Source organism: Hippoglossus stenolepis, chromosome 5 (assembly GCF_022539355.2).
Source record: "Hippoglossus stenolepis isolate QCI-W04-F060 chromosome 5, HSTE1.2, whole genome shotgun sequence".
NCBI classification, from domain to species: Eukaryota; Metazoa; Chordata; class Actinopteri; order Pleuronectiformes; family Pleuronectidae; genus Hippoglossus; species Hippoglossus stenolepis.
In genome coordinates, this window is record NC_061487.1 from 27,069,575 (window position 1) to 27,124,949 (window position 55,375).

Here is a 55,375-nt window from a genome sequence, read left to right on the forward strand (position 1 = left end):
GTGACCCGACAGCCAAAGTCCAGACTTAAACCCTCTAGAACATCTGTGGAGAGACCTGAAGATTCACAGATGCTTCTCATCCTATCTGACGGGGAGTAAGAGGATTGGCCTGATGTGCAAAGCTCATTGAGGCTTATACCAGAAGATTGTAATTGTTGTCAAAGGGGCTTCGACAGAGGAGAGACAGAGTCCGGGTCTGAACACTTTTGCAAATGAGAGACTCATAAACCTGTGGTGATGTCGGTTGCAGTTTTTTTGAGAAAAGCTTAAACAAACAAAGAACTTCATACTTGACACTGAAAGAGTTTATAGACAATAACAACTATAAGAGTCATTCTCTCAGTGTACATGAAAATAAACAGAAAATACAGATACAGAGTCGCTGAGATGCGTCGTTGCGATCGATGACGTCACTTCCCAACGTTCGTACGTCACATGTCCACATTGCACCAAATCCACTCCTGCACTTTCGGCAACACACCTGCCAAGTGTCAAGCAGATCAGATGGACGGTTTTTGGGGAAAACATATTTACAGAGATTCCTCCCATTATATGGTAATATTTTATCATCATATCAATTCTTAAAGCTTCAATATCCAGGTTGTAGAAATCATCTGTGTGAAGCCTCAGTTTGACAACTTGTTCAGCACCATCTTGTTTTTTTGAAACCAGAAGTAACCATATTTGGAGGAGCAGGGGGTGGAGCCTGGATGAGCGATCAATGCACCCATTGGACGGTACTAGCTGTCATTCTCACTGGTATCCACCCCCCAACACATCTGGTGCTTTATGGTCTATTCGACATTTTCTCATAGACTTCTATAGAAACAACCAGTGGAGTCGCCCCCTGCTGGTCAGTGCACGAGGTGGTGAGAAGCACGTGAGGGTTGCAGGTAGCAGCACATGACTGACCACTGGATCTTTTCTGGGCTTTGACATTGCATGATGATATTTTAATGCCCCCCCGCTAAATATAGCCCTGCACACAGGGGGCCTGAGACACACACAGAAGTCAGGAGGCTGGAATTAGAGACAGAAAATCAAAGAACGAGGCATTTTGTGCAGTTTTACCTCTGGAGTCCTCGGGTCACTCCGGGACACAAAGAGAGACATAAACGTGTCCTGATTCAGAAACACAGCGACACGTCCAGCTCCTAACCGATGAGAAGGAGCCGGATGCCAAATGTCTGTTGGCAAGTCGGCCGTCGAGAGAGACGACTGAAAGTCAAGAGGGAAACGGGGCCAGGTGAGAAGAGAGCTCATGATTCAGAGACCTGAGCAGAGTCACTCGTCTTACATCTCAGTTCCTCTGATTCACGGGCCACATGTCGAGTCACTTAAAGGACTGGAGGTGTGGCGCAGCTTTAATGGGACTGTTGGTTTGTAACCAGGATTAAACCAAACAACCAATAAACTGGGTGGAAGTTGAGGCTCAGGGAAGAATCCACTGAATTCTGGTGCAGGTCTGAATCCCAGAGCAGATCCAGGATCCTGGTCGTGGATCTTGAACCGACTTTCTGCTCCACTTTCAAATACATATTTCAGCCTCTTGACGACACCTGCAGACCTGAGCCGTCGTTCACAGAAATAACTCGGACAGTTTTAATGCAATTTGAATTGTAAGGGGTTAAAGGTCAAGGTCACGGCATGACACCCAAGTTTTTGCTAATGCATAATACATTTAAAGCTCATATACATACACTGGAATCGTCTTTACTTCAGATAAAGGTTGTATTAATAACTATTTAAAAAAAATGCAGTATTGAATATATGATTAGAATAAGTATAAATATATTCTGTCTTCATTTTGTCCATTTTATAACTTTTAACTTGTGATACTTAAACATTTTAGAGTGCAGCACATAGTGAATATTTAGGAGCAGCATGCAGCGGGTGCACCGTCTCTCTGAGTGCGGTTCTTGTTAAACATTTAGTGAAGCACATTATGTTTCAACTTATATTCTGCATTGACCTCGTTTCAGCTTCTGCAAACTGGATTTCAGGTCACACGCTGGTTCACACAAGACTTTTTAAAGTAAGAATAAAATCCTACAGCTGTGAAATACAGTGGAAGTGGACGGAGGTTGGTGAGAAGACGAGTTTCACTCTCTGACGCGAGGACTTTACTCAGATGACCTCATTTTTTAAAACATTTTACGAGACTCTTCACTTGATTATGAAAACTTGGATCAGATGTTGACTTTAGATTTAATACGCTCTGCAGCACTCGCTGACAAATGGGCCGAATCGAGCCACTGAACATTTTGACGGTTGAAAGGTTGAACAGTTGTTAAGTTGCAGAAAAGGCTGAGAAAGGAAAACTCTGCTGTGACTGCTGCCTCAGCATGAACAGCAATAAATCCAAGCACACAAATACACTTCTTTTTTATTGCTGATCAGAAGTTACATGTTTTTTAAGAATAAAGCGGAGACGACACAGGTCTGATTCCCAGTGTACAACCTATACATCAGGGGCCCACACTGGTAAAGTCCATAAGGTTTAAAGATTCAAACCAAAGGACCCATCACTTCAGTGACTACTCACAATAACTCAATGGAGCTTAATGGGATTTAGAAACTGCACCAAAAAACAGTTTTGTGTCCTTGAATACACTGAGCACTTATTTTTTACATCCATTATTAAATCTGTACATTGTACGTGTGGCTTAAGCATTGTGTTAAGTTTCTGGGTCAGGAGCTGAAAAGTTCAGATATCACTGATCTACTGTGTGTAATGCACCAACCTGCCATTGTCCATACTAATGTGTGCTTTTGTGTGTTTGTGTGTGTGTGTGTGTGTGTGTGTCTGCCACCTCAGATGACGTGTTGGCGAGGGATGCTGGTGAGTGTGTGATCTGTCTAGAGGAACTGCAGCAAGGGGACACCATAGCCAGACTGCCGTGCCTCTGCATCTACCACAAAAGGTGACACACACACACACACACACACACACACACACACACACACACACACACACACACACACACACACACACACACACACACACACACACACTTGGACTCCCTGCCTGTTTTATAATCTCGCACTTCCTCTAATTAAATCCACTTACTGAATAAGATAAGATTTCTCTGGTTTCATACATATTAACTCAGTGGATAATAAAGGTTCTGTTGTAACGATGCATCACTGTCACATCACATGTTTGGATAATAAGTGTAAAGACATCAGAGCAGGCTGGAGACGCCTGACTGCTGCTGAGCCAATCATATTGCAGCGTTAGAGCTCAACAAAGGAAGAACAGGACCATATGAACATGTTGTATTTAACACACAACAGCAGAACATGTTGTATTTAACACACAACAGCAGAACATGTATTTAACACACAACAGCAGAACATGTATTTAACACACAACAGTCTCTGCACTTTTACTTACGCTGCAGTTGTTTCTACGTTGTGCTTTACTACTCTCATTTAAATAAACTGTCTTCTTCTACCATAAATAAAATGTGAAACTTATAATAATGCATATATGATGTAACATTGTCCTGGCTCTCTTTATTCAGTACGTTATAAAATGCACATTGTGTATGTTCTGTCTCTGTGGGAGTTCTGCATATGGAACCCGTCCAACATGTTATTTAACAAACCTCTGAACTACTCTGAATCTATTCACGACTGCAGGACCATTCAGTTGGTATCCTGATGTCGTATTGTCTTTATTGATTATGTTTAGTGTCACATTTCTTGACTTGACCTGATTGTTCCTCTGCGTTTGACCCACACAATTCAGTGTGTTGTGTAATTGCAGCTGTATTGTAAAGACGTGTGGTTATAGAAAGTAATCATGTGTGTCTGTGTGTGTGTGTCTGTAGCTGTATAGACTCTTGGTTTGAGATCAATCGGTCCTGCCCCGAACATCCGTCTGACTGACTGACCACCGGGCCCACTCTGAATACTGTTCAAGGTGAGAACGCACACACTCTCAGAACGCACACACTCTCAGAACGCACACACTCTCAGAACGCACACACTCTCAGAACGCACACACTCTAATACTGTCACACTCTCAGAACGCACACACTCTGAATGCTGTTCAATGCTGATGATGGTGCTGGATTTAATTCAGATGTCTCTCTGTCCCTCTGTCTGTCTGTCTCTGCCCCCGTCCTCCCCTTTGTCTCCAGAACATCTCGTGGTCGTGCCGTGGACACTCGGACACAGACGCAACCAAATCCAAGGAAACAATCAAAGCGATCAACACACACTTATCCCGACAGAATCCATCGTCCTAACCCAGATCAATTATTCCCCCGTGAACCAAAAAAAAGAAAATGTGACTATCACACCATTGTACATTAAAGGGCAGCCCCTCCCGAGCCCACCATCTTACATCCGCTGAAGACACTACCCTCCCCATGTCCAGACGAACGAGACGAGTCCCTCAAAGGGCTTCATCAGGCCTCAACCCCCCCCCCCCCCTCCTACTCAGCCATGGACTCTCTGAGGTGCTCAGGTCCTCACAGGTCTCCAGCAGCCGGCCTTCCATCTTGAACCTGGATCCAGATCTGCCAGTCATCTGTGTCCAACCCTCCCATGGCCTTAACTGGGGAGAGGAGAGGAAGCAGAGCAGGGGAGGAAGGAAAGGAAAGGAGGAGGAGAAGGAAAAGGTTGGAAGGCAGCGACACATGGAGGATTGAGAACTATGACAAACAGTCTTGTACAATATTCTGTGGGCCTCTCATTTCACTACAGGACTCCGACTTGGGGGACATCCTCATATATAAGACTCGGTTCCGGTGTGCTTCTTCTTTCTTTTCCTTTTTTTTGACTCATAGAAATGACATGAAACAGTTCTGGTCTGGTTTGTGCACACCAGGGCAGACTGGGGGGGGGAGCGTAAAAAAGAAATAATACAAAGTGTGGGATGTCGGTTGAAGGACTCGGGGTGGAGAGGTAGGTTCTGGTTGGGGGATGAAGGGGCCAGCAATGTTGTTTACGCTCCTGCTGTGTAACATGTACGTTTGGGATGCTCCGGTGTCAGGCTTCATCCCGTATGTGTATGTACACTATGTGGTGTGTGTGTCTGTGTGTGTGTGTGTGTGTTTGAGAGAATTTGGAACGGGGACAAAATAGCTTTTGCTGAAGCCTAGTGACTGAGTGTGTGTGTGTGTGTGTGTGTGTGTGTGTGTGAGACAGCATGAAAGGTCAGTGTAGAGGGCCGACTGGGACAGTGCCGTGTGTGTGTGTGTGTCTATGTATTGAAATGTTTACAGTGTAGATGTCCATGTTCCCTGTGTGTGCGACTGGCAGTCCTCCCTTTACTTTGCTGATGTTTACAGCTGCAGAGAAGCGACATGACATATTGTAAATTATACATGTAACCTCTTGGTTCTTTCTTTTTTTAGATCTGCCAGATTTTTCATGTGATCATGACTCGTCATTTTCTAGTGAGAGCCTTGAGTGTGAGAGTGTGTGTGTGTGTGTGTGTGTGTGTGTGTGCGTGTGATTCCGTGCATATGACTGTTTGTGCATGTGTGTGTGAGCGTGACATTCATGCTACTGTCGGTTCCCCACATCGTGTTTCTGCTAGAGTAGGTCTGGTTACTGCGACTGGATACGTGAGCCACTCAGACCTGAAGAAGGACGTTGCAGTCCCACTGAACGGGGCTTATTTATTCATTTGTTCATATTTAACAATATTTGTTTAATATTACAGTCGTGTGGGGTGTTACTCACTCTTCAGAATGCCAGAGCTGATAAATGAAGACTACTACAAACCAAATCATACAAACAAACTGCATTTACAAAAAGCTACTGTAAACAAATGGTGGAATAAATTGTGCTAGATGACAGACTCTATTTTGAACTTTCATTTTGTGACACATACAACTCACACAAGAGAACGAGCGCCGGTCATCAAACATCACAATCCAGAGAAAAGGGGGCGAACGATCAATATCTCTCATTTATTCAAACATGTGTGGTACTGCTTTGCTCTTAGTGTTGACTGGTGGTGAAGTCATCACCTCTCATCCCCAGAGAACATCGCTCGGAGGTGAACTTTAAATGTGGTTCAACCACAACGTTTGACATTTAACACAAGTGAATGGATCGACTTTCAGACGAGCCTCTTCAGTGCACTGATGAATTCACCGCTCACACGACATGTGCTGCTCTGTCCTTCACCTGCACCACTCATGGTTTATAAAAGATAGAAGTCAGAACACTTTAAATCCCTTAAAAAGCAACTTGCAGGTTCGAATTCTTTATGTAATTCATTCTGAGCCTTGTTTGAAAATGTTCATTTATAAAGTAAATGCAAGAATTGTTTTGTTTATACAAAATTTCAGAGCAAACAGAGGTGAATACCAGCATTTATTCAGTATCCCGTCATATAATGGAGTCGTCTGGACCACAGACCGGTAGGATTAGTTGTTCCATTGCCCTCAAGTGGCCAGAAATTAATTAATGCACTTTAAATAAATACACCAACAAATCAGTTAGTGTGTGAAGCGATAAATCATCTGCTGCTTTTAGCTTCTGAAAACAACCGTTAACAGTAACAGAGACAAATGAAATTCTTTGACGAGTTGACTCTTTAACTAAGTGTTAAAAGTTTACGTGTTTAAATCTTTTCCCTCTTTTCATGTTTTTTCTGTTCTTCGGGAAGTTTCCCTCTGTTTTCAAACTGCTTCGTGACGTGAGCAGGCGAACATCGGCCTCTCGCTGACATTTTGCTCGCCGGTCATGTGACGATGTCCGATGGAGTTTGAATGTGGTATGAAATCGTTTTCTGCAGAAAGTATTCAATCCCACTCGTGTTTCATTCCTCATTGCATCTCATATTGAAGCATTTCTGACCATAACGTGCTTCTGATACCTCGTGAGCACCACTTCAAATAAAGTGTAACAATCCTTTAGTGCTCAGATCCTCCCTGTTCCTCGTGGCCAGTGATTCCAGGGACGAGTCACAAGGAGCCATGTACTGAAGAGAATCACTTTGTGTGACACACAATGTTCCAAGTGTATCATGACCCACACATATTATTATTAATATTATCAAGATTGATACTAGTAGTATTATTATATGATTATTATCATCTCTGCTCAACATTCTTTCAAACAGGGGACTTCAGAATTTAAATGGTCATATTCTGACCTCTAGAGGCTAAATTCATAATTGCACCAGACTTTGTAGATCAGGAGAAAATCTTAATTTATTCTGTACATAATTAAAACTACTGTAGTAAAGTAAGTCCACTATCACATTTATTTATTTATCATATTTCCCTAATGCAGCATGTTGTGTTTCAATTTTGGAATTTTTCGAAATAACAAAAAACAACTAAATTTAAGTATTTCTAAGTATTTTAATAACCAATCACTAATCATTACAATATGAAGCAGAAATAAATAATATCAAAAGTTAAGATCTGTTAATTCTCAGATCGATCACTTTGGATCGATTGCTCTACCCTAGAACTCCCAGCGGCGCGCTGATTGGTCCATGAATCGACTGCTCGAGTCTAGACCTCCCCAGCGGCGCTCTGATTGGTCCGCAGGTCCTGGCGCCAAAGCCTCAAACAGGAAGTGAAACGAGCACAACAGAGGACGCTGCGGGTTCGAGTCCGGTGGATTTGCTCAGCTTGTTTCTCCCGAACCCAGATGGACGCTCAGCCGTATTTCCCGGTCCAGGCCGGGGTCGGGATGGAGGAGAACTTCTTGTCCCTGGACGACATCCTGCTGTCTCACGAGAGACTTCCGGTCCGGATCGAGTGCGCCTTCCCCCGGCTCGGCTTCCTGGAGAAGTCCAGCGACTCGCAGGACATCGCGGAGGTGGAGAAATAACCCGGGTTAAATCAGAGAACTAACCCGAGTTAAATGTTCTTAAAGTTCTTATATCGTAGAAACGCACGTGTCTAACTGAGCTGTGTTTTAACGTGTGAAGGAAACTGTAGATATTTCTGTTTCCCTCCTCGCTTCGGTGAAGGTGTCTAATTCAGGAAAGTCTTATAAACAATATTAAAGAATCAATACGTCTCACTTTATATTATTTATAATCAACCAATCAACACTCGTGCCAGTAAAAAACATTAAACATGAAGCATAAATGCAGATTTCTGTTCGGTTACTGCACATTTACAGAATATCCTTGTCTCACTGTCACAGTTTAGAAACTTAAGTGTTGTTATTGAACTGAATCAATTTTACACAATAGTGTAAAAACACAGGCCAGTTAAACACGTGTCTTCACATGTAGAAGCACATGACTACATAAATATAACTGTAAAGTTAATAAAAGTCATTATAACCATGGAAGAAAACAACCAGATCCATAACGATCATGTTTAATATATCTGGAATTAGTTTGGTTTAAGGTACCACCGTCATATTTTGAATTATAAATTATAATAATAAATTGTTAATTGATTGTTTTTCTGGTCGAATTGGTCTTATAGATATGTCTTTGTAATGCCTCAGAAATCTTTAAGTTATGCTTCCAGCTCCAAAGCATGAAAGAAGCTCTTGACTCTTGACTTGAATATTCATCAAGTAATAACTTAAATATGCAGCTGTAGGCCAACTCATTTAAAAGTTCAAGACATTTAATAATGTGGAACAATCCCTGAAAACATCAAGCGTGTAGCATGAAGAGTTAGAATTATTTTTGGGTTCAGTATAATTTACACAAAGTAGAAAGCAAATCTGAGATAGTCAGCCTGGGTTAATTTATTTGATTGTTTAATCTTTTAATATCTGATGTCCTTCCTCTCAGGGTACAAAGATGGAGCTTCCTCTGTGGTTGTCCAAGGGTCTGTATGAGAAGAAGAGGAGGGTGCTGTCTGTGGAGCTGCCGAAGGTTTACAGGGAGGGCTGGAGGACCGTGTTCAACGCTGACCCCAACGTGGTGGACCTGCACAAGAGGGGGCCCTACTACTACAGCCTGGGATCCCAGATGCTGCACTTTGAAAGTCCGGAGAACCCAGATATTGCACAGACGCTGCTGCAGGTGGAGATTGTGCACAACAATAATTAATATAAAAGAGTGCTGATCATTCATAGAGGACAAGTTACATTAAATCCTCAATACTCTGCAATAGATAATCCAAACAAGAGTATGAAATAATCTGATTTACTTAGACATAGTTTAGTTATTTCATACATCACAGCTAGGGGGCGTAATCAGATCAGAAAGCATGTGAGCATACATGTGTGGTGCAGCTGTTACCAGGCAGACAGAGTCTGACTCTCATGACAAACTGGAATGTTGAAGTTCGTTATGAGACGTCGTCATAGCTTCAAACATCCCAAGATATACATATGGCTTCTTTAGAAAATCTGTTGTTTCAAATATCATCTCCATTTTAGAAAAAAAATCAAAGAGTGACTGAAAACTTCTCGTTATGACGACGAACTGTTGAGACTAAAGAAAATAACACATCAAGGTGGAAACTAGGAATTTCATTTGATTGCAGCTTCATAGATTTTTACATTAGAATGAAGTGAAACTCAGCATTTTGAAGTTAGGACATTTTCTTGACATTTTCTGGAGGACCTGTGTGTGAGAACACAAATGTCAGAATCTGTTGCAGTGGAGTTTTTCAAAAACTTTTCCTGCAGCTCCCTTGTTAGATGTCCCCCAAAAAACTGAGTGAGCCCACGTGAGAATACAGCATGAACCTGTCCAGTAAATTCACGGTGGGTGATTCTAGGAAATAACGGACGATTCAGGATAAAAAAGAGGAGTTTTACATTTTGGGAAGATGACGAGATTCGAGAGCCTCAGTTTTCATTTCTGAAAACCGCTCAATATCTTTTGAAAACCTCAACAGTTTATCTTTTTACGATGTGTGTGTGAATCTGTTTATATTGTCTTTCCTTGCAGACGTTCATCGGTCGGTTCCGGCGGACCATGGACTCTTCCCAGAACGCCTACAACGAGGACACGTCCGCTCTGGTGGAGCGTCTGGACTCTCTGGAGAAAGGTCTGTTCAAGTCCGGGCAGAGCGGACTCAACGGATTCCAGAGCTGGGAGAAGGGTCAGGCCGGACAGCTCACCGCCTCCAGCCTGGTTCTCAACTACCGCAAGAGGAAGATGGCCGATGGCCAACACTGACCTCTGACCCCCGACCTGCAAACCTCTGACCCCCGACCTGCAAACTCTCGTCAGTACTTCAGTCAGTACTTCAGTCAGTACTTTGGAGCACGACAGCAACAGGATACTGTGAGTTTTCTCTGCCCGAGGACGACGACATGGACCCGTAAACATCGAAGGGAGTGTTTCATTAACCAGGATCCTAAATACGATCTGACCCTGTGAGTTGACTTCCGTGTTAAATGTTAACAACTGTACAGAACCTACTTCTTCAAGACTCTTTATTCTTAAAATGTTCAAAAACAAAAACCTACAGAGTGGACTTTTTATTTAACTAACACCAAATGTTTAAATACCAATAATCTATCTATCCATTATCTATAACGTTAATCCTCTGAGTGTCACGGGGGGGTGTTTCTGGTGTTTTGTCCACACACTCTCTGAGTGCACTGTGTGTGTGTGAGAGTGTTTTGGCCTTTAGCTGCTGATATCACCAGCTTCCTGTCCCAGTCAAGGTACCGCTCGTTATCCAGAGCTGATACTCAAGTGCCAACGTGTGAACGTTTCCAGATGGTAAATTTCAAAGACCCACTGGATTTTAATTAGACAGAAATAGAACATTTAGTTAACGACACATCTGCTCATCTCATTTCATAGGAATTTATATTAAAGCAAATGTATTTGTTTTTATTTATTTATCGCTTATTATCCTATAAATCCAGCTAAATTCTGGATTCTGGATTCTGGTTGTGACGTAGCTTCTTGCAGTTACCTTGGTTTTCTAGAGTCTTAACTGCGATTGTGGATAACACAGAAACATGGTGACATCCATTTTGTTTCCGTTTCCTAGAAATGTTGTTGGCCTGATAACGGCTCATTGTCACAGATGAACTGGTCGAGGGAACTGGGGCTAAATGCAGCAACAGAACAACACAGGAAAAGCCTGTTTGCTGTTTGTTTACAGTCAAATAACCATCCGGCTGCTGTAAGTGTTCACACATGGATTTGTTAGTAAAGGCATGTTTAGACACATGTGAGGTGGCCCAGCTGTTTGCTGAAGTGTTAAATGTGGGTCAGACGATGGACAGTGGGAGACGGGTCACTGCTGATGAAGATATCGATGTTGCCTCGGGGATGAAACTATCGATCCCGATATGGGATTGTTCTAAAAGGGAGGACCGCACAAAAAGTTCTAACATTTGTTTTACTGCTACGAAGATGTTGGGACTTTGTCTGTCTCCTGAATCTTCAGACTCGATGTAGAGGCCAAACATATTAAGGCTGTTTGACCTGTTACCCTCTTGTTTTAATGTCCTGTTGTGTGACCACGTGTGGGTTGTGGGTCAGATTGTGAGACTCGCATCCAGAAAATAAATCCAAGGAAAGTGCTTGTGACCAACCTCCAGGGACAAGAATGTAAACAAAGCCTAAAACTCTTCCCTTCTCTGCTTTGTCATGTTTACATTTTATTCTGCGGCTTCATCTCTTGTGACTTAGCGCTGTCAGCTGTGCTCTCGGTCAGTCTATCTCTTGGTCAATCTCACAGAGGCGACGCAATCTGTCCTAGAAGGTTAAAATAAATCAAAAGCCGTACGTCCTTCTATGTCCGTGATATGATTGTGTAGCTGTTTTTAGCCTCCTCTTGTAAATCCGGGCATTTTTCCAACCTGGTGGTATTTGTGAAATTAAATTAGTTGGATTTCACAACATTTATTCTTTGTTTTAACTGTTTGACACTAACTGTGTTTTATATGAAGTTGTTGTTATTATTTCACAGGGGACACAGACACACAACCCATCCAGAGGGCTCATTTTTACTGTGAGAAATCTGAACGGTGTGAATTGTTTTGTGTCTGGATCTGAACCATTACTGTCTGATTACCTGGCTCCACAGGCAGATACATTACAGGCCTTTCATTACACCTGTCTGCGGCTCCTGGTGAACAGCCGCTGCTTCCAGCTCCAGCAAAGGGCAGACTGAGGGGAGGCGTCCAGGAAGCTGACACACAAGACACTAATGCTGCCTCTGGCTTTTGTCTCCTTTAAGGGCCACTGACATTTGGTATTTGTTGGGAAAGCGTTTGTGTACACAGGGGCCCACGGCTTCTTCTGTCTCCGTCTCTCACTCTGTGTCTCGTTTTCTACATGTAAGTACCTGGATTGTAAGGACATTAAAATGATATTCTGTATTCTATTATTTATTCTATTAATCTATCATTTTCACTGTGGAGACAGAACTTCTATTCTGAGCAGAACCACCAGGTCACCAAATACCAATTAACCTCTAAGTAGTTGATTAGCTTGTTAAGTAATTAGGCTCCTCATTACTAACGTATTAAAGTAAACCGCTGCATTGTTATTGATATTGTTGCTCTCTGTGAATTTAATTAATACACTGTTGATTGCAAATGAATTTTCTTATTGATTTATGGTTTTCACTGCGTAGAGCAATGAACTGTGAGATCAGAGCTCTTCTGTGTTTTGTGAGGACAAGTTGGTTACAGTGAGTCTATTAACCTGAAGTGACAGCGTACAACCACCATGCAGAATGGAATCCAGTCCTCGAGGAACAACTCTGCAGCAGCAAACTTCACACACACATAGATATCAGTCCTGTGAATATGCCTGATTGTTTTCATCAGGATCCATGGATTATTCCCAGAGAAAATGCTAAAAGTTTTCAAACGTGTTATCGCACAATGTTTAAGAAAGTGATTAAGTAAATTCCTGGTCTTCACTGAAATTAATAAAATCCTTTCTTGGCCCATGTACCATTCTTTCAAGTTTTGTGCAAATCTGTTCAGTGTTTTATGTGAAACAAACAAGGAAGAGTGAAAACATAAGTTTAGGTAGTAAAAGAAAAAAAGTTTCCTCTCAAAAAGTCTGTTTATGGATCTTTTTGAGTCCCCATCACCGTGTTGAAGTGGAATCAGCTGAGCCGTTTAAACTCCTGCGGCCGGTCGGCTGAGCAGCAGCGTTCACGCTGGCATCGACAGCTCGGCTCGGCTCTGGTAAACAGACGGAGCCCAACAGTACAACACTGTAAATTGTCTTTGCGTTGCATCATGGAAAATTTCGATGATGTCAACTTCTAAATACAATGATTTACTGTGTTTGTCACGGTCAACAGAGGAAACCAGACGCAGGACACTGACTCCAAATTAACAAGAGAAAGTTTACGGCTTAATCTCAGAATGGGAATGTTGGAAGGTGAGTGAGGGTTTTGGGCAATGGATGGATCACACACACACACACACACACCGGGGGATAAAGGACAAAGGAGATACTGTGATGAAGAGGTTGATTGATCGGGATGTCGAAGGGTCAGTTGAAGGTGGCGTTCCGTGATCCGTGTATCTGACAGAAGCAGAAATCTGCACTGAAACTGGCGTCATGTGGTGGAAATTATGAGGGTAGTTGTTTTTTTTTTCCATAAAAGTGATGTAAGAATCCATACGAGCAAATAATCAGATCATGTGAAGTATATTGCAAAGAGAAGAGGACCCAGCACTGAGCCTTGGGGTTCACCATTGACAGAACCCGAGGATTCAAACAAAGATGGTTGCTATAGAAGTCCATATCAGCGTGTACAGGCAACAGGATGCGTTGGTTCCAGTGCGATAACAACAAATCTCCTCGTTTTTCCATGTTTATGTCTTCGTCTTCTAACTCCTCTTTTTCCTCCTGACATATTTCTTATCTTCCAGTTTCCCGTCTGTCGTGTTTTAGAAACATCATCGACACGTCCACTCGCTCGCTGTGAATTTTCAGACATTTCTCACATGGGCTCATCTGGACATTTTGCCAGGGGTCCGAAAGGAAACGCTCCAGAAAGTGTCCAGAACAACTGACTCGTACATTTGCGACCTCACATATAATTTCAGGAAAATGTGCGGATTTCAGTGCCTTCATGTTCCACATCGTCAGCTGTCGCATTCACAACGTATCAAATATGAATTGTCACAGCTTTAAGGATCATAGACAACACATCTGGTCATAATCAGTCATATGTATTTCAATATAAAAGAGTAGCCATGACCACAACAACCCCACTATCTCATCCAAATACTTGTATCACTGCTGCATAGTCACACAACTCGCCCTCCACCAAATAGCTGCCTATTTTTTCCTCCCGGCTGCTGCCACCTGCTTCACATAATGCTCACTGGACCCCCTCTTCCCGGCCTCGACAACATGGCTTTGTATGAGCTGTTACTCTTGTGCCAACGCAGAGGGAGGGCTGGGGGGGGGAGATAATACTCATTTGGTGAGCATAGCGGGGGCGTTGCTTCAGATACAGATAATCCTCACACCTCAGCGCTGAGACGTGGCTGCTGCAGTCCTCTCTGCTTGTTCTTTCTTTCTCTTCCTTATTCTGCTCTTCTTTCACGACACTATGTCCTTTTCCTGCTCCTCGTTTCCCTCTCTCTTCTGGGGCATGATCACAGGGGTCTACATGGGGCAGGGGGGGGCAGGGTTTAGATAGGAGGAGATATCTATAATGGGAAAGAAACACATGATTTGCCATTTATAGAAATCAAAGTTCCTGCCATTGATTAAATCCCTAAAAACTCAATATTACAAATGTTTATATTCTTGTTATTTATAAACCTTAGTATTTCTAAGTATTATTGAGTATTTCAGGTCTAGAGGTAGAGGTGGGATGTAACAAGGTACTTTACTTTGATACTGTCATTAAGTGGTCTTTTTCATGTATATTTATTTATTTATTTGCAAGTAGATCTAGTTTCAGGCACTTTTCACTTTTACTTTTCGGTAAGTATCTTTAATTTCTACTCCACAACATTCAGATTTCAATAACGAGAAGTGGTTCAGGTGACATTTCACCTGAACCACTTCTCGTTATTGAAATCAACATTTTAAATGGAGCTTTGCTGGGAACAGTTGACATGAGTTGCTGGAAGCCCCCCTGTGGTGCCCCGGGTGAGCTCGAGTGGAACACCGAGGTTTCAGCAAAGGTTAAACAATTCAGTTTAACACGAGTTCATTAGGATGCGATTCATGTTCTGTTCCACAGGTGGATTTGAATGTGACATTTTGAAGCAATCAGTGCTTTGACGTAAGTACCAGGAAAACAATGTAAACTATTCCTTTTTGGTGATGGTGTCGAGGATTAGAGAGATTTTTACACAACAACATATAAAGTGACAGGTTGTGAATTGTTTGTCTTAAATATCTTCTTGAAAGTAAAAGTGCTTTTTGGAGATAACATACACTTTTAATAAATCCAGCTACTGACACAGTAAAGATTTGTGTTTACTTGAGCAAAAGTGACCATTGAGAATTTCACGTTCCTTTAAAGCAACACGATGTAACTTTACCGGGCAACAGCGCCCTCTTTAAAAATATATAAATGTAAAAAAGTTGCTTTAACAACAATAGTGTTGATGTTTTAACTCAATACACACAGACGTTGACCTTCTCTTTAGGAATAATCACAGTGCTGGTGTCTTCATGTTGTGTTCATTCACGTTATATAACCGTCACGTTTAGTAACTGGTGATGACTGAAGAGGAGAAGCTGCTCATGTTGGTCGTGTGGTTAAAGGAGCCGATGACAGAAGGTCCAGATCTAATAAGAGAATTTACCTCCTCCCTGAAACCTGCAGCCTGGTCCTTTAAGAGTTTGATCTTCAAGCTTTGTGACATGTCAACTCATCTCAGAAGATTCCACACGACACAAACACGTCACGAAGAAGCTGCCTCTGGCCGTCAGAGTGTTTTTGGAGGGATCTCATCTCTCGCTTCCTTCAGACTTGTCACGTTTCAACACTCATCTTTCACAGTGCGAAGCCTTTTCTCTAAAAATACCCCCTTATTCTTTAATTCATGCTTTCAGCTGACATTGTCGTCTGGTGTTTGCGGGGAACTAGTTGGGTGTTGTTTAGCTTTTTCTTGCCCCAGGTGATTTTGGAGGATACGTGACTGTTGATGGACGTGACCTGAGATTGCAGAGATTGAGCCCGTGGCTGTGGAGCTGCAGAACAGCGACAGTCTCTGGCCTCACTCGAGGGCGGATCACTGGGTCAGTGGAGGCTGTCGTCTGACCCTGAGTCTGGACCACAAGGGGAGAAGTGAACTCAGTTCTATTGATGCTACGCACAAGGGTAAATAACTAATTTCAGGTTTTGGAATTTATCTTTTGTTGCACGGTGGCCGAGAGAGTTCAACGCACTGCAAATTAAAAAAACAACCTCATCAGTTTGACACATGCAAATTGAGGTTCCATCGACTTCTCTGGTTCCCCTGGAAACATGTCCGGTGTCGTTTCCGCAACATCTATCGTTTTGTAAATAGATTAGACTTGATTAAGACAAGTTGTACAGCAGCTCTGGCAAAGCTCCGTCAGTGGGAAGCTGCTGTCGGTCAGACTGTCGTGGGATAAGTAGGTCGAACTGTCCATGAGAGAAAAGACATGAAAGGGAAGTAAAGGATTCTGATCCAGACGTTAGAAAAGATGCTTTGAAAAACATTTACATGCAAAATGTAATTGCTTTAAAAGTCCTTTTATAAAAAGCACACAAAGCAGTTGTCAGAAAATGACCCTACTCAGATCCTGTCCACTTATTGATATATAGTTGTGCAGCGTATAATATAGGATTGATATTGTAATGATTATATATAAGAATTAAAAATTAATGTCCCTGCATTTTCTTACAGGAAGAGAGATTTTGTCCATAGGTGCAAATCTGATATCATTAACGTTAAGTTCTGTGGTAAATGAGGCCCCATTCATTCTGGACTAACTCGTGAGCGCCCCCTACACAACATGGAAGTTTTGTTGATATTAGAAATTCTCTGCCTGAACTTCTGGAATGTAACATTCTTCTTTTAAAGGGTTTACTGGTTGAAATCATTCATTACTGCCTCTAACTGAACTGGAACCAGCATCAGCACCTGACGAGATGACGAGCACACAACACATCTGGGGAATAAACCACACCCACATTCACACTGTCAACCAAACATCTGGCTCAGGGAGCTAATGTGAAAAACAAGATCTGTTCTCCTGGCGAACAAGTGGACACGTTTATAGAGCTGCACAAATCTCTGCTTCTGTAATTAACACCGAGTTCTGAGGTTTGTCATGGATTCCTGAAATCAGTGATTTACAAGAGATACAGGGATGATTCAGACATTTCGAAACTGGACAAATCCGTCCTGACAGCATCTTAATCCACAGAAACAGTGTGTGTGTGTGTGTGTGTGTGTGTGTGTGTGTGTGTGTGTGTGTGTGTGTGTGTGTGTGTGTGTGTGTGTGTGTGTGTGTGTGTGTGTGTGTGTGTGTGTGTGTGTGTGTGTGTTCTGGCTCTGATGTTCAGAGGAGAAGATTTTCTTTCATATTTGTTTGCCGTGTTGCCACAGTGGGTTTTTAAAAAGCATGAGTAATTCTGAAGCTGGTGGGCGACAACACAGAGCTGCAGTGTCCTGCTTTTAAAACACACACACACACACACACACACACACACACACACACACACACACACACACACACACACACATCCGTCTCTCCACCAGACTCATCTCCAAAGCTTTCTTCTCCTCTTTCGTCTCGCTGCCTCCTCTCCTGTCTTCTCTCCACATTTCTTCCTCTCCTCCTCCTCCTCCTCCGTTCGTCACCCCTTGTCTCCCCCCCTCTTCCTCGCTGTGCTGCATCACTGGTGAGGCCACGTGCTCTCTGTTTATCATCAGGAAGGGGAGGGAGAGATGGAGGGGGAGAGAGAGATGAAGTCTGTGCCTCTCTCTCTCATTTTGTCTGGTGCACCCGCAGACGGACACACAAACTGAGCTTTGTACCCTCGTCCAAACCTTATTATCCTGAGGGACGCACACAGGGACACATCGAACCAGCCTGAAGTGACCGGAGAAGCTCAACCACTCCACAGGTACAGTAAAGCTTCGTCCATCTCATTTCTTTGAGCTCCTTCTGTCTGAGAATGTGTATGAAACTGTCCTTCAGGGTTTTTTGGGACACGAATCGAAGCTAAAACTGTCTCGACCTTAATATTTTAAACTTTATCTGTTGTGGAGAGAGAGAGAGAGACGCTTTTCACGAGCCGGAGCTGTTTTGTGTTGGAGGAGAACAGGAGGTGGAGGAGGATGTTAAACTGAGGATTGTTTTGGCACCGTGTCTGAATTCTGCTGCTGAGGCTGTTGTACTCTTTGTGTACTTTACTTAGCACCCCACCCTCCACCAACACACACACACACACACACACACACACACACACACACACACACACACACACACACACACACACACACACACACACACCTCCCATCCCCACCCTCTATGTCGACAGGTTAAAATTATAAACCCCCAAAAAAACTAGGTCACTCAGCACATAACCACGTCCAGGCTGATGTCCCCTTCATCACCATGTATTTAGATCAGATGCATAAACAGTGGACACAGAAATGTTTAATAATTTCACGTGTTCACAGATATTATCTCTCTTCATACGACTCAGTGGCCGATCCAGGATAATTCAGGGACCATAAAGGGGCAGATTATGTATTACATTCCATGAACGAGTCCTGATTCTGGTGCAGATTTATTTAATTCTCTAATGTTCACTGTAGCTCTTAGATTTGTGTAAAGCCACAGATCAGTGAAAATGTTTTGAGAAAAAGAGTTTAAGATAAGATATAATAAAATAAGATAATCCTGTATTTGTCCTACTATGAGGACATTTACCGTATCAGAGGGAATAGTGAAACACGCACTTAGTAAATAATACAATATAACATATACAATACAATATACAAATACAATGTTAACACAGTGTTACAGAATTGTACATTGTGTACTTCAAAAAAGCTCAGAAAATGAGAAACAGCCTAACAAATTATCATATTTATTGTTAGTAAGTGACTCATTTATTTTTCAGAAATAGGAGCCAATCAGATTGCAGCTGGGGCCTGGGCCCCCCTGGTCCTGCCCCTGCATCCGCCCCTGACATCAACTATCTGCATATTTCTTGAAAAATTCCCCAAAAATTTGGAAAAAACGCTTCATCTCTCGCAGTGTTAAAGAAAGAGAAAAGAGATTCCTGGATCCAGCCCCTTAATTGAATCTGCTCCAAATGTTAACGAGTTTCTTCCTCGGCCCAAATCCCACGTTTCAATAGAATCAGTTGTGTGGTTTTTGTGTAATCCTGCTGACACACAGGAAGGCGACTACACCACCTCCCCGCCTGCAAGGCAGCGTATTTATCTTGTATTGTATTAATAAAGTTTGGTTTGATGTGTTGAAGTCGGTCAGCACCACCGATCTGAGTGTAAAGTGGTGTGACGGCAGAGCGGAGTGTGTGGTTCGCAGCAGACGGAGGTGAGTGAACGATGACTCCTCAGTGGGTGGAAGTCATAAAGGTGGATTGAATTGGTGCAGGCTTGTGTTAGTGGTGCCTCAGACTTCTGAATTCTGCTGATCACACCTGAAAGTCTGAAATGTACGAGGGAGCAGCAGAGGAAATGATGATGTTTGGATTCTAGATTTAGAAAAAGACCCAATAGGGCGATTAAAGATGTTAAACTCCTTGTGAAGGAGCGTGAGGGCGACTCAAAGGAAGAACATTCTGCGATATGGAGACATTTTACGAATTTAAAAGTTGTAATTTTGCGATTATTAAGTAACCGTATTATGATTTAATGGAAATCTGAACAATAAATATTTTTTTCAAATGACCCTAATACTCTGTTGTAGTATCTGGAGTCGTATCCATAGTCATGGGTTTGGGTTTAATCCCTTTGGTTTAACATTTTAAGATTATTAATTACTTCTTTAATTTAACGTTATCTGAATATTCAGGTATTTTCTGTGAAGCCACAGAAACAACATGTGATAACGTTAGTGTGACCCGACAGGTTTTCACTGGTGTTGACAGAGCGTTAGATATTTTCTTTGCTCTAAAGTCAAGTTGGTTGTGTGATGTTGTGTGAAATCTTCTATAAACTGTATAAAATGTTGTCGTTTATTTAAATCGTGAGTTCAGCAGCTTCAACTCTTCAACTAGAACGAGAACGTCAGTAGAAATATGAGCATCGAACAGATTTTTGTGTCTCATTTAAAAACAACTTTGCAATAACAACCCAGTCGATGCAGATCCCATTTTGTATCTCCCTGTTATATAATGTATAATCTATAGGCTCCTCTGCTCTTATCGTATCAATTCGTTTTCCACATTGTGTTTTAAAGCTATTCAATTTATTGGCTTTCATATTCTTCATTCCCTCGTCGCGGGCATGAAACAGCCACTGAAGCCGAGCCAGTCTTTCCTTTGGGAGCGGCTCACATTCTCAGCACGAGGTTTATAAATAGATTCACAAAGAGCAAATACACTCCGGCTTGTTTTCTTCTGCACGAGTCACACGAGCCGCTGAGAAAAGCACGAAGTGAAATCAAATGAATCCTAAATACTCATCGTACTGCTGTAACCTGTGGACTGTGCCGAGGTTACAGGAGTAACTGCGGCACCGAGTTCTTTGAACGGATGTGAGCTAACGAAGATGTTTAATTATGACGTGATTCATTAAGGCTCATTAAGCTTAAACAAGCTTCACTGTTATTTACAATTCAATTAGAATATCAGTTTAACTCGTGTAGAGGCGAGAAGAGGAGCAGCCAGACGGGAAATGTTAGTGTCGTACCAGAGGGATCAAATTATCGTATTTTTGGGCAAACTTATCGTACAATAACGACAACAGCAATAATGTTACGTAAACAAATTAGTTTAGACTTTTATAAAACACATTGTTGCACAATCTTTGCACCATAGACTGTGAATAAAGATGGACGACATGACCGCTCAAATGCCCCCTGGTGGCTGGCTGCAGTATACGCCTCCTCCATGTTAGCAGATGGGACATGGACCAAGCTTAAACGTCAAAATAAGTAATTTTATGTAGTTCATGTTTCTGATGACTCCGCTATGTTCACTTTGGTGAGAAGGTTTAAATCCCACCTCTGACTCTGTCTCCTCCTCCGTGTCACACGAGAGGAAATGCGTAAAGGAACCAGGCGCATGGTTCATATTCACGTAAATCAACACATCAAACGATATGCAGACGTAGGATCCATGTTTCACTGAGCGGATTAATAAAACACCTGAAGCTTCTAGGACCAATGAATTGATCGTACATTCTTAATCGTACAGACGGCAGAAGTATCGTGAGTGTCCTCAACAGGAAAATGATCCTGATGTTTCACTTCAACAACTCGGTGATTATCAGAGATCATCAAGCTTTTATATGAATAAAGTTCATTATTATTATCATCGTCAGGTTTTCTGGTTCACACAGACTCGCTGTGTTTCTCGCTCTCTGCTCTGGAACGACTCCTCGTTCTCCTCTGGCGTCCCACAAATCTCCCTCACCCCCCCTAATCCCCCTCAGCCCCCTCAGCCCCCCTCACCCCCTTCCCCCCTGGCATCTCAGCAGCTACAGAATGGAGGTTGGCACCGCGAGCGAAGAGCAGTGTTGTTGTCGTCGTTACATGTCCTGCATGCTGATGCACGTTCTCTTTGCCGGACCTTTCTGTTGGATCTGTGCTCGGTTTAGTAAAGTTCCTCGTGTCTGTTGGGAAACGAGTTTTATTTGATGTAAGTCACAGTCTGTGGTGTTCGAGTCGCTGTTAGTGGCTGATAAAAAGTTCTGCAGCTTTGATGACCTCATCCTGACTTTTCTAGGTCCTGCAGGGACGAGACACTTTTCTTTTATGTCGACAATAAGATATGATTATTAATTTCCACAGCAGGATCTTATTAATCTGTGTCTCCTGCCTTATGTAACCTCCTGTGCTCCTTTATTGCATGAAGTCTCCTGCTGTGATTCTGTGAATGTTCTTTCTGCCTTTGCATCTGCAATGCACCAGTACAGTGGATCTTGTCTCTTGTATTTTTATACCTGCTGCTAGATGGGGCCTGGATTGTTTTGGAACTTCCCTCCCAAGGCTGCTGGCTGCACGGTTCCACAGAGCCTCCTGCAGACCATGTACGTAGGATCGTGAAGCCACCGTACCACACAACCGCCCCCATACCGTGCCACGCCAGGTCTCTCCTGTGTGGATGTATCTATGGCATTTTCCCGTCCATCCGTTCCATTCTGTCAATCCAGTCCGTCCAGTGTTTCACATGCTCATCCTGCAGCAGCGGGCTAACCCCCACAACTGCAATGACAATCCATCATATTTAATGACTGTTAAATATGCTCGGGAAAGGAGTCGTCCATCTGTCATGTGACCAAATAATCATTTTAAAACCACAACAGATACTGGAAGAGATACTGGGAATTAAACTGGAAGTGGAGCCAGAGCCTCAAACTGATAGTTCCCTCAGAAAACCAAACAAACTGCTCCAGAGCCGGTGCTGCTGCTCGCTCTTCAGATTAAATGTGAACCTGTCGCTGACGCTCTTTGTAGCCGAGTGAAGAATCATTTCCACCACAACAAGAAATCAGGCTGAGCCATCTCCATCTCATCACATGTGCATGTTCAGGAAACTACGACACTTATCAGATGCAGAGGAGGAAAAACCTGCAGCTCTTTATCCACCAGCTCACGATCATCATCTGAGATACCTGCTGAAGTATAATGCTTTTTTGTTTATGGTTGTATAATCCTACAGATGAGCTTCTCTAATTAGCCTTCGACTAATAAGCGTCATGTCTGCCATCACATTGGACGTTATTTAGACTCAAAGGGAACTTCAGCTTGAAAACATTAAGCTGTTCGGTAAAGATTTGGGAAGAGTCCTCGTTAAGTTTAAAACTTCACCATCGTCTCTTCTCTTTTTTGCCTTCTGGTAAATTTTAGAACTGACGTTGAGATTTGATTGACTTTTGAGGCTTCTTCTGGACGTGATCCCAGGTTCATCAGATCTTCTGATCGTGACCTGAGGTCCTCAGCCGAGGTTTTGCCTCAGGGTGACGGCGCCCACTGGAACAAGCTCCCCGAGCAGATCTGTCCGACAAGCTCCTCGTCTTAACTCCCTCTGCGCTTTCTCAGGACACCTTCTACCTTCCTGTCACACTCTCATCGTGTGTGTGTGTAGAGATGACAGCCTGGCAGCTGATTGAAGACAGAAACACAGAATCCACTTCTCGCTCGGCTCAGCAGCTGAGATTGAAAACGTTGCCGGACGGAGATTCGTACTGAAACAGAGACAATGTGCTTTAATTATTGGCTCATTTGTACGGAACAAAAATAGACGCCTGCCTTCATGATCCATGGAGCTAAAAATAACACGTGTGGTGAATTTCCATATCACCTCCTCAAATTCCGCTCAGCTCCACGTCCTGAGCGATAAGAGCAGCCACAGGAAACTGAGCAGCAGCTACTGGAACGGGATACAATGCAAAACCTGCTGAAACGTTTCAGGAAACATGAATATGAACATGAAAAATAAAACAAAACAATAAATCATAAATGTAATCTGGGTAAATTCATCCAAACCCCAAAAACCTTGTTTTAGAATCATTGTTGTTTCATTCATTCATTCACTGCACCTTTGTTGCATTTATTTATGCTGTTATGTCTCCATTTACTCTGATTGTTCGCCTCCATTATCATTATGATTCTGCACGACTTGCTAGTTTTTTCTCCATTTTGCAAAGACAATATAAATGATCTAGTTTCCATGCAGCAGGTCAGACCAACCCTCACAAGAGTCGGGCTCCAGCCACACTACAACGTTCTCAGGCAACTAAAACAGAGAAGTTTGGAAACGCTTTTAGTTTGAAAACTCTGGGTCTGGGATGTTGTGCGGACGAACGATGATGCAGTCGCCTTCATTCAGTTTGGTCACATGGTTCTATTCTACTGATGAGCATTGGGCCAGACATGAAAAAAGGAATAATAAAATGCATTTCTCGAAAATAAATTAAGAATAAAGTCAAACTAAATCTAAACTAAACTTTTTGCATATCAAGAATAAAAGCTGAAATGTTGAAAGCAAATTTGAAATTTCCAGATTAAAGTCGAACGTTTAAGAAAATATGTCTAAATTCATGTTAACAAATACAAAGATATCAACGGTCAAACCGACACTGAGTCGCTCCTCTGACTCGATTTAATGAAGAGGAGTCGACTTAATTCTCCATATTTCAGCTTTATTCACAAACTTCATTCTTAATACTCTTCTGTGTTCTCAGAATCAGAAATGTTTGATTGATCCTCTGGGAAAAATTTGTTTTTTAGGTTATAAAATAAGAAGTTTGCAAAAAATACATGTGCATTCTAATACGATGTATAAAATAAGCCAAATAAGAAAATGTATTAGGCTACTTTCTGTTCTATTCTATTAAAGGTTGTAGCCAATCGTTTTTAACTCTTTCTAATCCACATCTACTAGAATAATGTTTCCAACAACTAACAATCCAGTGACTCTCTACACCTCCAGTCCTGCTTAGAAGTAAAACACAGGCATTCTGGGTGATGACCCTGTTTTCACTGGACACTGAATTAAAACCCCGAGTCTCTCTTCAGTGAACCATTCATCCCATCATGTGAGCTCCACTGGGCTTGGCCCCTCGACATCTGGCTGCCCGGCCGGGGCAGGAAGGAGTCCAGCGAACACTCCCCTCTCCCCTCGGCCTCCTCGCCACACACTGTCGCTCCGTCTGCCTTCGCTGGCGTCTGCCCTGCCGCTCTGTGGGAGATCTACACAAACACGACCACCACACTGGACGCTTGGTTACAAATATTTTCTTCTCTTCAGCTCGGCTGCCGGAGAATCCCACTGCGCCATTCAGCTTGTGCCAAATAAACACAAGTCCCGACCTGCGGCGTTTGAATCAGTGGTTAATGTCACATGTTAGCAGGTGTTTTAGTAAAAACCAGGGAAACCACTGAGGTTCTACTTTGAAACCAGTGTTTTCAAACTCTGTCTTTACGAGCGCTTTGGCTCCGTATCAGTTTTAATTCCTTGTTCATAGTTACACGTCTGAAAAGGCAGAACATGTGACCACTCACGTGCACTGGGCGTGTGCATGTGAACAGGAAGCACTTGGTTGTTGCAGAAGGAGCTACAGATACAAGCTGTTAGCAAAGACAACAGGGTCAGTAACGCTTGTCATGGATGCTCCATGTTGTGTGGTCATGTGACAGGAGCCGGACGAATCAGTGAAGGTTATGTCTGACACGTGCACTCTCACAAATGACCAGCAGAGGGCGACACCACTGGTTTCAGGTCTTCTTCAATAGAGCACGATATTCATTGTTTTAATTTGTAAGTTAAGCACCGTGTGCATTGGTACGGACAGATAGTAGCGTCCAATGGGTGCAGGTCTCAGGTGTAGGTCGGCGTGCCGTGTCCTCGCGCTCTCAGTGAGGCTCCACCCCCCCCCCGCGCCTCCAAATATGGTCACATCTGGTTTCAAAAGATCAAGATGGATCTGGACAAGATGTCAAACTGGATTCTGATGCGTCTCCTCTCCAGACGACCTCAAACACGACCTTTACACAGGAGTGAAAACAGCTAAACCAACAAAACCCGTCTCAAGGCTTTAATATTAAACACCAACGTGCTTTGGTTTGGTTATTCTGAGGCTTCAGGAGGTTTTCATATCCACAACTTTGTGTTTTTAAATCGATAAAATCATCTACACTCGATATCTTAAAGTGAAACAAAGTAAAAACACCATGTGAAGGAATCTGAATACTTTCTGTATAGTTTTCTCTCTTTAAATGTATATTTACAGTTCTATGAGCTCATGTGATTAAAATCCCCCGCAAACGTTTGTCACTCGATTATATTTGTTCAATGAATGTGACGATATCACATCTTAAATGTTGAATTCATAAACCCAGACACACTTTGATCTGCGCTCCCACCTCCTTCAAAGCTGGCAGCAGATTCTAGGTCGAGCTTCACACCACAGCAGAATCAAACCCATGTTTTCTGCAGGATATCATAACACGAAGCTCCAGAACTCATATTCAAATCTTCTGTAAACTAAATTATTTACACCGCGGTTCCTGCTCTTAGACGAACATAAAACAAAGATTACAACTTGCACTTCCTTCGTCCCTCAACAACACTCGTGACTCAGGTGTGGAGTCGAGAAGATGAACAGATCTTTAAATGTGTGAGCCACAAACAGACACACAGAGATTTCTGTAATTATTCCATATATTTTTAATCTGTGCTGTGATTTGACATGAAACTAAAAAGGCAGAAACATGTGTGATGTTCTGCTGAGAACCATCAAGATAAACTTTGTCTGGTTCTCACAGCAGCAGTGAAGCTCCTTCACAGATTCTCCTCCTGAACGAGTTTTCAGATTCTCAGTCATCAGCTCGATTGTTGGACACAGACGTGAATGAGGAGGATTAACTTTGTCTACGAGCATCATGTCCTAACTCCTCCTCCTCAGCTTCATGTTTCCAGCTCTGATGACTCTGGTTCTTTTTCACGCTGCTTCTTTCTCTGCTCGTTCGTCTGTTTGGAGAGAATCTGGTTTCCTTGTCTCGACATGTCAGCGATGTAACAGCTGTGTGTTTGGTTCACGGTGACCTGACACAGACAGAAGAGACACGGTAGTCCAGAATAGAATAGAACAGAATATCTTTTATCATAATGTACAGTACAAGTACAACCAAAACTCTATTAAATTAATATGTACAGGTGTTACTTGTAAAATAATGTTTGATTTAACTATAAAAACAGTCAAATTACCTTTTCTTTCATTTTATTTAAATTAATTAATTAGTGACTTATAAGTAGTTCACCAGGCTGTATACACATGTAAACAAACATTTAGAATAACATCACATGTTCATATTGATATAAAGAAATTGTTGTCATCAGAAATTTTAATCTTTAAGGTGTAAAGATATTTCACTGCATACAATTTTCACCTGCAGCTAAATATAAATATCAGATAATCAGAGAACACTGGAACAGATTGTTACGGGACCTTTTCACATAATGTAATAACATTTTACACTCTTTCGATAGTAGTGGAAAATTATAGAAACAATGAAGAAGAAGTAAATCCAGTGTTTCAGCTTCAGTGCTTTTGTTATTTGTTTCTCGTTCGCAGTTCTCTCTCTTTCTGTCTCTGACCCTCGGTCGTCCTGTCGTCTCTCGGCGTCCGTCTCTCGGAGCCGTCCCACTTTCCAAGTATCGATTCAGTGGACGCACATTAGATCATCCACGTGGCTCTGTAATTGATTTCTGCTCTGACAGGAAGTTTCTCTCGGAGCCGCCCCGCTGTCCCGGCGTCCTCTTAAAGAGCTGAAACACCGGCTCCTGTCGGTCACGATGACCTCGCACTCGTCCGATTAGTCGCTCAGATAAAGAAGACGTTCTTTATCTGATACGTTCTCATCTGAGCACGATGCTGAATGAGATGTCTCGTCCTTTTTGATTCAGACATCACACCGTTCGTTTTGTCCTGCAGAGACAAACATAGTAATAATCAGAGACAGAACAAAACAGCCCAACATGAACTGGAGGAGGGAAAGAGAACAGGTTACTGGGGTGCAACTGGGAGATGTGTAATTTGGCAACGTGTTGGTGTGAGTGGAGGACAAAAGACCACATGACGTGTCACTTAAAGCAGGAGAGCAGCAGCTCTTCTTCTTCCATCACCTACTATAATGATGATGTAGAAAAAACCATCTTCACACTGCTGCGTCATCTCATCAGGAACAAACCCAGCGTGAAGAACAAAGCAGAAAGACGCTCGGTGCAAACTAGACGAAAAGAACGCGAGAGAAAAGATGTTTAATTTGGAGTTTTACAAGATGGTGGGAAAATATATATAAATATATATATTTATAAAGCAGGGAATGAGAAGGTGAGCCAGACCCGACGGGACTGAGACTGGTTGTCATAGCAACGCTGTCTAGGCAGATTTTAAAAAAGGAGCGAAGGAGGGAGCGGAACTAAAAAGAGGACAGGTCCGTTTTGTTCTCCTCAACAAACTGCTGCAAAAGAGGGTTTCTCCCCCGAACGAGACAAACAACCGCTTGGTTTATTTATTTTGTAAAGAGGGGAGAGAGGGGGAGGGGGGGGGGGATCTCTGGTGAAAGAGGAGATGGAGAGAACAGACCTGTAAATAACTGCTCACCCACTGACTCTTCAGCTGCCGGGCCACAGTTGGTTGAGGGATAAAGAGAAGCTTTGAAGTTGTGTCGTCCGCGGCGGCGAGCGACTGTGATGACCACGTGACCTCGGGCCTGCAGCTCAGTGGCTGATGGGCGACGGCAGCCGAGCAGGAAGGATCCACGATGTGTGGACGTTAGAAACTAAACGTAGCAGAATAAGGCAACATCTACATATAAGCAAACAATAGACAAACAAAAATCTCTGAGTTCGTAACTTACAAACTGAAAATGACACGTTTTACCTGTGACTGTGTAAAAAGATGGACGACACCACAGCTCCATAAAACCAATGTGTCTCCATCGCCCCCTGGAGGCTGTCTGCAGTACGAACCAGCCTGAGACCATCTTCCCCACCGATAGCGTTTTTATAACTGTTACCATGGCAACAAGGGTCTGGTGCACGTGCTCCTGGGACGATTCACATTCACAGGTCGTTTAGTTCTGAGGACTCGATCAAAGACTTTTAATAAAGATGGACGACATGACAGCTCCAAAGAGTTAAGCCAAAGTGTCCCGATCGCCCCCTGGTGGCTGGCTGTAGTAGCGGTCATAAACCCTGCCTCCTCCATGTTAGCAGATGGAATATGAACCGAACTAGAACTTTAAAGAAGATGATTATAGGTCGAACCTCCAACGAGGAGGTTTCACCCCTGTTTGTTTATCAGCAGGATTATTTTATGATTATTTTATGACTTTCACGACAACAGCAAATTCTACTGACACCTGAGAGGAGTTTTTTGAAATAGAAACTTCTGAGACAACAGAGTCGTCGTCTGGGGAGCGTTGATGCTTTCACCAAATCTAATCACAAGATGAAAAGTCAGGGTTGAGACGTTCAAAGTGTAGAAAAGACCAAATGATCAACAGACTGAATCCATTAGAAGAACAGACACATATCAACATCTGTTATTTAGGAACAAAGACCTCACCACAGCTACTGATAAAGCATAAAGTCAGACGAGGACAGCGCTGGTATCTTTCCACCGGCGGCTCTGGCGTCACGAGGCCAAATATAGCTGGATAATGCATTGGTAATTGATTTCACAACCAGCTGCCTTACATAAGCACGTCAGCGTGAACAGAGACGGTGAGAAAGAGAGGGATGAGGACAGAGGTGGAGGATGAGGATGGTGTGAAAAACCCGCTGAGAGAGGAAGAAGTGAAGCGACAGAGCAGCGGTGGAAGAGAACGGGGACGAGACGCTGGAAGAGAGAAGAGACGAGTGTTGGGAGGAGGATTTATAAAAAGAGCTGTCAAAATAAAAGAAGTGGAGAGAGTTAGGCGAGCAGAGATTTCACAGCAGAGACACAAAGCCTCCTGGGAAATAAGACTTTTATTCTCTTACCTGCCGAGTGGCTACTTTAAAGTAGTGCTTGTACAAATAATCTGTAAAATCAGTAACGACCTAAAGTTACACAACATCTTTTTAGTTTGGTCCATGTCCCATCCACTAACACGGAGGAGGTGCAGTCCTCCTGGCAGCAGGAGGAAGAGAGGTGCATGTTGTTTGGTCTGTTCTCCTCAGAAAGGTCACACTCAGCCATTTAATAACACGGCCACAGCAGGAGGGAGCGAGGGAGCGAGGGAGCGAGGGAGGAGGTCGACGGAGGGGAAGGAGATTGAGAAAGAGGAGGAAAAATAACGTCATTACAAAGGAGAGATTCTGACAGATAAAGTGTTGATGACAGATTTTCTGCCCTGAAGCTGTCGTTGCTCTGCTCATTGTTTTGTTGCCGACGTGTGCACATCATGCACCTGGAGGTGACTCTGCTGCTGCCGCTGCCGCTGCTGCTGCTGCCGCTGCCGCTGCCTCACCGTGCTGTGTAATGTCCTACGTGCATGAAAAGAGTCTGATCTTCGTAGATTCTCTGCTGCTGTCAGCATTTCCCGACCTCCACCTCTGAACAATGCAGCTGAGACCTCAGCAATGACTTTGGTTGCTAAGTGATAGAAATGATGGGAAGACTCCGAGGATAAGTCTGGAGTTATAAAAACCCTGAAATGATTTGATGCACTTAACATCAAGTGGGGTCATCACATTCTCCAGCAGGGGGCGTCTTTTAAAGACCCCTTTATATGTCAACATATTTTTACATTGAGTATAAATGAGCCTTTACAACTCTATTAAGAATCATTTCTGCTGCTCGTACGTATGAAAAGAGTCTCGTCCATTTCATTAAAGTCCATTAAAGTTGGAAGTTTTCTGGACTTTGTGTCGGACTTTGGAATTAAAACTATTCTCACAATATTACGACTTTATTCTCACAATATTATGAATTTATTTTCATTAGATTATGACTCTATCCTTTTTTGTTGTAATATTATTAGTAATATATATTATTCTCGTTATATTGCCACATTATCTTTGTATAATCAATCAGTTTCTTCTCAATTACAACTTTATTCTGACACTGACACTTTTTTCTCGTGATCTAAGATTTGTTTCTCTTACACATAACCTTAATTCTTGTAAAATGCAGATTGGCACGATGAAATTATAGTGTAATTTAAGATGTGTGTGTGTGTGTGTGTGTGTGTGTGTGTGTGTGTGTGTGTGTGTGTGTGTGTGTGTGTGTGTGTGTGTGTGTGTGTGTGTGTCTGACGGCAGGTTGCTGACCAGGATGGCGGGGATGAAGGAGCAGCAGTTCACGGAGGAGAAGCCCCTGCTGCCGGAGCAGAGAGGAGCGGACTCAGACATGGTGAGTCCACCTCCTGTCTCTCCTGTCCTCCTTCCCTGTCCTCTTCCTGTCTCTCCTGCTCCGTCCTGTCTCACCTGCTCCGTCCTGTCTCTCCTGCTGATGAGCGAGCGCAGGAGGAAACTCTCTGAAAGCCTCGGTGCATTAAGAGCGAGACACGTCTGTGCTCATTAGCTGAGATGTGGATGATAATCAGACGATGGAGCTTGTTTACCAGGAAAGTGACAACAACACTATGAAAAGATGAAGAGTCACTTGAGCTGAGAGAGAGAGAGAGAGTGAGTGGTGGAAGAGAAATAGAGCAGCAGATAGAGAGCAGGATATATAATTATATATGTGGTTATATAAAGAGCACTTACTTACTGCAGTTCATCCATTACCTCAGCAACAGGTCTCAGCCGAATCAGGGGCTCTTCAATGTTCGAGGGCCTGTTGTTGCAGGAATTATGGAAACGATGGCGTCTTCCTATGAGATTTCTGTCTGAAAGTGACTCATTATCTCCTTAAAGTTTCCAAACAGCCATTAGAGGCTGATTCCTGATTCCTGAGACTCAGTTTAGAGTCAGACTCCGTCATTGGTTGAGTAGGGTACAGATCCAGGAGCAGTCAGATGCTCTCAAGCGGCCGCTGGGTGAATTTCTAACATTTAAGTTGGCAGTCTGAAGGCTAGTTACGAGTCACATCCCCAAACTCTGCAGCTTTTACTGTTACTGCGCCTGCGTGAAAAGGCAAAACACAATGAACGTGAAACCAGGAAGAAGAAGGACTCTACGAAGTCGTGGCCTCTGCAGACCGAGTCGTCGAAGTAGGCCGGTCCGGTCTCTGGAACATTATGAACTGCTTCTTTTAAAACCTCTTGTTTCTGCTGGAGGAATCGTTATGAGGCCCCTCAGGAGAAACGGTAGATCAGGTTTTCTCTTCTCGTTTTTGAAAAGCTTCCTGTGCTGCATCACTTTAAATGTCTAATTCCATATTGATCGGCTCGTGGAGCAGAAGGTCGTTTCGGTCGGCTCGTTACGATCCGCTGCTCGTAAACGATCCAGGCCGTCAGCTGCTGCCCCCATCGACCCTGTGACATGTTGGCGTGACTCATCGTGTCGCTGGGTTTCATTGTTCTGCCGAAGACGACTTCAGCTCCGACGCGTGTTCAGGTTCATCTCCCGCCTCTCGCTCCTCTCTCAGGGCTCCTCTCGATGACCTTCAAGAGACGTTCACTGAGCGTTGACCTCCTGGTTCTAAACCACGGTCACAGCTCAGTGATGTTGGAATAACGTGCGTTCACTTCATGTGGATATAAAAACACACGTCCTGATTTAATTAAAAAAAACAACAGCTTAGAAGCTTCATGACACTCAGCAAATAGAAATAAATACATAGTCTTGCTTTTGAATTGTTCAAATTGTGTGTAAACATAATAATTTATATTTAACAACCAGTTCCAATCTTTACACTCTGTACGTTTAAAGTACAGCTAAATAAATAAATGAGTCATGGACCATCACGTTGTAAAAATATAGTTTAGTTCTTGAGGAAATAAAATCTGAACAATCTGGTGTCTGGTCAGAATTTAATGCTCCTGAACTTTGGAACATTTCAGACTTTTCCTCTCTGAAGTTTATATTTACAGTGTTTCTCGTGCAGCAGGTTCCTGGATTTAGATTTTCTTGTGGGAAATGAATCGTCTCTGCCCACAAACAGCTTCTGTCTCCAGGATGAAGTCGTAGATCTTCAGTTTGACCTTCGTGATGAAGCTGGAACAGAAACTTTACAGGAACAGACTTGATTTGAGTGTTTTTCCTTTGACCTTCATGAAAACACAGCATCAGAAAAAAGAATCTACATCACATGTGTTTTTGTTGAGTACATGTTTGTTCCGGTTTTTACCCCAATAACCACTTTGTTGTTCTTGTTGTTTCAAGACACAGCAGGATAAAGGGGATGAGGCCTCGGGGGGGCTCCCCTGCCCCGCCAGCCCCGCGCCCCTTAACCACCCCTCTCCCCCCAGCCGCCCCACTCACCGTTGGCATGTCATCGCACGGCACTGGCTCCGCCAGACCCGCCGTCGGACCAGCGGGGTCATCCCGGTAACTACCAGATCCACCGGAACAAGCAGAAACATCCGGCTGCCAAACACACACAGACAACACAAGTTTAAATTCAACCTCAGACACGAGAAAAGTCACTGAGCTCCACAGGAGACACAATACTTATCCACTAACAGCTGGTGTGAGCTTCTACTAGAACACAACCAGCGCCTGCACAGACGTAAAGCAGATACAACGATGGAAAGGTTGTTTACAGTCGTTTGCATTGTAGTCAAGACAAATTTACTTAAAGCAACACTATGCAACTTTTAATGAGCAACAGCGCCCTCTGCAGTCACATCCTGGACACACGCCCGTCTACCAACCAATCATAGTTAAGTATAGGTAGAGGCCGCCCACGTAGGTGAAGACGACAGGACGTACGTATGTTAGACAAACTTCTTTAGTCCCTAATTTACAATGTGAAACCAGAAGTAACAGATCAGATGAAACTGTGGAACAAACACACGAAGCTTCAGACTCTCAGTCGAACATCGTGGAGCCGACGGCTTCAGTTTCACGCTGCGTCTCCTCTTCAGCAGAGAGATGCTTTAAAAACAACTGAAAACTAGGCCAAAATCTACATTTGCAAAAAAACAGCCTGCAGACGCAGACTCATCGGATCAGAGACAAAAACACGTCCTGACACAAGAGGACGAGTCGGCGCAACACAACAATCAGCCACTAGAGCAACGACACATCGAGGAACTGCGTAGAGTCGATTATTTCATGCAGATTTCACAGCACACACACCCCCGTCATTTCTCACTGAGGACGAGCTGCAGCACTTCCTCTACATGTAGTGTGATGGGGTGGGAGTGAGAGGAAAGAGTGCCACCTGCTGGTCCGACCACCAAACTGGCACCACTAACATTTTCCTCCTTGCATGAAGCGTTGCTGTGTTTGGACGTGTCCCTGTCCTCTTTCCACTAATAAACTATTCCCCTCTTTTTTCCTTCTCACCACTGATCCATCGTATACGTACAACTTCCATCTTTAATCCTGACAGATTTTCTTTTCAGAAATCCCCTCACGTGAACTCACAGACTAGACTTGTGCATGTGTCAGGACTCAGTGTCTGCTGGTTCCTAACCTCACGTGCATGTCCATGTTTCTTCTGTCCAGATGCTCCTGCTTTGCCCTGAAAGGCGGCAGAGCAGGAACACACACATCGTGAACCACACGTGCTGAAGCAACACGGGTTAGAAAACATGCATTTAGAAAAAAATAACCTGTTTTGCTTCAACACATTTCTTCTCAAACGGAGAGTTTAGATCGTATTCATCAGAGAGCGAGCGCCTCGGCTGCAGGATAAAAACGTAACGCTTCAGGTGAAGTCATAAATCAATAACGATTTGTCTCGACCGAGCGAAGCGTCTGTGAATGTTTGAATCTGTTCTGGCTAAAAATGTTATTTTTAATCCCAGAGTTCATTTTCCGTCACAGTCGATGTGGGTGATTTGCTTTGGGGTGAATCCTGATGCTGAACTCTCTGTTACCCTGAATAACACCTTCCTTCCTCACTGTACTCATTTTTTTTTAACGTTGATTTGTTCCCACTCCCCCTCATGCACTTCAGTAGATGATCTGGTTCTAGAGACGCTCGGGCACATCAGGTGCATTCTGCTGCCAAACTAATGTATTAACAAAAAAATACTGGAAACTAGAACATGTTTTTAAAGTGGCACTCCATCGATTGTTTTACAGCAGCTGAGAAGTATTTCATTTATTATCACGTCCAGATAAACTCTCCCTGCTCGCCCCCTGGTGGCTGGCTGCAGTATAGGTCATAACCTCTACCTCCTCCATGTTAACAGATGGGACATGGACAAACGCGTTGAATAAATTGACATCATTATAAGCCCTGCTTTATCACGTTAAATGGCTCACATCTTTATTTTCAGATGTTTATTTTTGCATCATGGGAAATGTAGTTCTTTCCCATGTGTTTTTGGAGGTTGCAGTAATAAATTGCTGAAGTGCCAATTTAAACTCACCTAATAGTAGAATCTCACTTTTACAAATTTAACCTGTTCAAACACACATCAGTGTGTTTGTGTAGAAACAGGTGAACTTGTCACGCTAAGGTGCCTTTGTGTGTTTCCTGTATCGGGGGTCTGGACTCTGTGCAGGTTGTGCTGCTCCTCTGTGGATGATCCCTTTGTGTGATGATGTCTCTCACCTCTGTGTCAACCTCCGTCTCTCAGTCTATCTGTCTCTGTTTGTGTGTCTGTGCAGGAAAGCTGTGAACAGCTGATGCCTGCAGGGGATTGGAAGGTAAGAGCTGCTGCTGCCGGAGAGTTTGAGCCTCTTTATCTTTTATCATCAGCATCATCTCTTCTCTTCTGGCTGTCTGTCGCCCTTCATCTCCAGTTTAATATATTCTTCACAGTTCAACCTTAAAGATATAAGGCAAACTAAATGTCCTTTATGACTGTTGATGATGAAACACATCAATGTTAGTTTTAATATCACATTTCTTACCTCATTTATTTAAATAGAAACCATTAATTTATGGGTTGAACGTGGCTCATAGCGCCACCTAGAGTTTCAAACCGTCTTGGGACGTCTCCACATCATCTATCTACTGTATACATGAACAAGTTAACACCTTCTAATCAAAAGTGGATGAAATCATTTTACAGCTTAGAGGAAAACGCAGACTTTAAACCTGGATTGAACCTGGATGAGTGCTGAGTACAAATCTTGAATCTTGACAAACTGATATCACCACAAAGTTTTTAGAGTTAACGAGAAGTTTTAAAATATTCAGGGACGCAGGCAGATTAGCAAGAAGCGTCAGCTGCAGCTAAACTGATCTGACTCTGTGTCCGTGACAGTTTATAATATGGAGCTTAAGTTCCTACTTGTAGGGACATCAGTCATGTGATAAACTCTCTAGTTTCCGTTTGTCGTCCGTCCGTCAGGCAGAGACTGTGAGTTTAAAAACAGGCCGAGAGGGAGTTAAGCTCCTCTGTGAAAGAAAAGAGTCCGAAAGAGGACGAGAGAGGACGAAGAGCGTCTCTGTGAGTCGAGTCAGCACGACGAGCGTTCTGTCAACAGGACGGAGGGAATAGAGGGAGAGACGGGGGGGCTGCTGGGTGACAAAGTGTGTGTGTGTGTGTGTGTGTGTGTGTGTGTGTGTGTGTGCGTGTGTGTGTGTGTGTGTGTGTGTGTGCTGCAGTCAGCATGATAGTCACTCAGACACCATCGCAGTCCTGTGAATCTGCACGTACACTTCTCATCCTCGTTTTATTTCAACTATTTTAATTAATGGATAAAAAGATGATTCATTAATTACATGAAGTGGAATTTAGCACGTCGGCGACACCGAGTGTCATTAGAGGCTCCGTAAAAATGTTAAAACCACTTTTATTTTACTTCCTGGACCCTGGACAGTTTCAAATCCTCTCGTCGCTCTTTTCCACGAACGGATTCTGTCGAGGAAACTTGTTCCATTGAACTCATAGACTGTAAATAAAGATGGACGACGTGTCTCCACTTCCTCCTTCTCTCTACAAACGAAGCCAAAATATCCAGAATACAAACAAATGCCATCTTTGAGAAACGTTTATTTAGCTTCTACTTTGATTGGTTAGTTTGGTCCATGTCCCATCTGCTAACATGGAGGAGGCAGGGTTTGTGACCTACACTGCAGCCAGCCACCAGGGGGTGATCAAGACACTTTGGCTTCACTTTAAAGGAGCCGTCATGTCGTCCATCTTTATTTCCAGTCGATGATTGACACGTTCGCTTCAGGCTCCACCAGTTTGACCAGAACCTTTGTAATAAAAGTGACTCTGACGTTCTCCTCGTTTGAAAACCGGATGGTTCCAGCTGGGAACCGACTTTCCGTTTGTTTTTATCTGTTCCATCAGATGTGACACTTCAGGTCACAGTGTGACATCAACACGATTCAGTCACTGACTCCACCCGTCAAAAAGATCCAAACGCACAGAAGTGTTGTAGAATCTGGAAACACGACTCGCAGCAGTGATGCAGGTTTGCACGATGAATCAAATTAAATACAACTCGGCAAATTATAGTTACAGATCCAGTATCGTCCTCTGTTTGGGACGTCACTGCTTTCTTTAAAATACACATTTTGTTTACATAAAGCCGTTAGTCTAGATTGTTGACTCTTTAAATCACACACAGTCAAACACAACCCTGCACAGATTTCTACACAACCTGCCGGAAGGAGGAGACATCGGGTCGACAAGGATCCAGAATTTATTTTAATCGCTTGCTTTGCACTTTCACAGATTTCTCAGAGAATAATTCATGGGTGTTGATGATCAGACATATTTAAAGTACTGATATCTACGAGTTTGTGTAATCTGGTGCAGCCTGATGGAATTTAAGGGCCTTGGCTGAGATGTGAGCTCCACTGAGAGACGCTCTTCTTTGTCCTGGCGATCTGCTTCCAGACATTCGGCCTCATTACGCCTCATTTATACAAACGGCAGCGGTTTTGTTTTTTTTGCCAAAACAAGGTTGATGAGCAGAACTGAATAGATCAGAGAGAGAGAGAGAGAGAGAGACAGACAAGGCAGCAGACCAATCCTGAGGGGAGTCGGAGCGGTGAGCCAGTCATCAGCTGCCTCCCCCACCCCCTGTCTGCGGTGCCTATAAAGGGTGAGGGGAGGGAGGCGGGCGGCAGCTTAACAGGGAGGGTGGGAGCCGAGCACACAAAGACACTGCAGCAGCCTGCGGCATCGACTCTCCAGCTCCACATCCGAGTGCAAGCGCTCACCAGGACCTAGTCCCTTAAAACAGGAGAGGCCTGGCTGCTCGTCTTCCTCCTCCTCCTCTTCATCAGCTGAGAGTACAGTCACTGCGGAGCCATGCCTGAGTGCTGGGATGGGGTGAGTGGCAGGGGAGCAGTGCATGATGGATCCTGAGGCACAGACAGTGGGCTGGAAATATTGAATTAAAAAAATCTGGAATCTGGTGTGGAATGGGTCAGAATAAATGTCTTCATCTTTGTCTGATTGATGATGATGATGATGATGATGATGATGATGATGATGTTTATTGTCTGTGATGAGATGAAGAAACTGCAGCGTCAGTGTCAGATCATGGGTCAGTCCTTCATCCATGGCCCACTGACACACTAAGGCATGTAAACAGATGCTGTGCAATGCAGCAACGCGCCGCTGCAGTGTGTGTCTGCAGATAAACACGTGTGTGTGTGTGTGTGTGTGTGTGTGTGGGTGTGTGTGTGTGTTTGTCTTTGTGAAGGAGGTGTTGATCCATTTTTGTTATCATCCATGTTTGCAACCTTGAAGAGGACGAGTGAAGGTGTTTGTGTGAGGAAGGGATGGAATCATTTGAGGTGTGCAGCTTTCGTGATTTGCAAAATAAAATAAAAATAAATCACACAAAGGGAATTAAAGGAAAACACACACACACACACACACACACACACACACACACACACACACACACACACACACACACACACACACACACACACACACACACACACACACACACACACACAGATGTTGTGAGTGTTTTGTCTGGAGGTGTGAAGGTCATCAGGTCACCTCACATTTCCCAGGATCCAGCCGCTGAGGCTGTGAATCGTGGCCTCAAATTAGAGCTGATTGCAGATAACACTGATGTTGATGCTGAAGTAATAGAGAGATAATCTGCCTGGATTAACTGGTAACTGCCGTCTGATGCATGACGATGCACCGGCCGGGAGGATTAGGCTGAGTTTTGGCCGCAGGCTGAAATAAGCGATGTGTGTTTCTGTGCTGCGGTCGAGTGAGTGTGTGTTGGATCAGTGTTTGTTTCAGAGTGAACGTGTCAGAATCAGCAGCAAAAGCTTCACTGCCCCTGAAACCAGGCAGAATAATCCCAAAACACTGTGTGTGTGTGTGTGTGTGTGTGTGTGTGTGTGTGTGTGTGTGTGTGTGTGTGTGTGTGTGTGTGTGTGTGTGTGTGTGTACATCTGTGTGTGTGTGTGTGTGCAGCTACATTACGCAGCTCATGGTGCCACATATCTCCTTCCTCCATTTTGAGTTTGTCTGCCTCTGACCAGCGAACGCAGACAAAATGTGGGTCAGAACAAAAAGAGATTTCTGAATCACGAGAAGTCGGAGAACTTCAGAGTCGTTTCAAAATAACAACGACAACAAATCAGCAAAAACTAAATTAACTTCTACGTTATTTACATTTCTTTTTGTTGTGGATGTTTGAATAAAAATCCTTTATGGATCTTCAAAATGAATATCTAGTATATTTGGGTTATGAATCTGGTGTAAATATACAGGATATACATATTTAATTATATATAATAAATGTCATTCAGGTAAAATGAATCTGCTGCGTCACCGTTGCTCTGATGAATCATCACATTTTGACGGAAGACGTGAAATATCTCCACTCATTGTTATTCCTCAGATTTGTAATTTTTCATTTCCATTCCTCGTTTTTCTCTGACATCCAAACAGCCGTCGTGTTTATGACTCATATACTTTTCTATATTTCTCCTGCTCTTTGTGTTTATAAAAGATAACGTCTCGTTTGTGAAGGACACAAAAATAACTAAAGATTAAAGTCGTGGGTGGAGAAAGTCTTTGGAAACGATTTGACAGATTTTCCGTGAAACAACAGCTTTAATTTGTCGCCTTTATTTGATGGTTTAGCTGCAGAAGAGAAACAAACAGGAAACATAACAGAAGTTGTGTAACACAGATCCCAGGTCAGGAGTCAGTGGGATTTGCTTGAACTATTCTCTCTCTCTTTCTAAAACCAAGTATTAGAAAACACAAAATCCTTTGTTCCTACAGGTCCGTGAATGAATCAGTTCAGTTTTAATTTCCCTCGAGCAGCAACTGTCCAGCTGCAGATTCATCTTCATCATCTTTAGTTATCAGACCATCACACTCCTCAGTGATTTACTGTAAATAATAAGAATACATTTAATTTATATCGGACTTTTAACAATATTCAAAGACACTTAACCTTGGTTAGAATGACTAGAAATATGAAATACGTCTTTATTTTCTATAATAAGGATTTTTATCACTCTACATTTGAAACCATTTACTATTGAGTTACCGCCTGTTAAGTCAATTAATCTCCAATAAATTACAACATGGTTCACGTCTCCACTTGAGCTCCTGCAGAAGAAGATTAATGAGGAACAGCCCTGAGGATGAAATTAAATAAAATAAAATAAAAAGCAGGTTGTGGGATCGTCACGTGTGGATCAGTGTGTGTGTGTGTGTGTGCGTGCGTGTGTGTGTGTGTGTGTGTGTGTGTGTGTGTGTGTGTGTGTGTGTGTGTGTGTGTGTGTGTGTGAAGCACCAGGTGACAATGTTCTTTGTGTTTCACAGGAACATGATGTGGAGACTCCTTATGGGATGCTGCATGTGGTTATCCGCGGGGCGCCCAAAGGGAACAAGCCTGCGATCCTCACCTACCACGACGTGGGACTGAACCGTGAGTAGAGGAGTGTGTGTCTGTCTGTCTGTGTGTGTGTGTGTGTGTGTGTGTGTGTGTGTGTGTGTGTGTGTGTGTGTGTGTGTGTGTGTGTGTGTGTGTGTGTGTGTCTGTCTGTCTGTGTGTGTGTGTGTTGTGTCTGTGTAAGGTGTTTCTGCTCTTGTTAAAGGTGATAATTGGCATCCATGCTACACTATCCCTCCCTGCCTTCACTCTGCCAACACACACACACACACACACACACACACACACACACACACACACACACACACAGACACACACTTGTTATCGTCGTTGTCACCAACTTCACACACAATTAAAAGAAACAAGTGACAAATGAGTCACGAAGTTTTAAAATAATTTCAGCTCAGTTTCGGTTTCGTCACATTTTCCCGCATCTGAGAAACTGAAGAGTTGAGATCGAAGTTAATTAAATCACAACTGATTTCATTGATTTCATTGATTTTATAACCACAACACCAGAGAACCAGTGTTGTGGTTATAAAATCATCTCTGTGGTGAATTGTGAAAGGCCAGAGCTCAGCCTGCCGGCCACGCCAACACTTCATACACTCTGAGTGGGCAGTAATTTAATAGAGGGAGGGATAATACAACATAAATCCATGTGAAGAGGAGAGGACGGACAGATGTGCAGAAAGTCAGAGGAGGAAGAGGAGATTAGAACAAAAACAACGAGACATAGAAAAGAGGCCGGGAGCCAAAACGGCTGCGACAGAAATAGAAGAGAGGAGACGAGGAGACGAGGAGACGAGGAGACGAGGAGACGAGGAGACGAGGATGCAAACGAAAGGGGTCGAGTGCGAGAGTCATCGATGAAATGTAGGTCAGAAAAACATCCTGCAGAGGGAGGCGGGGCGCGGCCAGCAGCAATGCAGCACTGACGGGTGGAGGTGGGACGGGGGGCGATGGGGGGGTTTGGAGGATGGCGTGTCAGGGACGGGGGCTGATCCAAAAACGGCAGATATGGGATTTGAATATCTGTCCTGCTGCGTTTATTTTGATTATCAAATAAGACGATTATGCATCTTATTTAGAACAGATTGAATTCACGATGCAAACACAGGGAAGTAGAATAAAGTGACATATCGCAGAATTAGCTCAGTGTCGAAGTTGTTTTCGCTGCAGCACCTGGAGGTTATTAGTATTCATGACCAGTCACTAAATCACTCGACTCTGCTGCATTAACACAGGACGGAGCAGGAACTCAGAGAAGGAAAATTTGGTTTGTAGTAACTGAAAAGATGAATTTAAAATGAGTCCAAACGGCAGATGGCCCGGCAGATGAAACACAGAAGTAAAGACAAAGAACAAAGAGAACCGGAGAGAAGAGGGGAGTGAAAAATAGAAGAAGAGATTAGAAGTGTGTTGGGAAGAGGAAGATGATTGAAGGAGCAGGAAAAGAGGTCGTGGCCCCGAAACCGACGTTAAGACGAGAAGGAAAATCAAAGTAACGCACGGAGGCGTCTGTGTTTCTGTCTGACTGCAGAGGAAAGAAGGGAGGAAGAGGAGGAGAACAAAAACAGAAGAAGAAGAGGAGAGAGAGAGGGAGAGGGAGGATTAGCCGGAGAGAGAGAAAGAAAGGGCAAAAGGAGGAAGTAGGTCACGGTGCAGACTTCATCCCTCATCCCGCCGATGATTCAGCACAAACGTGGGAGGACCTTCTCACCCCTGTCCTCAGGTGGCGCTGTGGCGCAGACAGAGAGGTCACCGCCTCCTGTTTGTCACTTCTGACCCAGTTGTCCTGTCCATTGGTCCGATTCATTAACGCCGCTCAACCAGAGCTCGAGGAAACAACCAGTCTGACGCACACGGGGCGGAAAGTGAGACATCTGCAGGGACATGTATCGAACATGTGACGTCAGAATTCACTTTACTGAGTTTAAACTGGTTCAGGAAATGGAGCTCGTTAGTGAGAGGAATCCTCGGGGGGGTTGTTGAGAGAAAAGAGATTTAACTCAAATTACAGTTTATTACGTTTTAGGTCCAGACGACATCTTTGCTGATCTCAGTTAACAGCTGCACATGAACACAGATAAACTAAAAACTGATATTTACAGTCTTTGGTCTTTGAAGCACAGACACTTTAATCCTCCCTCTGAGTGAGATGTGATCACTCTCCTCTGCTTCCTGTCCTTCCTCCGTCCTCTGACTGACTCCCTCATTTCCTTTCCTCCCCCCTCGCTCTCCGACAGACAAGCTGTGCTTCAACTCCTTCTTCAACAACGAGGACATGCAGGAGATCACCAAGCACTTTGTGGTCTGTCACGTCGACGCCCCGGGGCAGCAGGTCGGAGCGTCTCAGATGCCACAGGGGTAAAGGAACCTGAACTCCTCCTCCTTCTTCTTCTTCTTCTTCTTCTTCTTCTTCTTCTTCTTCTTCTTCTTCTTCTTCTTCTTCTCCTTCTCCTCCTCCTCTTCTTCTTCTTTGTCGGTTTTCCAATCTTAATTTCAGATTTCCACACCTCACTTTACTCAGTGTAAAAGTTTAAAGCATCATGATTCATCAAGACACATCATGTATATTGTCTCCCTGCAGGTACCAGTATCCCACCATGGACCAGTTGGCCGGGATGTTGCCGACTGTGGTGCAGCACTTTGGGTTTGTGCTCTTTGCTTTTAAATTCAATTTTCTCTTTTCATTTTACACACTTTACACAAAGAACGCACATTTAAGCTCTGGTGAAAAAACACCAACCAATCATTATTGTTATATATACTGTATATCTGTGTCTCTGTGTCTGTGTCTCTGTCCACCAGTAACATTCTGTAAGATGCTGCCGGTGTTTCCTTCACTTTTAAAACGCGGCGTCTAATGGATCAATGATCTTTTCAGATTTAAGAGCATCGTTGGGATCGGAGTTGGAGCTGGAGCTTACGTTCTGGCCAAGTTCGCTGTGAGTCCGATTCAGATCAAACCACATATCCTCTAAATGATCCTCTAAAGATATAAATTTGATATTTAGATTTGATATATTCTGAATCCATGGATCCTCTTGAATCCGTCTGTGTTCTCTGCTCTCAGCTGATCTTCCCCGACCTGGTGGAGGGTTTGGTTCTGCTCAACATCGACCCCAATGGCAAAGGATGGATCGACTGGGCTGCCACCAAGGTGCTCCACTTTCACAGCTCAGGAATCCAGACCCACCGTTTGATTCCTCACGGTAATAACCTCCCTGTTGTCTCTCCTCAGCTGTCAGGTCTGACCAGCACGCTGCCGGACGTGGTGCTGCCACATCTTTTCAGTCAGGTACGTTCACGGTCCACAGATAAAATGAACTCGTTGTTTCAGTTTTCTTCATTTAGACTGAAGAAAACTGACTTTATTTAGAAACAATTGTGTGTGTGTGTGCGGGGTGTGTGTGTGTGTGTGTGTGTGTGTGTGTGTGTGTGTGTGTGTGTGTGTGTGTGTGTGTGTGTGTGTGTGTGTGTGTGTGTGTGTGTGTGTGTGTGTGCGTGCAGGAGGAGCTGATGAACAACACAGAGCTGGTGCAGAGCTACCGACAACAGATCAACAACACAGTCAACCTGTTCAACCTGCAGCTCTTCTGGAACATGTACAACAGGTGGAGACACACACACACACACACACACACACACACACACACACACACACTCGTTCTCTCTCACACACACACACACAACCTTTATCTTGTCTTCATGATGTCTGCTCCTTCAGTCGTAGGGACCTGGAGATGAATCGCAGCGGGACGGTGCTCAACGCCAAGACCCTGAAGTAAGTCCACAGACACAGGTTTAACTTCACTGTGAGTTACATCATCCAGGTCATTTAAACCAAACTATTTCAGGTGTTTCTGTTGCAAAAGTCAAAGATTTTGACATTAAGAAAACAAAACAAATATTAAACTAGAACATCACTCTCATAAATATCTGAGAAATCAAATCTCACAATGTGAAAGAAGGGAAAAAATATTCCATATTTTAATAAGTTCCACTCTGACCCAAACCACATCCTTCCACCAGGTTTCATGGTAACATGTCCATGTTCGTCTTGTTTATAATAATAAACCTTATGTTTAAATCACAATCACAAAGTGCTTCAAAGACAGAAACAAGAAATACAAGTTAATTCAAGACAATGTGTAAAATAAAGCATTAAATACCAAATACCTGGTTAAAAGCAATAAAATAATGAAACAAATTAAATAAAGCAATAAAAACAAACAATGTAATATATGTAGTGAATCTTTAAAGAAATATAAAGTTACCACCGTTGTGTTTTAGCCAAGAAGGAGTTTGGTGAACAAAACATTGTGACGAGCAAACGACCTGAAAACCTGCGACACAGAAATAATGAGAAGAATCATCATTTTCTTCAGCCTTAAAAATCTAAACCAATAAATCTTAAATTAAATTCTCCTCCATCTACTGGTTTGAATATCAAACATGTCCGCTGTTGTCCTGCAGGTGTCCCACGATGCTGGTGGTAGGAGACAACGCTCCGGCTGAGGAAGGAGTGGTGAGTCCTTCTTCTCCTTTTTCTCCTCGTCTCCTCTGGCTGTAGCTCTGTTTCACCAGCGCCCCCTGGTGATCCTTCTTATTTACCTTCTCCTTTAATTCACTCCTTCTTCCTTCTTGGTGATCGTCTCTCGGAGAAACACTGAACTCTTCCTCCCCCTCCTCTTCCTCTGCTCGGTGTTTTGTGAATCCTCTGGGAGACTGTTTGTCCTCATTCAGGACGACAGACCTGGTTCAGCCTCACAGGCAATGTGTGTGTGTCTGTTTCCAGTCTGTCTGTGTCCATCTGTGTGTGTGTTGCTGTTCCCCTGAGGCCAGGACGCTCTGTCTCTGGTGTTATACTTTCAAGTGGCCCAGATATCTGTGCTTCTGCACCAGTTAATCTTCTGCATGTTTGCAGCAGGGATGGGACGGAGGTGCAGAGGGGGGGGGGCAGGAGGAGATGTTGTTGTGAACCTCTCGCAAAGAGAGAAAGATGGAGAGATAGGAGGCTGCAGAGCGGTGACAGAGGTTGTTTTATTGCATGTGACAGATGGAGGTCATGTTAATATTTCATATCCGCTGATAGGCCCAGCTGAGGCTGCTGTGTTTGCTCGGTGTCGTATCTTCTGGCATCGCAGGCGAATCCGTTCAGAGATCTCATTTAAATCCAAAACACACACACAGTGTTTACATCTCCTGCTCCGCATGCAGGAGATATTCAATTATTATCTGTCCTGCATCTGCATCTGCATCTGCATCTGCATCTGCATCTGCATCTGCATCTGCATCTGCATCCGTCGATATGAGACCATTTTAGAGAAAACAGACAAACGTGTATTTGCTTTATTCATGTTTGCATGTGAATACAGCAGAGAGGAAAAAACTAAGTCTGTGTGTGAATGACAGTGTGTGTCTGTGCCTGTGTGTGTGTGTTTGTTTGTGTCTGTGTCTGTCTGTGTGTTAACAGTACGGCTGTGTTCTTTGGCTGCGGCAGTGACTCATCTCTGCAGCTCACTGCAGTATCTGGGTCACACACATACACACACTCACACACACACACACACACACACACACACACACACACACACACACACACACACACACACACACACACACACACACACACACACACACACACACACACACTGATATAATCAAACAATAACATCCACATCTACGTCGTGATGATCTCTAACTTCAACACATCATCAGGTCTCTTGTCTCTATATCAGTTTATTTTTTTGCTTATTCATTTTCTGTTGTTGTTTTTTTCAAGGTTGAGTGCAACTCCAAACTGGATCCGACCAACACCACCTTCCTGAAGGTAATGGTCCGTCCTGGTTTCACCTGCAGCTGCTGCACATCGACACAGAAGCTGTTGACATTTTTAATTTCGTTTTCTTAAATTGAAATCACCAAATGTGACAATTTAACTGTTACTCCAGATTAACCATTAACAAAAAAATACTAAATTTATTACAAAGAAAATTAAATTGTATTCAATCTACAAATTTAAATTGATCCACTCATTTCATTGCTCATTATATTAATATATTGTTTTATTGTATCTGTCCTGTTAAACACCCTGAATTGCAACTTTGCATAAAAGGCACAATTTAATTAATTCGTCTGATTTGATTTGATTTTAAAAAAAAAGCTGTTGCCTGTTGACGAGATGCAATTTGTGTCCACTTGACACAAATTGAAAATTAGCACGTAACCATGATGATAGTTTGTCTTTGCATATCAAATCAAAAAAAGATTAATTAGTTCCCGTGTTTTGATTAATGTGTGGGCTCCAGAGACAATGAATCCAATCTCATATTAATCAGCACACAGGAACAAACGGCCTCTCGTGTGCACACAAAAATAATTTCAAGTGCTCTTTGTAATAGAATGTGGCCTTGGCAGATGTTTTTGTCTCTATGGCAACTGTGAGGCTCCGTGTGTCGGTAGCTGGAGTAAATGCTTTGCTGTTAGGAAGCCACTAGTTTCAGGGATTTGCCTAAAATCAGACATAGATGGTTATAAATCCTCATATTCAGCTTCTCAGAAAGAGTCAGTAAAACAGAGACTAACGAAGAAAGGGTGTCAATCTGTATTTGTGAGCTCTTTTCTCCTGTTCATTGTTGATCCTGTTGTGGCAGATGGCCGATTCTGGTGGACTCCCCCAGCTCACACAGGTAAAACACCGACAAACAGCACCACACACTCACCAGGCTGTCGCACAATCAAATGAAACCAACCAAGAATCCAGAATCCAGACGGACCATGAATGCATCATCTAACGCTGTCAGCTCTGATATCAGTGAAATGAAAACTGTGACGTGTTGTTTTCCAGCCTGGAAAGCTGACTGAAGCCTTCAAGTATTTCCTGCAGGGAATGGGCTACAGTAAGTATCTGTGAAACACAACTGTGATCTGTGAGTGAGAGGTTTCCACCAAAAGAAGCTGGATCTTATTAAAGGAACTAAAACATTCCTGCAGACTGTTGTTCAGCTGCATTTCCACCGTGATCTAAAAAACAGGTGTGAGTGCCGACATATGGCGACATGCTGTTCCACTCACATCCACCAGGGGGCGGCAATGCCTACTGGGAATAGTATGCATGCTGCAGCCAAGAGCGCAGAGAAAGAAATATTCAATGATTTTAAACAGAAGTCTTCAGAGGATGGTAAAAACTTAATGGATGTTTTGACTGGTCGACAATGAAGCAAAAAAATTATCTTTTATGTTTTAGAAACTGCAGCGGGACAAATATGATTCTGACAGTTTGGCACAGTTTAGATAGTTAAATGGAAAATCTATTTATAATTGTAGCACCACTAGAAAAACAGTAAACATGGAGGAGACGTACATCGCTCTGTTAATGAGTTAACATCAGCACGAGTGACAAAGATTATTCAAAACATCCGAAATGCAGAACCTGAGTTAAGGAAACAGATTTTTATAACTATTGCAGAGATTCAGCGGCTGAAATAAAACGTTGTTCTCGACGTGGACGTGAGATATCGACTAATCCGACGTCCCCCGATTCAACACGCTTTTTAGGGGGTAAAAAGATTTAACTTAATTTTGGACCATGGTGGAAATGTACACAGTCCCTGCGAAGGGTCCTGGTTTCTGCGGTCGACACAAGTCTGTACTTGTGCTGTATGTTTGTGTGTAGTTGTAGTAATTCCATGTACAAATCTATTTCAGTGGAAGTTGTTCTGTGTCGTGACGGGATATGAGTTGTGTTAATCTTGCTCTGTCTCCCTTGCCCTGTTCTCTCAGTCGCTTATGTGAAGGATCGGAGGTTGAGTGGAGGGCCAGGTACTTCCTCCTCCCCCCTTCACCTCTGACCTCTTATTGCTGCCCTGTTCGATGATATTGGCATTTTGAAATTTATGTTGATCTTTAATTTTTGCAACTAATACACTATTTTTGGGGCTGTTATGGAATCTTTACTTTTGCCCATCTTTGTCTCATCTAAAAGAATTTTTCCTCCCATGGAAAAATAAACTGTCTTTACTCACCCCCCCCCCTCCCCCATTCCTTTACCATCACATCTCCAGTACTGCTCTTTGCATGGCCTTCTGCTAGCTTGGAGCCTCCGGACTTTAAAATCATCGTCAACATATGCAAATTAATAGTTATAGACGCTTTAGAAGAACGAACTCTAAATATAGGTCCTTTAATAAAATGTGGATTAATGCTTATTAAAATTGAAAAGTTAAGATCATATTGTTTTTATCATAAAGTATAAAGGCACATATTCAGAAATTGTGGGTGTTAACATTCCACCGCACTCAACAACAACATTTAGAGATCATTCTGTCGGAGAAAAGAAAAATATCAAGATAATACAACACGATCATTGGTTGAAATATCAGCATCTTAACTAAGTTACGACTATGTCACCAAAGTTCTTATTAAAGTTCAGAAGCATCCTGATGTTTGTGTGTTTCTGGAGGTCGTTGGTCGTCTCTTCGATATCGTCGATATGAGGCTCTGACGTGTTGGGGGTCATTTCTGTTAGCCAATCAAAAGAGAGGCTCAAAGACACAAAACGCCCTGATCGTGCTCGACGCTCCAGAGAGAAGCTCGAGGGAGGAGATTTAAAACACACTGAGATTAGGTTTAACATGTAAAACCACAAGTATATAATTTTCTAATGGAAACAAAACTTCTAATAAACAAACTGTAATAGTGTGAAATATGATATCAAATATGATTTAAAATACTTTCAGGGTTGTAGAGATTCTCTGCTGAGTCTATTTCACATAAGAAGAATATAAAACATGAAACATTTGAACGTGTTCCTTTCAAATCTCCAAAAAGAGTTAATATCAGATGGTCTGGCCTCTGGTTAATTGTTTTTGTTTTCAGGCCCATGAACCATAATCATATAAAACAGTTCCCAGCAGCAGGAAAACCAGTTGATAGATGAACAAAGGAATCGACTAAATCTTCAGGTGACAATAAACATAAATTAACACTAATGTTCCTCCGTGTTTGCTCGAAGTGGAAACAGGCGACAGTTTTATAACGTTTGTCGTAAGAGTTTTAAAAGCAAATGTATGTTAGAGGTTTGTTGTGCTGCCCCCATGTGGCCAAACAATAAATTGAGCTAAGTTAAGATAACTGTAGATAAACTTGTAACTGCAGCTATGTCACTTGTGTTAAATTGATATATAAAATCTTGATACATTTCTATTGGAGGAATTTAATAAATTATTACCTTTTGCTCAGATTTGACCTGAACATATTCAGAGCCTGGATCAGTTCATCGAGCTTCAGGGTTCATTCTAAACTTTGCAAACAGCAACTGTGACTTGACTTGACTAATATTGATGTGTAATTTAATACAATTCAATAATAGTCATATTACACTGTACAAAACCAACTGATCCCTGAGATTCTCCAGCATGTTGCTGTGTCTGCTTGTGGAGACATTAACGCCTTTATAGGACAAACCAGTCGAGTCCCAGTTGAGCGACGCAGCGTCTCACCAGCAGCAGAACCAGATATTCTTTAGTTCTCATTAGCATGAACTCCCCACATCTCCCCGACATCAACTGATCTCACTTCTTTTTTTTATCTTTCTACAAATCGTGATGCTAAACTCTTCTTTTATCTCTGCTCCCTCCACCCCCATCCCCATCCCCCTTCCTCCCCAGTGCCCTCCGCCAGCATGACCCGCCTGGTGCGCTCCAGGACGGCCTCCCTGACCAGCGCCAGCTCCATCGACGGGTCGCGCTCTCGGGCCTGCACCCACTCCGACAGCACCGAGGGGGTGGGCCCGGTCACCCACACCATGGAGGTGTCCTGCTGAAGGGTCATGGAAGGAGGGAGGGAGGGGGGGGAGAGGGATGGAGAGAGGGGTGGGGAGGTGGGGGAGGTGGGGAGGTGTTTTTAAAGAAGTGAAGGAGACAGAATTGAGACAGCTCTCTCTGTCGGCCATCTTCTCCCCCCCGCCCACTGTATAATATCATATGTATTCCTACTAAACCCCCCACACCTTATGAATATCCACTTCAACTCCACCCTCGTTGCCCATCACAATATAGGCAACTGTTTTTGTTCTTGTGTTTGCTAATTGTCTCCTCATTCGTTGCCTGCGTCCTTCCTTCCCCCCTTTCCTCCTCCCCCCAACCCCGGAAATAAAGCAAAGAGCGTGACCCTGCCTGTCAACAGTCCACGAAGCAACATGTGACCTGGAGCTGCTGTTCACAACGTGGTGCGAGTACGTGAAAGTGCCGGATGTGGAGGAGGAGTTCATTTTTTAGGGGTTGACTAAGAGAGAGTTTCGAGCAATTTATGTTGTTGTTGTTGTTGTTGCTGTTCTACAGGAGTGTGAGTTTCTCTCTCTGTGTTGTGTATTTCTCTCTGTGACAGGCGAGCATCAGAGGGGGCGTGTCCAGAGTGTGACAGACGGCAGGGCACAGCCAATCGTAGTCCAGTGCACGTGTAGTTCTTAGAGGAGATAAATTAGCCTGAATAGCTTCACACACTGATTTCCAGCTGCACTTGGTCAGATTTCATATCATACAATTGTAAAGTCGTGTTAGAATATGAAGCGTGTGGGACTGTTGCTAGGCAGCAGGTGTACGACTGACATGGAGGAAATGGACGGACCTATTTAATCTTCGTAAACACTTTTCCGATAACGTATTACAAATATAGGTTTAGAGAATAATCGTGTTTGATAAGTCTGTTCAGGAACTTCTTCTAATGTCCTGACAGGAAACCAGCAGTCGTACATTTCACCAGCAGGTCGCTCAGCTAACGTCCACGTGACACTTTGTCCATTTTTACTGCTTTATCGTGATAATCTGTTCACGATGAGGCTGAAGTTAAACCAAACATGTGTTTGAATCACTGGATTTTTAGCAAAATGACAATCTGTGAACAACTGCATCCATTCCAATGAATTATAAATATGAATATTCAGTCTAACGTAACTAATGAAACGTAGAAATAGAGTTACGCCTCATAGGGGAATATTATTTATCTGTGTGAGATTAAATTGCAAAGTGGGACCATCCCATAGAAGTTAATCTTATTCACACTAATTGGAACATGACACATTCTTATAATTTATTTAGTTTGTTGTGTTGTTTCTCTAAATCAAAACCAAACAGTTTGTTTATCTGCTTATTTCAATTTAAAGGTTCTTCCTGGAGCCACATTAGTGTCGTGTTGTCGAGTGCAGCTTTAAGATGTGTGTCATCATTTCTTAGAAAATCCACTACATGAGTATAGGCTAGAATAAGTATTAATTATTAATATGCATGTGAATGTGACATCATGGGGCAGTCTAGTATCTGAGTAGTAGCAGCTTTAGTGCAGCGTTTTCCATCAGCACCAAGTCAAGTAGAGTCATGAATCAAACCGCCATCATCATTGTGTGAGGCTGCGTTCACACACACGTTAACTTCACTACAGAAATCTAACCTGTGACGTGTTTGTGCCAAACATCACACAACACATTGTGTTTGTTGCAGGAACTAGTTTCAGCGCTGCATCGTTTTAATTCTCCACATCCTCGTTCTCGCCATCACACTTTGTAATTTCAAATGAACGAGCCGGGTGTGTCATTCTTGTTCTGCGTCTGTGTGAACGCAGCCTCACTCTAGTGCGTGAACGTGGTTCTGGCCATAGTCGTCTCTTTGTGGTCTCTAACACGACAATCACACTCTGACCCGAACCAAACCGGACCAGGGGGACCGAGGCCGAACCGGGGCTGACCCGACAAACCCCCTCTTTTTATCGGATCGCCACAGAGAACGTGCAACAGCAGCCTTCCCTTACAGCGTCCAGCCCCCACCCCCCAAACCAAAGCTACCCCCCCCACACACACATGTATCCACACACACGTTTTCAACACGTGTGTCCAAACAGAAACCACACGGAGCTGGACTCTGAAAGGGCACGAAGCCAAAGAGGAAACATCACATACATTTTTCACGAGTAGGAGTTGCTCTGTGTTTAGCTCGTTGTTCGATGCGTAGTCTCGACAGTACAGTGCAGTACATGTATGTAGGTGTAGTTTTAGTGAAGCCGTGCCGTGCTGTCTGTTTCAACACTGGACCACCTCGTCCGTGGCGTTTAGAGTTCGAGTCCCCAGGTAACGTGTGTGTTCATGTCCCCTCATCCCCTTCAACTGTTTCCTCTTTTACAAAAACACCCTTTGGTCCCCTGTCAGAAAGGGGCGTAGCTTCCAATCGCTGAGGTGCGCGCTTGCCTGAGGCAGCCTGTAAGGGGCGGGGCTTTTTTGGAGCCATTTGGGCGCCAAGCTCGGAATGTAGGGCAACCCCCAGCCGACGACCCCCTTCCCACACCCCCAACTGCCAAAAAAAACCAATTCACAAGGTGCCCCGGCTCTCACAGGCAAGCCCGGTCGCCACCATAAAGGGCTATCAGCTGAAGTCACTTTCTAAAGTAGCGCTGGTGTTTGTGCTGTTTCTGTGCACCAGGGGGCGCCAGAGATGTAGAGGAGAGTTTGTTCCCACGACACAGAGAGAGAGAGAGAGATTCTGTAAAACAGGATGAATGTCAAAGAGAAAGAATGTGATTTTTTTGTTTGTTGAAGCGTGAAACTGAAAAACGTGGGACGGTGATGATGATGATGATGATATGATGGGATGATGATGATGATGATGAGGATGATGATGATGGGAGGATACTGGTCTGATTAAAAACAGTCATTCGTCATTTCACCAACACTGAAGTTTGCATGTAGCGCAGTTTGTACACGGTAATATTCTGAACATTTTCTACCATCTAACTCTGCTTCTATTCAATCTGCCTGGGGGGGGGGGCTCCTGAATGTACTTTGTCCCCTTAATGAAGTGCCGTACAGTATTGTCTTCTTCACCCTCACTATGGTTTGTGGCCCCACATCTTTGACGCTTGACCCTGTACAAGAAAACCCTGCTCCTCCTAAACGTCTCCACGTAGTCACGTACCGTTAGCGCTTTATTTTGAAAGTCCGCACCGCCTGTAAGCTGTTTCTGGATCAGTTTGTGTTGACCTCAGTCCTCCTTGCACTTGTAGATACTTTTTATTTAGAGAGCAGGTCACCTGAGCCGGACGCTTCAACTTTTAACGCAACCGTATCGTGAAGATCGACATCGATTCCGTTCTTCTTCCCTCGGAGTTCCTCTTTTTTCTAGTCAATCATAGGATGTAACCTCATCTTGATATAATGATATTGGTTCATGTGTACTGCTACTTTTCTTCTTACTAACATTACGATGATTTGTATAGAGCAATAAGTTCTGTTTCTGTTCCTCGTCTGGATTGTGTTTCATATTGGGGGGTGGGGAGGGGAGGGGGGGGGGGGTCTTCCCTGTGGGCTTGTTTCTATCGAGAGGGGAAGCGCTGCGTTGTTGTCATTAAGTACCGTTAAGTTTAAATATATATTAATACATATACAAGGTAAACTGTCTCTGTCCATGTACTGATCAAGTAACAAGTGAAAAATAAAGACTTGATGTCAGAATTTGAGATTCAGGTGTTGGGTGTTTTTCATGCTCTTACTACAGGATCACATGTCCACACGTATTTAGTATATCTTCAGTTCTGTCCGCTGAAGAAAGAAAAAACAAACCAATAAGTGACACGAGCAAAGTTGTAAGATAATTAAATCAAACAATTCTAAATGCACAGTTGTTTTTATAAAGTATCTTCAATATAATTTGTGGTTTTCTTTGAGAGGCTTCTTCCAAAATCTCTATTTCAGAGAGTTGCTCTGAATGCAGCTCTGAGCTAAAAGCTATTTCTGTTATTAACATTTACATAATTAATGATAGTGATAATCTTCAACCCGTTATTAGGGTGATTCAGTTTAAGACACATAAAACTTGGTTTAACTCAACTGGAACTCAGACCAAAAACCACTAGAAGAAAAACAAAGGAAACGAAGGTTAACAGACGTGTTAGGACATAAAAATAACAGGTATGATAGCAAAATGTTTATTATAAGGCCTGTTTCTATATTAATATAATATAAATGTAGTATTTTCTCTCACACAAAACTTATTTCCCCCCCAACCTATAGGCCAGACTACACCAGCAGAGGTCAGTGTTTCTCTTTGTAGGACACTGACGCCGTCTGTTGAGCTTCAATGACTCAGACTGTAGTTTGTAAATGTTGTGGAAGACAATTCATCCTTCTGACCTTAAACCAGAATCATTTTAATTTTTTTGTGATTTTGTTAATACGTATGACGCACAAAAATTCAGTTTGCTGTTCTTGTGTGAAACACATTTTTTATATGTAGTACCAGATGAAATATATATGTAGTAATAACTTAGACTTAAATGACATGTCACAGACACGTTAAAGCAACACTATGTTAGTTCTACTGAGCAACAGCGCCCCCTGTAGCCACATGTGGTGAGTTTACTGTTGGGCTGCATAAATGCGGCAACACACAGTCGGTGTTGAAGGTGAAACGTGATGAAGAGATGAACAACTTTTAGTGTGAACAGTTTGTGTGTTTTTATTCTTCTACATGTTCTGTAGAATGAAGCTGCTCAGTCGGGCTTCATGAACTGAAGTGAGAACTGGATCATAACAGATGGTGTGTTCATGTAAAATACACAAGTGTGTGTGTGTGTGTGTGTGTGTGTGTGTGTGTGTGTGTGTGTGTGTGTGTGTGTGTGTGTGTGTGTGTGTGTGTGTGTGTCGAACAAAGACAAGTCTGCACTTCTGATTCTGATACTGCTCACAAGCACACAGAGCTGATAAGTATTCAGACCTTGTCTAGACTGCATCAAAAAACCCAACCTCCCTCTCTCTCTCTCTCTCTCCCTCTCTCTCTCTCTCTCTCTCTCCCTCTCTCTCTCTCTCTCTCTCTCCCTCTCTCCTCCTTCCCCCTCTCCTCTCTCTCTCTCTCTCTCCTCTCTCTCTCTCTCTCTCTCTCTCTCTCCCTCTCTCCCTCCTTCTCCCCCTCTCTCTCTCTCTCTCTCCTCTCCCT

The 55,375-nt window shown here is 43.3% G+C and overlaps 3 protein-coding genes and 1 long non-coding RNA gene across 12 annotated transcripts in view; 3 read left to right on the plus strand and 1 right to left on the minus strand.

Annotated features, from left to right (window-relative positions):
- The window catches only part of znrf1 (zinc and ring finger 1), a 30,134-nt gene extending 24,311 nt beyond the window's left edge, over window positions 1-5,823 (plus strand). The window contains exons 3-5 of the mRNA XM_035157910.2: window positions 2,819-2,924; window positions 3,837-3,928; window positions 4,149-5,823. Of these exons, the coding sequence (XP_035013801.1) occupies window positions 2,819-2,924; window positions 3,837-3,894 (164 nt within the window). The 3' untranslated portion in view covers window positions 3,895-3,928; window positions 4,149-5,823. The remainder of the gene's footprint in view (window positions 1-2,818; window positions 2,925-3,836; window positions 3,929-4,148) is intronic.
- A 1,681-nt stretch (window positions 5,824-7,504) lies between these two features.
- On the plus strand, window positions 7,505-10,369 carry gins3 (GINS complex subunit 3). Its single transcript, XM_035157911.2, has 3 exons — window positions 7,505-7,800; window positions 8,741-8,974; window positions 9,851-10,369. Exons 1-3 carry the CDS (start codon window positions 7,630-7,632, stop codon window positions 10,079-10,081), a joined length of 636 nt encoding a protein of 211 aa, XP_035013802.1. The 5' UTR covers window positions 7,505-7,629; the 3' UTR covers window positions 10,082-10,369.
- Window positions 10,370-17,717: 7,348 nt separating this feature from the next.
- ndrg4 (NDRG family member 4) lies at window positions 17,718-50,520 on the plus strand. 9 transcript variants are annotated; one of them, XM_047339911.1, is made up of 19 exons: window positions 17,731-17,966; window positions 21,995-22,071; window positions 30,798-30,888; window positions 32,805-32,969; window positions 35,208-35,246; window positions 40,322-40,427; window positions 42,641-42,761; window positions 42,985-43,047; window positions 43,282-43,342; window positions 43,471-43,557; window positions 43,639-43,695; window positions 43,908-44,011; window positions 44,125-44,181; window positions 44,874-44,925; window positions 46,183-46,230; window positions 47,054-47,089; window positions 47,248-47,299; window positions 48,183-48,221; window positions 50,069-50,520. In XM_047339911.1, the coding sequence occupies exons 2-19, from the start codon at window positions 21,995-21,997 to the stop codon at window positions 50,221-50,223; spliced, it is 1,410 nt and encodes a 469-aa protein (XP_047195867.1). In that variant the 5' UTR covers window positions 17,731-17,966; the 3' UTR covers window positions 50,224-50,520. The 9 variants fall into 9 exon arrangements, with proteins under 9 accessions (XP_047195868.1, XP_047195867.1, XP_035012767.2 ...); XM_047339912.1 differs by lacking the exon at window positions 48,183-48,221 and having other exon boundaries at window positions 17,718-17,966; XM_035156876.2 differs by lacking the exon at window positions 21,995-22,071 and having other exon boundaries at window positions 17,739-17,966.
- LOC118109605 lies at window positions 26,269-30,695 on the minus strand. Its single transcript, XR_004696834.2, has 3 exons — window positions 28,432-30,695; window positions 28,153-28,330; window positions 26,269-27,474 (listed from the first exon to the last, which is right to left on the minus strand). It is a non-coding gene; the product is annotated as an uncharacterized LOC118109605 (long non-coding RNA).
- Window positions 50,521-55,375: the final 4,855 nt, after the last annotated feature.

What these genes read in the sequence shown, in the direction of transcription:
- ndrg4 (XM_047339911.1), top strand. Translation starts at nt 21,995, where the DNA reads ATGGGGCCTGGATTGTTTTGGAACTTCCCTCCCAAGGCTGCTGGCTGC. An exon ending in TGCCACATCTTTTCAGTCAG is followed by an intron (nt 43,696 to 43,907) that starts GTACGTTCACGG and finishes GTGTGCGTGCAG; the next exon opens with GAGGAGCTGATGAACAACAC. An exon ending in GAGGTTGAGTGGAGGGCCAG is followed by an intron (nt 48,222 to 50,068) that starts GTACTTCCTCCT and finishes CTTCCTCCCCAG; the next exon opens with TGCCCTCCGCCAGCATGACC.
- gins3 (XM_035157911.2), top strand. Translation starts at nt 7,630, where the DNA reads ATGGACGCTCAGCCGTATTTCCCGGTCCAGGCCGGGGTCGGGATGGAG. An exon ending in ACTCGCAGGACATCGCGGAG is followed by an intron (nt 7,801 to 8,740) that starts GTGGAGAAATAA and finishes CCTTCCTCTCAG; the next exon opens with GGTACAAAGATGGAGCTTCC. An exon ending in TTGCACAGACGCTGCTGCAG is followed by an intron (nt 8,975 to 9,850) that starts GTGGAGATTGTG and finishes CTTTCCTTGCAG; the next exon opens with ACGTTCATCGGTCGGTTCCG.